The sequence below is a fragment of the Hibiscus syriacus genome, unplaced genomic scaffold (genome assembly GCF_006381635.1).
Source record: "Hibiscus syriacus cultivar Baekdansim isolate YM2019G1 unplaced genomic scaffold, ASM638163v2 tig00111877_pilon, whole genome shotgun sequence".
In the NCBI taxonomy this organism is placed as follows: Eukaryota; Viridiplantae; Streptophyta; class Magnoliopsida; order Malvales; family Malvaceae; genus Hibiscus; species Hibiscus syriacus.
Window position 1 is genome coordinate 801589 of NW_024063208.1, and position 72089 is coordinate 873677.

At 33.5% G+C, this 72089-nt stretch overlaps 1 protein-coding gene and 2 pseudogenes across 1 annotated transcript; 1 reads left to right on the forward strand and 2 right to left on the reverse strand.

Annotated features, from left to right (window-relative positions):
* Positions 1–22093: 22093 nt before the first annotated feature.
* Positions 22094–24987, forward strand: LOC120172664 (annotated as a pseudogene).
* Positions 24988–34071: 9084 nt separating this feature from the next.
* Positions 34072–35797, reverse strand: LOC120172745 (annotated as a pseudogene).
* Positions 35798–36559: 762 nt separating this feature from the next.
* Positions 36560–39577, reverse strand: LOC120172668 (disease resistance protein RPH8A-like). Its single transcript, XM_039180078.1, has 2 exons — positions 36774–39577; positions 36560–36690 (listed from the first exon to the last, which is right to left on the reverse strand). The coding sequence occupies exons 1-2, from the start codon at positions 39527–39529 to the stop codon at positions 36669–36671; spliced, it is 2778 nt and encodes a 925-aa protein (XP_039036009.1). The 5' UTR covers positions 39530–39577; the 3' UTR covers positions 36560–36668.
* Positions 39578–72089: the final 32512 nt, after the last annotated feature.

Consider the following 72089-nt stretch of genomic DNA (forward strand, 5'->3'; position numbering starts at 1 on the left):
CTTTGTTTGTCTCAGAAAGAATATCTGAGGAAGGTACTAAAACGTTTTGGCATGAATGAGAAGTCAAAACCAGTTAGTACACCTCTTGCTCCTTATTTCAAGCTCGGTGCATCCATGTCACCTAAGGATGATGCAGAATGGGAATACATGTCAAAGGTTCCGTATGCAAGTGTTGTTGGTAGCTTGATGTATGCAATGGTGTGTACGAGACCCGATATTTCACAGGCAGTTGGGGTTGTGAGCAAGTATATGCATGATCCTGGAAAGGAGCATTGGCAAGCTGTGAAATGGATTCTGCGGTATATTCTGAACACCGTAGATGTTGGTTTGGTCTTTCAGTAGGACAAACAAGATGGTCAGTGTGTAGTTGGGTATTGTGATTCAGACTATGCATGTGATTTGGACAAGCGTCGATCAACTACTGGTTATGTGTTTACATTTGCAAAGGCACCAGTCAGTTGGAAGTTCACCTTACAGTCAACGGTGGCTTTGTCTACTATAGAGGAAGAGTATATGACAGTTACAGAGGCTGTGAAGGAGGCAATTTGGCTTCAAGGGTTGCTTGGTGAATTGGGAATGGAACATAAGCACATCAAAGTGCATTGTGACAGTCAGAGTGATATTCATTTAGCAAAGAACCAAGTTTACCATGCAAGGACGAAGCACATCGATGTTCGATATCACTTTGTACGAGAGATTCTAGAAGAAGGTGGAGTCATAATCCAGAAGATTCGGACCACTGAGAATCATGCTGATATGTTGACAAAAGTGGTAACTGCGATCAAGTTTAAACATTGTTTAGACTTGGTCAATATTGTTACAAATTGAAAGATGAATTTGCAAACACTACTGAAGATTGGATTTTTGAGAGATGTGTGTGGAATTTGCCAAGGTGGAGATTTGTTGGTTTTTTGGCAAAGTCCCACATTGGTTGTGTATAAGAAGGAGGGGAAATTCTTTTGTTATTAATAGAGTCATCCCCCTCCTTAGTTAAGCATCCCACAAATATAAACCTTCTTCACTATTAAAGGTTATTTGTCGGATATAGTTGTTAATTATTGTCCTATTAAAATTACTTGTCTTGGTAGTTCTGTCTAAGGAAAGTGGGTTTTAAGAGGGACCATTGTGACCCCTCCTCTTTCCTGGGAATCTACTTTGGGGTGATTTTTAATACAATCGTTTTCACACTAGTCACCTAGATAATAGTTTAAAGGTGAATCTGTTATTGGTGGAAATTAACCCGAATTCCACAACAGATTTAGTATTAATGGTGATTAAGAAATGGGACTGAATATATTCTTTAGCTTGTTGCATAACTTTACTAATTAGCCATTGCTTTTAGGAGAAAAGAAAAGGAGATTTAATTAATAATATTATTCTGAGGAAAATAAAATAAAATAAAAATCAAAGTTCCTTTCTTTCATCCTAAAAAAACTGTGAGGATCTTTTTCATAAGCCATTGCTATAAGATATTTTATATAAAAAAAACTGAAGATTTTATATATATATATATATATATATAAACAGGCAGATTATTTTGTTAAATTATGTTTGAAAAGGCCGATGATGTCGCTAATTGCGGTTTAGAAAGTGAAAACAAAAAAGATTTGTTCATGTTGTAAGAGAATTTTGCGGGCGATTAATGAATATCGAGACAAGCATGTTATTCTATCTGGTTGGTGGATCAATCACCCATTAAGATGGGTAGGCTCAAGTTTTTCCCTTTTTTCTGATCGAGCAATAATTTCTTACGAACGATTTAGGCTATAGAAAATTAACCTGGGCAGACTCTTCACAATTCAAGTTTAATTGTACAATTACGTACGTTTAAATTTTAAAATAATATTAAATATAAAATTGAAGAGTGTAATAGCTTACGTAATTACATCAATTCTTCCCTCCTTCCCCAAGAACCGATAATGTAATTAATTGAAAGAATATAATTACGCCCAATTTAGAGGGGTCTACAAACTAATATATCTAGTAATTACACTCAAATCCAATTATCATATGAGTTTCTAAACACACTAAAAGTTACAAATCTATTGTTGATTAAGGTTATTTTTTTTACTGGAATGTCCCACAAATCAAGGGTGGATCCCTCTCTCCCTATATCTCTAAGGTTTAGCGTAGATAATGCAATGCATCTAATTCTTATTCACCATTTACATTAAAGAATACTGATATTAATTTTAAATCGGACTTTGAGCTAATTAAACATTTGTTATAATATCATGACATTTTTTTGACTTAGTGGGGTTTTTTCTTCATATATTTTACTTTAAGCATCTTTCCCCTTTATATGGAACAATTTTGCCAAAACTATGAAAAAGATTGGTTTAAAATACTAAATTCAAATGCCACAAATTCAGATTTTTCTCATTTTTCAAAGCAAGATTTGGATTGCACATAGGGGGTGGCCTGTGATTAAAACATTAAGATAAACATTATTCCCAATGCTTGTTCCAAAATTTTATAAGCCGTTTCTTTTGATGGGGAAATAGTGAGGATTTTGCTTTGACATTTTCAGGAAATTGAGATGGGTTCATTATTAGAGGTAACTTTAGATTTTTTTAATCAAATTGGTCATTATATTATGCTTTCTTTATCACATTAGTCCACCAAACTAGATAATAGAAGAATCCATCAAGTGGTCTTAGTGGTTAAAGCGAGTATTTTTCTTTGTAGAAGTGTTGGGCTCGAACAGTTGTGTCTGTTGAGTGTGTGTATTATGAACATATACTTAAATCGGTATGAACCCACGACCTCTAATATGATGCAACAACAACATTATCAACAGAACTAAGATTCAATTGGCATGAAATATTTTATATTCCAATTAAGATTTTTAATTGCTTGGAATCCTTGGACCTTGTTTCCTATGTTTGCCACTATAGAGAAAATAAACGGAATTCTTCAATAGATATGGAGATTTTAACTTCTTCTGTTAATTTAACAATGAACCTTTGCTGTAGCCATTAAAGTGGCATGATTTAGCTATCGTTTGCATTTGCTCTTTGACATTTGAGAAGCTATGAGGATTGATTTGATTTGTTTAATATTGCTAATATTTTACGTTATTAAAGTAATAAATAAGAATATATTCAATTTGAGTCAGAAAAAAGATTTTGCATCGTTTGATTTGATACAATATGAAAGGTCGGTGTCCTTTTTGTATAATTTAAACTTCGTCCATTAGCATCAAAGGTAACAAACGAATAGAGAATAAGTGTCGAATATAAATATATAAAATTATAAAATTTCGTTCACTTACTTATAAGTAGGCTTTTTAATTTTGACTCGAATTTAAATTTATCTAATTTTAATTTTAATTGAATAAAACTTAAAATAATCAGAATTCAAAATAACATAGCAAAAAAGACTCAAACCCTAAGTTATCACAACCTAAGATGATTCAAACCCTAATGACCCAATCCAAAAAAAAAAACCTAAATCTGAAACCTGAATGCTTGAACCCAAAAAATGATAAGGACTAAGATAATATGATCCTGAAATGTTTCAAATCTGAAACCAATAAAAATTTCAAGAACTTGAATTGTCTTATCTAAATTCATTTGACCCAAAATCAACATGTGCTCTCTCATTTAGCGGGTTTTCAACAAAGATGTAAATGAATTAAATTCGAACAAATAAACTTTTGTTGATATTTGTTTATTTTTAAAATTTTTTTCTCAACAATATGATTTTATCAGAAAGATTAAATCATACAACTAAGCCTAATGGCGTGCATAATCAAAAAACATCTCTAATCCTATTTGAAGGAAAAGAATACACACAACTAGGCATAATCAAGAACTTTGCAAAATGGACCAATACACCATTTGTCACACTCGAAATTTTGGAATAATATTTATCTTTTAAGTATCAATTTTGAGGGACCATATAGCAAAATTTTAGAAATATAGGGTTTGTTTTAAAAGCTCTTCTATGTTCAAGGACTTGATCAAAGGTTTACCCCTTTCTCTTTTGTGCTTCAAAAATAAAATAAGGTGCATTTTAGGGGTTTTAAACTTTTGCCTTCTAGAACCATCACTCTAAGACCTTGTCATCTAGGCTAAGTCACTATAGCTAATATAATATTAAACTTATTTTTATTTCACTAACTCATGTTAGATTTTATAACCCTTTCCAAATCAATTCCAAACGGTGAAAATACCCTTAGCCCCAATTTGGAAAATTCATCCTCGAAACAACCACTGCCATCGTCGATCCGCTTCCTCCGGCCAACGGTGTTGTGCATTGCCACCCGCAACTGCTCCAGTGGCCCCTTGCGACCTCGAAACCAACCATCAATCCCTCAAACATATCGTTATTAATTGTATAATAACAAGAGAACATTCGAAGGCCAAACCTGATCCCGACCTTCGACCGTTGATAGGCATCACCACTGGTTCCAATCGACGCGTCATCTCATCCCGATCAAAACCTAAGTGCCCCTTGTCGAGCTTCATTATCATCTGTCGTGGAGAGCCTTCAAAAGTTTCGTCAGAAAACTTTAAACTCGCTGTTGATTTCCGTATTTTTCGATCGATTGGGTGGTCCGTTCATCTCACCGCCCTTCTCATCGAGTTCCTTGCTCATTTCCGACCAAAACCCATGTGAGTGCTCCTCCCACCGTTACTGGATCCACCATTCTTCGTTGGGTGAGTTTGGTTCACTTTTTTTATTATTTTATTTTAATTTTCTTCGATGATTGACTGGTTATAGTCGTTTTGGATTATATTTGGTGTTTGGTTGCTTCGAGAATATTTGATCGCCTTGTCTCATCCGTTTCTTCGTTACACGTGCCTTCACGCGTCGGTGGTGTGCGTGGGCTTCATTCTCTAGTCGATTCTTTCAAAAATTAAGTCAACTCAAACACAGAATCAACCTATTAACCATTGACCTGGACTCGCTAACAGTTGAACTGCCTGTCAATTAGTTGACTTTGACCGCGTTAACTTTGACTAAAAGGTCAATTTTTCTAAAAAAGGAATATTTTATGTTTTTCTACGTCTTGAGTCCAAATTCAAAGTCAGTTTCGCTAATTTCGAACTCAATAAGCTATTTTTAGCATTTTAATATCCAATTTGAATAGGTTTCCCGATTAAGTTCTATTGCTGACATAAATTTGTATCCGAGACAATATGAGACATGGAATTAAAGTATGAGAGCGATCGAATGGAGTTAAGATGATCGATCGATATGGCTCGAAAATCGAGGTAATACTCTACTATATTTTTATGCTTTTCAAAATTAGTTGATTACTGGTAAATGCATGAATGAAAATATTTGGTTATTCGATTAGCTTCGGGTGATAATTTTTGAAAAGGACTATAATACGAATTTTTTTATAAAAGGACGAAAATACCCTTGAGATTAAATATGATATGACTTACCTCAAATAGTGAAAATGACATTGAAATTTATATTGGACCTAATATAAGCCCTGAATCACTTATTTAAGTTCTTGATCTGTTTGATAAAGGACTCGAATAACTTGTATAAGGGACTAGAGGACTGTTAAGAAATAATCGAAGTTCAGTGGTTTCGATTAGGCAATTAACCCCAGAATTCTTAGATTATGATATTTCTCGTTAAATAGTCATAATACTGAAAATTTGAGGATAAGAAAAATGCGAAATTACTCTTATGATAAAATTGACTTGACTTAATCCTAAAAGTGGAAATAATCCAAAAAAGTCATTCTTGATCCATTAAATGACTGATTCACCTCCTAAATACTCGATTTGTTCCAAAAAACCCTGATAATCATTTTTAGCTTTCGAGATGGTAAAGGATTTAGAAATTCATAATATGAAATAAATACCCAAAAACTAAAGTACTAGAAATGATGCATACGATTAAATCAAAAAAAATAACCAAAATACCCTTGAACCTTAAAAAGGGTCAGAATACCTTAAACTCTAAAATGATCGAAGTAACCTCGAGTATTCAAATGACCTAAATACCCTTAAAACTTGGATTAAGTGAATGTTTATGGATAGAATCTAGAAACACTGACAAACCTAAACATTGTATTATCGCTAAAGGTTATGGAACACGATCCAAGCACATCAACCATTTCAGATATGATTGCATTCCGAAAATAAATAATATAATTGGAATACATGTTCGTCTCTTTGAGATCTATTCAATGGAGATTTTGGCAGTGATCAGTCCAACAAGTGATGTCAGTATTAAGGAGTGAATATTATTGAAATATATAAGTTCGAACAATTGGAAAGTATGGCAGTGCTAAGGCCTGTTTAGCTTGATTTGACTCAAAATCATGAGAATTTGATATAAGTTTGCCATATTGGACATTATCATTTTACCCTTATTGGGTTAATTCTACTAAGAATTCTACTGGTAGTGAAATGACTTAAATGGCCCTGATGGCCTGAATAACGGAATCATTTCTAGTATAAATGAATCTTAAGTTATTCTGATGTAAAGATTCTTGATGTCTTCCAGATGCATCCGCAAATCCTAAATGATTCTTAAGCATCAATTTCTAAATGTCTGATTTGATTCGTTAGTAATTAAACCCTTTTAATAGGAACCACATATCTAAAATCCGATAAATCTATCAAAGCTACATGTTTTCTATTCCTGATAACTACCAAGTGCCTCCGAAATATATCTGAATCCTCTAGTGTGTTCGTTATCCACATAAATACTTTCTCTGATTTTAGAAGCATGAATATGATATTTGAAATAAAAACATGGTTTCTTATCACTGGATTCTGATACTGGAAACACCTAGCTCATGGTTATGATATCACTGTTTAACATGTTTTATATTGTGGGTACTATTTGGGATCTGTTATGGAGTTCTGCAGGTTCAACCTCGATCAGGCTGGTAAATGCTTACAGACCTAAGGCGACTATTGGGTAGGCACCTGGGCCCAAAAGAGCCTAGTGGTAAGACCTTACAGACCCTAAGGTACTCCCTTAGAGTGGCTCATTTGCTTTGTGCTTAAGGTAAGTCCTTATGGACCCAGGGGCACTCCTCTCAGGTGGCTCTTATGCTTCAGTTAGGGTAGTGCTCCCTTAGGTTGGCTCCTACGCCTATTGGGCCTAGGGTAAGTCCTTATGGATGCAGTTATGGGGAACTACAAATAGAGTGTTTGGTTGGAGGGTATTATAATGATTTAGAAAAAATCTAAATTTACTGAAATAAAATAATGTTTGTAAACTATGCTTACATTTAATTCTGGTTTCTTGGGAACACACTAGACACCTATTTTCAATCTCCTGAATTTGTTCCTCTAAACGTTCCCTCTAAACTTTAAGATTTCTGTCTATTACCTGAAGAAATATCAGTAGAACCTCGGCTCATCACAAAAACATGTAAATGCCAGATTCAATGAGGGTATTTTATACTTTGCCATTTATTTGCATGTCCTTTAGCATAATATGATAGCTTTGTATTACTGAGCTTCCCAAAGCTCACTCTGTTACTCACCATTTCAGGTTAGAGGAATTGATCCTATGCAGCATCAACATCAGTATGGGAGTTCCTTCGGTGTTGTTGCGGAGTACGATACTAGTGTAATTAGGGGGTATGTGAGTCATGGTCTGTTTTTGCATCAGAGAATGAAATTTGTTTTGATACTGTATATTATTGAATTTTGTTTTATCTTCAGAATGATTCTTGAACTTGTATTTTAATCATAAATTATTTACTCTTTAGAATGGTTCAAGAAAATTTTACTTTTTCCTGATTTTTATGGTGGGCACTCCGGTGGCCTTAATGTGACACATCGGATCGGATCGGGTCACCCACATCGATTTGTAGGTGTTACACTGTTAGTCTCTCGCTTAAGGAATCCATGTTCTTATGAATTTCATAATCACATGCATGTTCGTTTATATAAAAATTATGTGTATTCATGTTCGTTCGCTTAATGTCTACTTATTATTTATAAAATGTTTATCTAATATATATATGTGTGTGTATGTGTGAACGCTAAATGAACATATTTATGAATATTAAACAAACATATTCTTAAATATGTTCATGATTCATGAAGATATAATTAAACACATTCATAAATAATTAAAAATCTATTTGTAAATAATAAACAAATAAATCATAAATGAACATAATTTTGATTTTAATAACTATGTTAAAAATAATTAAAAATAAATTCGAATGCTTTAAGTATTTTAAATGAAAACATCATATTTTAATAAACAAATTTAAAATGAACTAGTAAATGAGGTATTGAGGTTGCCTAACCATAAACAATTCAAATATATTTCAATTGAAGCTCGTTCATTTATTTTTGTCTATTTAACTCAACAATTAATCACACATTATGCAAACAATTCATGAGTAGTTTATCTAACACTGTATTCTTTTACAACTCATTTATCAACAAAGGTTTTAAAAGGAAAGTACTTTGAAATGCAAGGGCCATCTAGGCCTACGTTGATAGGTTTCTTCCTTTTTAGTTGTCGTCAGTTTCTCATTCCTGTCTGGTTCATCTGCTTTATTCCACAGCCTTACTATCCACTCATTCCTCCATGTGTTGTTGCCATGCATATCATTATCCTCCGAACACCTTTTCTTTTGGGTGGACGAAACATATAAATGAATACTAATCATTGAATCAAATGTTCGAGATTTAAGTATCGGATAGTTATGTTATGTAGAAAGCACATAGAACACGCAGATAGCCTATGAAATCTGTCTCAATGGTCTGTCTTACACACTAGCGGATGATGTCTCAAACATGTCTCAAAGAAGACAAACATCAGCCAAGTAGCTCTTTAGAATACAACGTTTTTACTGTTTTTAAAGAGCATCATCTTCAACCTAAAAGCACATTCAAAGAATACTTTAGCTTAGCCCTAAAATGGGGTGCCAATGTTCGGTCGAATCAAATGAAAAAATTTAAGATAATCAAGTTAACGAATTATTTTTTATCATCTGAACTTTATTTATTTCTTTCTAAATTATGTCAAGTGAAATGGAGCTCTAGTCTAATTAAATTAAAAAAAATAATTTAAATTAAAATTTTGTTAAAATATAACTAGATTTCAAGTCAAAAGCAAATAAATTTAAAACCACATATATTTAAAACCTCGTTTCAAGCAAAATGTGTAAAAAAAAGAGAAAAAGTATTTTAAATTATTGGAATCATCGGCTCATTCACCATCCTCGACATGAATGAAAGATAACATACCACACACAAACACAGCTGCTCAAAAATGAGCAATATTCAAAGACTCATCACGATTAAACTGTTTTCGAATCCCAGCTAGCACTCGACCAAACCAAATTTGAAACAGAAAAGCAAGGATTCACAAACCCAGGAATCATCAACAAAAGAGAGAATCAAAATCGAAAAAAGAAGCAAAGGGGAGAAGAAACACATATCCTTCTGACTATTTCTGGTTCCCGAAGCTCTAACGAGTTGCTGCACAATTCGAACTGTGAGAGGGTGAACGAGATTATATACGTAAAAAACACATACTTCAGAATTGATGTGATCCAACGATAAACAGTGAAGATCAAATGATGAAAACTAAAATATTCAATGTTAGATTTCGAAGAGTTTGAGAAATCGAGATGTTTTTTGGTCCAATTTTGCTTTCAGAATAATAAAAGCAAGTTTGGTGTAAACTTTTGTCAACTCGTTTGCATAATAAGCAGTGACAAGAATTGGACAAATGAAAAGAAAAATGAAAAAAAAAAGAAGAAAAGAAAGAAAGAAAGAAAGAAAGAAAGAAAAGAAAAATGGGAAATTGAATTTTATATAAATGTAAGATGAAGTCATTTTAATATAATTGGTTATATCATAATACCGAATGACAAGTGACCAAATTATAAGTAATTCAAAGATTTAATGATTAAATTGATTTTTTTTAATTCTTGTAACCAAAATAAAATAATAATAAATTGAGTGATGAGATTTGTGATTTACCCTTTCGAAACAACTTTTGACAAGTAAATTCACGACTAGTTGAAAATTGGTGGCTAAGTTTTAGTATTAAATTAGATTAAATCAAATTAAAAATATATTTTTTAATTGTATAGGATGATTATAAGATAATATATGTTTAAAAAATTAATTATAAATACTTTACATATCCTAGAAAAGTAACTATTCAAATTCATATTCTTTAAGAAAACAAGTTAAAATTATAATGTTTGTAACTTTTAACATTAAATGTTTAAATTGAAGTCAAAACATTTTAAAATTGCTATCATAAAACTTATAATTTTTAAAACGATCAAATAAAAATTAAAATTTATTGAGGTTTTTTAACAAGGTCTTTCGATTCAAATTTTATGTCATATTTGTATCTGAACATGTTCACGGTGCTCTTTTTTCCTTTTTCTTTTTTAAGTTTAGTGAAATTTTTTATGATATTCATGTCTATGTTCCGTTTTATATGGTTTTTTCATAATTATAATATACAAAACGAAACCCTTACAAAAAATTAAAATTTATTTGAATACACTCAAATAAAGATTAGGTTTCTAAATAAACACATTTGACCGATTGACTAAGTTGTTCATTTTTATTTTCTCATATTTTTTAAGTAATGAGTTCTAAATTTACTAAAAACACTCATCTTCTTTTCTCTAGAATCTTCCTTTCCACTCTCCCCAAGATAAGACTACAATTATATTTAAAATTTATAAAAAATATTAAGAAACACATATGAACAATTTAACCAAACGACTAAATATTTTAATATATATATATATATATATATATATATATATATATTTGATTATCCTCCAATTTCAAAACTTTGTTATGACATTTTAAAATATATTTTATTTTGCTTTAAAGTAGTACCAACGTTGACCTAATTTTTATTATACGAAAAATTTGGAACCGAAGCCTACGTCTCGAGAAATGAACCGGGCCCAAACGCCAAACAGTCTAATAAACAACCACTCTTCGAAAACGGCGTCATTTTAGTACTGTTCCTTTGAAAAAGGAAGAAATCAGAATGATATTTTTCTCTTCCCCATTTCCCCCCTTAACTCGTCTATCCCTAACAAATAGGGGGTCCTTTATCAGTTCCGTTTCGGTTCTCTCTTAGGGTTTGGTTTAATCCAGAGCCGTTGGAGGAGGAGGAGGATATAATGGCGGAGGCGCAAGGGATAGAGCCGGCGCTGCTAGACGATATAATCCGACGGCTGACGGAAGTCCAGTCAGCCAGGCCAGGGAAACAGGTGCAGTTATATGAATCTGAAATCTGTGTGTTGCTTCCAAAGACATCTTCTCTCAACAGCCCAATTTGCTTGAACTCGAAGCAACCATCAAAATTTGTGGTAATTTTTTTTTGGCGGGTTAAATTTTTATTTTTTTGTGAATATAGTTTGAGTTTTATGTTTCGTTGGGGTTTTTTTATTATAAGTTTTTTATTTATTAAAAATATAGGTTGTGCTAGATTGGTAAAGGTTGCATTTTTATAAGTGTTGAACATATAGTGTTCAGGGAATAGGATTAATGGGGTTTCAGTAGTTTAGATTTCTGAACCAGGTAGAGGTGATTTTCACTTTTTTTAAAGCTTTAGAAAAATGTATATGAAGCATTTGGAATCATGTAGTCTGCATATGGCTTCTACAAATACGATTGTAAACTCAAATGAATCGAAATGGAGATATCATTCAAATTTCAAATGGGAGTGTTCTCGTGCCTTAGCATCATGCAACTAAAACCATCAAACTTTTTTGATTCGATCCGATTATCCGGTTTTTATACTGAACATTATTGTTTTATAACTTTTGATTCCCACGAAAATTCATGTTTTAGGACAAATTGTTAAGGGTTAAAATATATAACTTTTTAAAATTTTATTTTTTTTTCTAAATTTTTACAAAGTTTATACTTTAGTCACTAAACTCTCAAAACTTACATTTTAATCACTAATCAAAATTTGGGGTATTACATACACGTGGCCAAGAAATTTTCTATATTAGTGAACCAAGGAAATGAAGCCCGTGCCTTCATTAAGATTTCATTCGGGAATTGCTCTTATATGGGCGGTTCGATTGTGGATGCCGGTAATCTGTTGAGGTGATTTGCCACCAAGTTTTCGCTTTTTTTTTTATCTTTAATTTCAAGATCGAATTCCTGAAGTAAAAGAATCCAGAAAATTGATCTTGGTTTCGCTTCCTTCTTGTTCATCAAAAACTTCAACGTTGCATGATTAGAGAAAATATAAATTTTAGTGCCGAGTAAATAAGAGTGAATTTTTTCTAACGCAAAAGCAACAACAAATAGTTCTTTTTATGTGGTTGAATAGTTGCGTTGAGCCAAGTCAAGAGCTCTTGATGCATAGACGATAACGTTAGGTTTCTTTCAATTTTTTTGGTTGAGAACAACCTCTACACTCAAATCCGATGCATCACACATGATTTTGAATGGCAAATTCCAATCTGGTGGTTGTACGATTGGCATAGAAACAAGCTTCTCCTGTAGTATGTCGAATGAATTTTTACAAGCTTGGTTTATATCAAAGACAACATGTTTTTGCAACAATCTACATAAAGGTTGTGCCACTTTGGAAAAATCTTTTATGAAACGTCGATAGAAACCTGCATGACCAGAGAAAGATTGAATTTCCCTCACCGAAGTGGGGTATGGAAGTGAGTGAATTACCTCGATTTTCACTTTGTCAATAGCGATTCCCTTTCATGAAACGACATGCCCAAGAATCAAACATTTGTTTACCGTGAAATGACATTTCTCATAATTAAGAACCAACTTAAATTCAATACATCGTTTAAGAGCGTAAGAAATGTTAGAAAGATATTGAGTGAAGAAGTTACCATATACAGTAAAGTCATCCATAAATACTTCAATATCTGTTTCGATGTGGTCGAAACAAATACTTAACATGTACATTTGAAATGTTGCAAGAGCATTGCAAAGTCTGAAGGGCATTCTATGGAAGGCGAATGTTTCGAAAGGGTAGGTAAATATCGTCTTCTCTTGGTCCTCAGGTGCCACCAGAATCTGAAAAAAATCCAAAAAAATCGTCAAAACAATAGTAGTGAGACTTTTTCGCTAGTCTTTTGACCATTTGATCAATAAAAGGTAAGGGGAAATGGTCTTTTCGGGTTAGAGAATTAAGCTTCTTGTAGTAGATACAAACTCTCCAACAGTTCTGTTTTCTTGTTGGAACCATCTCGTCTTTTGAATTTTTACCACCGTAACTCCGATCTTCTTTGGAACGACGTGGACTGGACTTACCCACTTGTTATCGGAGATAGGTAAATAATATCAGCATCAAGTAATTTTTGGATTTCGTCCTTCATGACTTTCATCATCGGTGGGTTCAAACGGCGCTGGCCTTTTCTCGTCGGTTTTGCGCCTTCCTTTGTCCTGATTTTATGCGTGCACGTGGATGGACTCAAGCCTTTAATAGCGACTATGGTTCATCCCATTGCCTCATTTATGCGTAAAACAACAATCAAATCGTGATCCTCTTCCTTTGAAAGCTCGCTTGAAATGATAATCGGCAAGGTATAATCTTCACCCAAAAATTCATATTTAAGGTGCGACGACAGCTGCTTTAATTCCAGTTTCGGCACCTGCAAAATCGAAGGAAAAGATTTAGTTTTCGAAGGCATTAAACATAAATTAGAAGAAAAGGAAATAGAAGAAATAATTTCATCAAACTCCCTATCGTCAAATTCCTCTTTTTCTAATTCCCTACAAAAAAACAAATTAGTTTCCAAAAATTTAGCAGCTAATGGATCAACTACATCAACGAAATTCAAGCTTGCCACATTATCCTGGTATTTCATGGCCTTTTACACATGTCAAATTTGACGATTTCTCCATCAAATTCCATAGTCAAAATGCCACTGCGGACATCAATCTTCGTGTGCACCGTGTTCAAGAAAGGTCGCCCAAGTAGTATCTCATATTCGATATTACTACGATTATTCTCCATATCAATTATGTAAAAATCAGCAGGAAATATAAGATCACTTACCTTCACTAAAACATTTTCTAAAATTCACTAGGGTAGATGATCAATCGATCAGTGAGTTATATTGTAACCCTCGTTTCTTTTAATGGTTCGTTGAAAATTTTATCATAAACGGTGAGTGGCATCACGTTGATGGATGCGCCTAAGTCACACATTGCTCGCTTGATTTCGACATTTCCAATTTTTCATGGTATAATGAACATGCCTTGATCTTTGTATTTTGTCGGAAGCCTTTTCTGAAAGATCCGAAACGTTTTCGCCAAGGTTCACCTTTTCATTCCCAGTCAATCACCTTCGATTTGTACAAAGATCCTTTAGGAATTTCACATACTTGGGTATTTTTTGGATTGCGTTAAGAAGGGGGATGTTAATTTCCACCTTCATGAAAACATCGAGAATTTCTCTCTTCTTATTTCTTGTCATGTCTCATAAGTCTAACAGAAAAGGGAGGCGGAACTTCGTAAGGAGAAGAAATAAAGAAGATAAAGTGAAATTACTTGAAACGGGGGAGGTAAAGGTTCTCATTCTTTTTTCTTTGAAGATGCACCTTTTTTTTGTTTGTCAGATTCTTTCTCGGATTCTTTGGAAGGTTCAGGCCGGATGACAATACCACTTCGAAGAGTGATTGAAATTAAATCGCCTCGAGATAGCTTTGTTTCAATTCCATCGATCATTGAACTGGATTTTTGCTTCGGGATTCATGTCAGTTACAGTTTACAAGGCCCAGCCCATTGTAACTTGTAATTCTCTCATGTAACCAATTTTCCCAAGTCTATCTTCGAAAGATGATTCTTGAGTGGATTAACCACAACTATTGCCATTAAAACAATCAAATTAAAAATTGGAAAGGCACAACTTAGATTATGTTGTCTCGTCGAGAATTGAATCCGATCTTTTTTTCCTTAGAGGACCTCCGCTAAGTGTGTTCACAGTAAGTCGAATTGTCACAGGCCGATCCTTCCTCCCAACTATATATTTAAACAAGTTCTAGGCCAACAAGCTCTTTTTGACTTGAAAGTGTTTAATTTTTTTAAATACGGTTGATTGCCAAACTAAATATCAAGAAAAATGAGAACACACCCCGAAGGGATTTAAGTGTTGTTCAATTCTCACGGATGTAATTGATTCATAAGTTGATCTCAGTTTAAAAGAAATTAGCTAAGCATGCTATGATTGATCATACTTAGCTTATTTTTGCGAAATGATAAAGACTTTGAAAACAAAGGAGGTGAAAAATAAAAGGAAACTTTAATTAAACAAAGTAAAAATTCAAGACAAAAGATGATGATGGGTAGGTCTCTCAAGCCTTACCCATGAAGGGTATTTATAGGCTTTTAATTAACTAAAAATAGCAAATAAAATTTAAAATAATCTAAGTGATAATTCAAATGTTTTAATTTTAAATTAAGAAATTGAAATTCCTAAAATATATCTCAAGATTTTGTGCTGACTCGACTGCTTCCAGAATCTTTCAGCGTCTCCTACAATCTGCCACGTCAGCTTCGTGTCGTGCTCAGCATTGTGACCATGTCTCCAGCCGCAACCAGAAAATAAAATAAAAAAAAGTACAGAATGCTCCCTTTTATTGCCAATTCCAGCAAACAAGTTATTGGATAGAAAATAAACGAATTACATCCAAATCAGCAGTGAAAAATTCACAAAGCAAGAGATTAGCAAGCAAAATGTGTCAATTTAAGAACTCATCAGTTTAGTTCTATGAAAAGACCACATCAACCGTGTAAAATGTTTTTTTAGTCAAAAATCGATAAAACTTGTTTCTTTTAAAATTGTCTATTAACCCTTTTTCAATAATGTTTTCTTAATCACGTAAAATAGAAATATAATATTTAACTTCTATTTCAAATATGATTTCAGGCAACAACTTTGCAATTCAATACTGTTTCAGATAAAGAGTTAAACTACCTAAAAACTGCCTAAATAAAAATATAACTTTATAGAATATCAAAATTAAAAACCTATATATATATATATATATATATATATATATATATATACTCACTAGAATCTCTATATATAAATTTCTACGACTCGTTTAAATCTTATAAATTTATCAGAGCCTTTTCTAATTCAACTTAAAAATATAACCACATTAATAATTTATAAACACTTATTATACGTATACGTGCCAACTAGGAATTTAAATTTCAATTGGATGTCCCTGATGCCTGTGAATATTCCTTGATGATTGATGTTAAGCCCAACTCTTTACTCCTTTCGCTTTCTTTTACATACATGTGAAACAATCACACACTAAGAATTCACTTAGTGAGGCAAAAACAAACTAAAGTAAGGTATTTCAATATAAAAATATAATAAATAATTTGAAGTACGATACTGAAAATATCTTGTAGACTATTGTACAGAAAAATGCCTTAATATAATATTGGAACATATGAACACTCTTAATAAAGTCTTTCTTTAATCGGAAAACTGTAAAATAACAGTAATCATAAAAATATGTAAAACAGACTTTCAAACCTTTCTTTATACTGAAATCTAATAATCAACTTTTCACAATCCCCATATCAGAATAAACAAATCAGATATAAGACACTTTATGCCAAATTAGAATATTCGATGAAAGCTTTACTTTCAACGAATTAGATAAACATGCACTTTTCACATTTATTTAATGATAACCCAATGTATAACAAATGAGAATGCATAGTACATGAGTAGGATGAATGTACGCAATATGCAGTCACAATTTCCAGAAATAAATTGCACCCTTGGTGCCAAACATAAATATAAGTGTTGTAGAACATAGAATCACTATACTGAAATCATAAATTATATATGGTAACTTACAATGTCAAAACATCGTGAAACCCAAAACGCACATATAGTGCCAGATAAAAGTACACGAATGTACCAGATCAGAATCAGAATCACTCCATCTTATCGCATGCTAATTGTACCAATAACTCTCAATGCACATATAATGAGTTTTTTTATAATCAAAATCACATATCATTTATTTGTAACACCCCCAACCCGTACCCGACTCGAATACGAGTCCGAGGTGTCACATTGACCAGTAAAAGTATATACTTTTATAAAAACAATAGAAAATTTAAAACTTTTATTCTATAAATCAATTCTTTTACATAAACATATTTAAAACCTTAACAGACTCCCTCAGAGCGTACATATATATCATGACTTAGTTACATGCCAACATACTAAATTATATGACAAGACATACTTTACAAAATATTTCTGATCTGAACTTTGCGCAGAGGTATGCTGCTCTACGGATCTGAAACTTGATCTTCTAACTTATCCACACCTACGTGTAAAACATTTACACGCTAAGTCATAGACTTAGTGAGACATGTAAATACATAAAGTAAACTAACAAATGCATGAACATCCCATATAACACATATTATACTTATATACCTATTAAACCCATCACTTACCGGTTTATCCTTACTTATTTCCTTATCATTGATTCAATTCCATCAAATGAGCATATATTGAACATAAACATATAATATAACTTCAAACACAACAATACATGGATAATTACTATGATCATATCATACATAACCATATCACATCTCATATCACTATTACCCATATACACTTGTTACCCTTATTATCATATAATCCTAACTTGTCACTTATACATATCGTTATATTAAATTATGGTTTCTTTTCAAAGCCCATGCACACTATTGAGAACTTAAGGTACGTGAGTACATAGAGGTTGTGCACTATGCTGTCACCACAGCTCGTATAAATCCCACTAGGGGCGCGTAGAATTTGTCCCGAAGGACCACGTAGATATCCCGAAGGACCACGTAGATGTCCCGAAGGACCACATATAACACATATGTCCCGAAGGACCACTATGTCCCGAAGGACCGCGTAGACCCTCGACTCTTGGCATGCTAACTATACCTATAGCTCTCATAACACATGACATGGGCATTATCTTTTACCTCATTACACATTCACATATTCATATCACATAGTTCTTTCACATAGCTCTTTATCACATTTCATATGATCACATAGTCACGTAGTTTACTTTCACGTAGCATTTTCCATGAAATTCACATTATTCATCCTTTTCACACATGGTCACATCACGTATACCTTTTTCTCATATGTATATAACATATTATTTCTTATCTTTTAACATATATTACATATGCATATAATCTTATGTCTTATTATCAATATCTAATCTATCTTATTATACTAACATATCATATAGCATTCTAATAGAAGCACATATGAGTCATATTATTTTCATATATATTTTATCATATATTTCATGATCACATGACCTATTATCATAATACAAGCATTTACATAGTTCACACATAAAAATGCATTCAACAATTAAACATATGCATTTACTCATATACCATACATCTAACACCATATCACTACATGTTTATGCTTTAATACTTATATCATATAATATCATAATTGGACTCATCGCAAGTCTTAATTCCTTAACATAACGTACACTTACTATCATGTACTCACATGGTCTCAATGAACCCTCTTAAACTCTTATTTCCGTTGCGTATCTTACTCTGTCGACCTATCCGAACTTTGCTTTCGATCGATGTCTACATAATCATGTATTGATACTATCAGTATCCAATTAATATACTTTAATCTATCATTTCATAGACTGAATAACGATTTATTTCATTTCCCATTGAAGTGCATCGGTGCATTCTCCAGTGCATCGATGCATTCTTTAACATGTGCATCGATGCACTCCTCATGCATCGATGCACCAACTGTACTCTATGTTTATTTATTTGAGAGTGCATCGATGCACATTGAAGATGCATCGATGCACACAACCCAGAAATTACATTTTGAGCCCGAAAATTCTTACTTTGACCTCAAATTCTACTTATTAACCCCTCCTTATGCCTTAAAACTTATCTATACATGTATCAACCTTCTTATAACACTATAAAACTTTACAATCTCCCATAATCCACCATAATTCTTGAATCAAAGAATTTCATTAAATTTTCCATGTGTTCTAAATTTAATTATATCACCTTTAACTTCTTAATTAACTCATTGACAAGTCAAATTCATCTTTAAAACTTCAAAAACCTCTTTATATCAAGAATCCATTTCTCAACCCTTAATCAAATTTCCTTTCTAATTCTCTCCTTTTGGTGTTTTAAGCTTATATAAGCTTTCCTTAACCTTATATAACATTCATGGAATAAAACCCAACTTAAACATTCAAGAATTAATCATAAAAATTAAAACTCACCTTTGAGGTTTGAGCTTGAACCCACGGGAAGAAGAAATGAAGAAGGAAAAGAAGAGTTCTAGATCACTCTTCACATCCCACGTGTTTCATTCTTAATAAGGGAAAGAAAATATCTTTTTAAACTAATTACCATAATGCCCTTCCATAATTATGATTTAATCCAATACTGAAATAGTCCTATTTAAATTCTTGAACTTATCAATTTCCTTAAATTGATCCTCAAATTCCAAAAATTCTCATTTTAGTCACTAACTCGAATTTTGGGATGTTACATTATTTACCAAAAGTATCCATTGATACCAACATATCCAAATATCATATAAAGGTGTGTTAGGCAGTTCATACTTGAAATCATCCATAACCATTTAATAAAATTTCATAGAAAAATGTATTGGGTAATTCTTATCCAAAATCATATAAATACCATTTCAAAAAATATTATGAAAATATTTCATAATACGATCTAACTTTTTTTTTTCTTTCAAAAACATTAGAGGTTGACTTATCACAAGTCTTACTTGTATCATATATATATATATATATATATATATATATATATAAATAAAATAGGTAAGATGCATTCACTGGTAATGCGTTACAAGTAAACCTCTACGATCGGTAATCTTTACTCTCATACTTCTTCTTTCACTTTTTGCTTGTTTTGGTCTCGTTTATCGCCGCGATCTACACGAGAATCAATTACAAAACACATACATTTCGATGTATATGTTAGTATCATAACTAACATTGACAAGTGTCGTATATTGTCGAATAATCATCTTTTTTCTCAAAATAAATAATAAGGAATAAGCGTAGTATAGAGAAGAAGGGTTGATCCGTAGAGACTTTGGAAATTCAGATGTAGAATGCTTTTCATTTTAGCGAAAAAGATAAAAAAGAATGAGGGATTTTGGTTGAAAGTAAATAAGAATAAAAATAATTAAATCTTAGAAATTTAAAGAAAGTAAAATTAAGAAGAAATTCAATTAAGTAAAACAACATCAGGCCTCGCTTTGCCTCAATTCCAACTGATCATCGAATAAGAGTTTACTCCGGATTAAATGTTGGTTACAGTCTACAAGGCCCAAACCTTTTAACTTGATTTTCTCTTTGGTAAACTGACAATCCAAAATCAATCTTAGATTTTCAGTCCTTAATTGGACTAACTAAGACTATCATCGCCTGTACCAATTCAAGTTTGAGTTTTGGAAAAACTCGACTCGGACTATGTTGTCTCAATGAGAATCAAATCCGATCTCAATTTCCTTTAGCGTACCGACACTAAGTGTGTTCACATGAAGTCGAACTTGTTATCAACTGATTCTTCCTCCCAACTTTAAATCAAAACAACAATCAAATCAACAATCTTCTTTTGAATTTGAAAGTGTACGGATTTTTAAAGGAAAAGCCGATTGCCATTCCAAGTTTGCAGAAAATTGAGAATTTAACTCGAAAGTATTAAGTGCTTTTCAATTCTCACGATCGGAATTGAGTTATCTCTTTAGCCTTTGGCTTATAGGAAAATTAGCTAAGTATGATATAAATCATACTTAACATATTTTAAAGAAAATTAAGTAAAAACTTAAAAAATAAAACGAAATAAAAGAAAAGAGGAAAACTTTATAAAATAAAGAAAGCAAAGAACAAAGCTAATTCGATAGATGTGTTTCAAATTTTAACCTGTGAGGGTATTTATAACATTTTAAAACCCTAAAAATGAAGCAAAAATAACTGAAGATAAATCCTAAAAGTATTCAAATAAAATACTAAAAACAAGTAATAATACCAAATTTAAATTTAAACTCAATCCTAATCATTCGTCTGTACTTCTAAATTTTTTGGAAGCTACAAATTAGACATTCTAAAATTATCACGTCGCATATTATCATGCCTAAAATTATACCTATTAATCCAACCTTAACTGCAAAAATAAAAAAAAATGCAAAACTTCATTTGTTTAAAACTATTTCGGAAAATTAAAGTCTTACGCGTAAAACGAATCAAAATATCTCAAATCATCCATATCAAATTCACAACGACGCTATAGCCTCTGCTGCCATTTTCTTTTGCTGGTCGAGAACAGAGGCTGATTACCAACTACTCTTGTTTGTTTTACAAGTGTGAGATGTGCACAATTATAATTATATTTCTTTGGTTCTAATGAACAATGGACAGCATATACAAACAAAAAAACCAATAGTTGATTCTTTCCACTTTATATTATTTTCTTAACATTTTTCTTAGCCTTATGTGCATTGTTGTCTTTTTCGGATGTGAGTAAATCGGGAATTCTTTCATCAGGCAACACGACACAATAGTATTTAAGGTAAAGTATAGTAATGGTCACTGAACTTTTCTAAAGCTTTCATCTAGGTCCCCCAACTTTTAAAACTTGCAATACAGTCCCCCAACATTTAGTCCTTTTGCAATATGGTCCCCCAACAGTTACGTTGGGGACCATATTGCAAACGAACTAAATGTTGAGGGACCATATTGTAAACGGACTAAATATTTGGGGATTATATTGTAAGTTTTAAAAGTTAAGGAACCTAAATGAAAGTTTTACAAAAGTTTAATGACTATTACTATACTTTACCCATAAATAAATTCCCCTTGTTTCCAAAAACTGTCCCACCCTCTTTCCCTCCATTTTGTCTCTCTGTTGTTTATAAATTCATAATTTTTCGAAAAATGTTTTGAATCTGTTCAGATTCGTATGGAGCACTGATCTTTGTAAACGGGTTGAGTTTTGTTTGATTTTTGTGAAACTCGATCTGTTTTCTTTTCCGGTGCTTTTGGAGATTTCTTTTTGGGTGAGGAACATAAAAGATTATGGCAGAACAAGGTGTCTTGGATGGGAGCCAACCAGTGGATCTCTCCAAGCACCCATCTGGCATTGTTCCCACTCTTCAGTATGTCTCCTTTTAATTTACTCTTCTTTTTGCAATGAAGTTATACAAATGCTTAAGATTTGGTTGAACAGAATTTTTTGATTGGAAGAACTTTGGGATATGTGTGTTTGAGATTTTGGTGAATGGGATGTTATTTGGTTGACCAGAGCTTGTGAAAATATCTTATTGTGGAGAAGTGTAGTCATTTAACTCATAGAAAATATGCTTTGAAATGATGAGAAGTTTGTAGATAGGCATTTCTTGAGTAGGCTTGTGTAAGGCAATTTTGAGCTGGGTTTTGATTCTATTGTGCCAAGATGGGGAGTTTAAGGGGCATGGTGTGTGAGTTTCTTGTTTCTTTATATGTTAAAAAGAATCTAAAGTGGTTTCTTTTTGAATCTGTCTCAAAGTAGGTTTCTCTTGAAAATTTTAATGATAATGAATTTTGATTTTGTAATGTAATAGTGGAAAAGCTTTAATTTGATATCTTTGGAGTAATATCGTTTTATGTATCGATTGATGTGCTTGATATGATAAAAAATATAGTTTCTTGGATATCTTTGGATTAGTTTTGTTATGGATGATAAATAAATTGAATCAAATATGATTACACTAGCTTAGCCTACTGGCCTGCCAGTGTAATTAAGCTCCTCTAGTTTAACCATATATTACGCTTGAGTCGTGTTCTTAGTGGAACCAGTTATCCGTATAAATGAAGTTAAAAATTGTTGCATTCAGTAAAATCTCTTTATTAACAATTCAGATTAAGTGATTGACTGAAATTCTGCATCCGATCTTGTATCTTTTCTATGCTTTTAAGGTTTTTAACGATTCAACCAGTAACAAAGTCTGCATCTGTATTGATCTGATGAAAAACACCAAAAGATGGTAAGTCCTTTATCAAGTCTCTTCGATTGGACTGTGCTCTGAATCCTATATGGTTTTGGGTTTGACCACGTTTATATATGGAAATCTTAGAACTAGTTTTACTGTGTTTCAAGGAACATTGTATCAACTGTGAACTTAGATTGCAAGTTGGATCTTAAGCAAGTTGCTTTGCAAGCATGAAATGCTGAGTATAATCCCAAGGTATGCATGGGATGGTTAAATTCTAGTTGTTATTTTTGTTAATTCGTGCAACTTCTCTTTCCACTGCTAATATTTGGTTACTAACCCTTTTGTTTGTAAAATAACCCTACAAGCGTTTTGCTGCTGTCATTATGAGAATCAGGGAGCCAAAAACCATGGCTTTGATTTTTGCCTCTGGAAAGATGGTACTTCCTTTGGAAATTAACATCATATACACTCATTTGGTTGTTGTTTTCAGTATCAAAATCCTTTAGTAAACAACTAGTGTTTGCATCAGTTGCTTGAACGTAGGCGTGTTATCATTGTTCACTTATTGAATTACTAAAACAGTTTCCCTTGTCCTTAGCAAAAAAAAAAAAACAGTTTCCCTTGCTTCTTCAGGTCTGGCACTGGTGCTAAAAGTGAACAGCAATCTAAACTGGCAGCAAGAAAGGTAAATATTCTTCTTTGAGATTCTTATGCCTTTTATTGTGTTTGTGAACTATGTTAAATGTGAAGTTAGTTGTTTGATATAATATTTACACACACACATGCTTATCATTAGGATAGAAGGACGCAAAATAAAGTCCTATAGTGACTTTCAGTACGCCAGAATCATCCAAAAACTTGGGTTTCCTGCTAAGTTTAAGGTTCTTAGACAATTCCTTTTCTCTTGTGCAAACGATGCTCCTCAAATTGCATGTATAGACTACAGACTAACATCTCTTCCTTTGATGATGTTTTGCCCTGCTCCTTTTTAACCTTTTTTGCTGTGATCGGCAAGACTTCAAAATTCAGAACATTGTCGGGTCCTGTGATGTCAAATTTCCTATCAGACTTGAAGGTCTTGCATACTCTCACGGTGCATTTTCAAGTGACATTCGATATTTGTTTACCTGTTATATAATAATATGGATATGCATGTTTCCTTTCCAGGTATGACTGCCTGGTTGTCTGTGCTATTCTTTGCGTGTGTATTATGCCCATACAAAGTTTGCCTTTTCTTTGTGAGCTCCTTGAGTTTCACATGAGGGCCCTTATGGGTGTTAAGCCGAAGGGATGGAGGTTAAAAATTCTCGGTACAAAGATTTTAAAACATAGATTTGGTTTCTGGTCTGGATGAGTTCTAGATAGTTACTAATGTTTGTTTGCTTATTCAATTTCCGATTCCTTTTGTTTGGTACAAGGATTATGACTCATCTTTTCTGTTGTTTTAATGCAGTATGAACCAGAACTCTTTCCAGGTCTGATCTACTGAATGAAACAACCAAAGATTGTGCTACTCATTTTTGTGTCAGTGAAGATTGTGATCACTGGAGCTAAGGTGATTGCATTTGGGCCTCCATTCATCCATTATGTATTCTATGTCCGACTGAATTACTAATTCTCTTTGTTCTAGTGAATTAGGTGAGAGATGAGACATACACGACCTTTGAGAATATATATCCAGTCCTCAAAGAATTCAGGAAGAACCAGCAATGGTAGGAAGCTACACCTTGTTCCCTCTCTGAAATGATTGACCAGTATTATATATTTATTTCGAGCTTCACTTTGACTTATCTTTAAACTTGCTTGCAGATATACCTTCGAATGGAACTTTGATTTGATTAGGTTGTCGATAGTAGGTTTTCCTCTACCACTGTTCGAACTTGGATTCGAAGTGTGAATATATGAAGAGTGGAGAGGTTGCTTAAATGCATCATTTAAGCAGTAGTTTGTTAGGACATTTCGGTCCTAGTGGTTAAAATTGTCCCTTCATCTTTATGTATAATTGTCATGATATTGATATTGCAATTTTGGATGTGATATGAACAAAATTTATTAAAAGAAATCTGACTTGAGGTTGCATTTTTAGCTTGATGAAAATCTTTATTGTTAGTTCGGTGAGAGTGCTATTTTTATTCATATTTTAATACACTACTATCCCATTCTTATATTAAATCAATAGATATAAATTAAAGGGTAAAGTATAGTAATGGTCATTGAATTTTTCTAAAGCTTTCATTTAGGTCCCTAACTTTTAAAACTTGCAATATAATCCCTCAAAATTTTGTCTATTTGCAATATGGTCCCTCAACATTTAGTCCGTTTGCAATATGGTCCCTGCCGTAACTGTTGGGGGACCATATTGCAAATGGACTAAATGTTGGGGGACTATATTGCAAGTTTTAAAAGTTGGGGGACTTGAATGAAATATTTAGAAAAGTTCAGTGACCATTACTATACTTTACCCTAGTATTTATCATTTTCTTTTGCGGGTTGAAAACAGGGTCCGATTACTGATTACTCTCGTTTGTTTTCCAAGTGAGAGATCCGCTTGATCTTAATCATATAAGCAACCGAACCAATACGCAGGATAATCTTGGGAGGAACGACATGGTGGCGTTGAAGTCGAATTGCGTTTTGGCGATACGGCTCTGAAGTTTGATGTAGACCCAATCCCCTTCAGCGAACTCAACTTGGCGACGATACTGCTCAGCTAACTGTTTCACTCGGCCCTGCCGTTTCAATGATTTATGTTTGAGTCAAGACAATACTGCATATCGTGGAAACAAATTCCCTTCATTTTTTTTATCATTTTTCAAATTAATTATCAAAATAACATTTTTTAAAGATATTTATCAAAATAGTATTTTTTAACATAAGATAAAAATCCGTCTAACCAAAGATATTTTCATCTATGTGATATGATCTTGAAAAGGTGTGACCGATGCAGCTACCAATTATGTCAAAAAATTATTAGTTATTTTCTTTTCATGTTATGATTTGAGTGTTAGTATTCTGAGTTAACTGCATCATTAGTCCTCAAACTATGATCCTCTTTCTAAATTGAACCATAAGCTTTTCTAATTTCATCATTAAACTATAATTATCATTCTAAATTTATCCTCAAACTTTTGAACATTCTAAATTAGTCCTCAACTTTTTCAACATTTCAATTTCATCCCAAATTATATTTATATACTTATCGCATTCCATTTTAATAAAATTGTTAGGCCAAGCTATATTACTATATGTTTGAAAAAAAATAATGTTTAGGTTAAACTATGGTTAAAACTAATTACATATTTGAAAGAATTTAGGGATAAAATTAAAGGATTTAAAAGTTTGGGGACCAATTTACAATATGGGTCATAGTTTGAAGATAAAATTGAAATGTTCAATAGTTTAAAGAATAATTTAAAATAAGTATCATAGTTTGAGGATAAAATTAAAATATTTAAAATTTTAGGAACAAGTTTAAAATGTGGATCGTAGTTTGGTTGTCCTGGGATAGCTCCTAGGGATTCATCTTGGTTGATTTCTTGGAGTTGGAAGATGTCCAAGCTCACTACACCAATTCTTGGTGGAAACAATATGATTACGTCGGCTATTGACAATTCATCCCTTTTAATTTAAACGAAGAGTTATAATTGGTAGTTTAATGGTCATTAACTAATGATATTGATAATAAAGGAAAAGTCTAAGAAAAATAACATTCGAAGATAAGAAATAAGAAGTAAGGGGTTATATATTGATCCCATATACATGTTTTGTGTCATGCCTAAAGTGTGGGTTACCTAAAGATCCATGTTTGTTAGGTATGACTCATAAATATACTGGTAAAGGAAGTCTTGTAGTGAGGGTTACGATTATGCGAGTTGGGGGTGCGGGGGCGTAGCCCACGCGATACAGTACATGATTATTTTTGTAAATATGTACCAGGGTTTATTTATTATAAAAGGAGATGTAACCTAAACCTATGTGATATTGAATGAAAAACTAGCGCCGCCTAAGGCACCGAGGACGTAAGCACATTGATAAACCTCGTTAAAATTCTTGTATTCTTTTTATTTTCTTTACCTGATTATTCAACAATTGGTATCAGATGTCAGGAGCCAAATTCAAATTTGCGAAATTCGATGGTCAGGGTAACTTTGGATTATGGTTAACAAAGGTGAAGGATATGTTGGCGCAGCAAGGGATCCTGAAAGCTTTGCAACCTACAAAGCCGACGTCAATGGAGGAGGAAGATTGGGAAGAATTGCAGCAGCGAGCGGCATGAACCATACGATTATGTTTGGCGGTCGAGGTCATGTATCACGTCATGCATTTGTCGTCTCCAGCTGAAATTTGGAAGAAGTTAGAAAGTCAGTTTATGTCCAAATCTTTAATTACTAAACTGTATCTAAAGCAGTGGTTGTATGGGTTGAAGATGCATTATGATCATGATTTGGCACAACACGTGAATGTCTTCAATCAAATCGTTTCTGATTTGGCTCGGCTTGATGTGAAAATTAAGGATGAAGACAAAGCGATGATTCTATTGTGTTCGTTGCCTCCCTCTTACGAACACATGGTGACTACTCTTACATTTGGGAAAGAGACTATCAAAGTTGAGGAGATTAATATAGCCTTGTGGGCTCACAACCAGCGGAAACAGAATGCATGGGAAAGCTCTCAAGCTGCTAGCTTATATGTCAAGGGTAATCGAGACCGTGGACGGAAGCCAGAGAAGGTAGGGTCTGGGAAGCGGAATTCCAGATCCAAATCTAGGGATAAGAAGACAATTCATTGTTACAAGTGCAAGGAGGCGGGACATATGAAGCGAGACTGTCCGAAGTTAAAAAAATAAGATATGAGAAGCGTGATGACTCATCTAAGTCTGTGAATGTGGTCAAGGATGACAATTTTGATTGCAGTGAGGGTGATATGCTCTCTATTTCAACGACTCAATTAACGGATGCTTGGATTCTTGATTCTGGATATTCTTATCACATCATGCCATATAGGGAATGATTTTCGACATACATGTCGGTTAATTTGGTTTTGTCTATTTGGGTGATTATCAATGTTGTAATATTGTTGGTATTGGTGATGTCAGCATTAAGATGTATGATGGTTCTGTTCGGACGTTGTGTGGTGTTCGACATATCCCAGATTTGAAAAAGATTATGATTTCTTTGGGCATTTTGTACAAGAATGGTTTTATCCCTAAGGCTGATGAGGATAGAGAAACCATTATGATTGTTAAAGGAACTTTGACTGTGATGAAAGGAAAGATGACTGTAGGGAATATTTAGAGATTGTTAGGGAGTACCGTTGTAAGTGGAGTTCATTCTGTTGAGTCTTGTGATGATACTACTAAACTATGGCATATGCGTCTTGCTCATCTTAGTGAACTTGGTATGGCTGAATTACATAAAAGAAATATGTTGCACGATGTTAAAAGATGTAAGCTCGATTTTGCAAGTATTGTGTTCTTGGTAAACAGATTAAAGTCTGTTTCAAGACTGGGAAACACACAACTGAAGGGATTCTTGATTATGTGCATTTTGATGTATGGGGGCTTTCCACAACATCGTCTTTGTGTGGATCTAGGTATTATGTTACTTTTATTAATGATTTTTCACGGAAAGTTTGGGTGTATTTTTTGAAATAGAAGTCTGACTTTTTTTTAGAAATTCAAGCTGTGGAAAGCTGAGGTAGAAAACCAAACAGAATGAACAATCAAGTGTTTGCAGTCTGACAATGGTACGGAGTACACAGATTCATAATTTCTAAACTTTTGTAAGGAGCATGTGATTAAGAGGCATTTTATAGTGCGCAAGACACCACAACAGAATGGTGTTACGGAACGGATGAACAGGTCATTGAATGAAATAGCCAGATGTTTGAGGTTAAATGCAGGGCTTCCCAAACACTTCTAGGCTGAGGCTGTTAACATGGCGTGTTATTTTATCAATAGATCGCCAAGGGCATCATTGGTTGGAAAAGTTACAGAAGAGGTATGGATTGATCATGATGTTACTTTTGATCACTTACGGATTTTTGGTTGTCATGCTTATGTGCATGTACCTGCTGATGAGAGATCAAAACTTGATGCAAAATCGAATGAATGTATTTTTCTAGGTTACAAGATAGGTGTCAAAGGATTCAAGTTCTGGGATCCAATTGCGAAGAAAATTATGATCAGTAGAGATATTGTTTTTGATGAACAGTCCATGTTGCAGCAGAAGAAAGACACGATAATAGTGGATTTCGAGTAATTTTCAGTTGAGAAAACAGAAACTTCTCAATCGACTTCTGGTGGTTCCGCTACTATTGATTTGCAGGATTATAATCTCGCCAGAAACAGGGTGAGACGGACGAATATAAAGCCTCCGAAGAGATTAGATTTTTAAGACTTGGTCTCTTTTGCACTTACTGTTTGTAGTAATGATCCAGTTACTTTTCATGATGCTGTTACTAGTAAGGAAAATGACAAGTGGATGGTTTCCATGGTTGAGGATATTGCATCATAATCGTACATAGGAGTTAGTTTGCCTTTCTGAGGATATGAAGCCTATTGGTTGCAAATGGATGTATAAGAAGAAACCAGCAGTAACAGAAAAAGAGGGGGAGAAGTTCAAGGCTCGTTTGGTAGCAAAGGGTTTTTCACAGCAGAAATGAGTTGATTATGATGAAATTTTTTCTCTTGTGGTTAGGCACACTTCAATCCGATCAGTACTTGCATTGGTGGCTAGTTGAGATTTTCATTTAGAGCAGATGGATGTTAAAACTGCTTTTTTGCATGGTGATTTAGAGGAGCAAATCTATATGCAATAGCCTGAAGGTTTCACTAAACCTGGAAACGAGCATTTAGTTTGCAGATTGAAGAAATCTTTGTACGGGTTAAAACAGTCTCCGAGAATATGGTACAAATGGTTTGACTCCTATATGATCAATATTGGCTACAAGCGATGTGAGTATGATTGTTGTGTTTACGTTAATAGCCTTGATGATGGTTCTTTTATTTTTTTGTTACTGTATATTGACGATATGCTAATTACTAAGAAGAACATGGATGATGTTATCGGTTTGAAAACTTTATTGAGTCAGGAATTTGATATGAAAGATTTAGGTGTTGCAAAGAAAATTCTTGGAATGGAAATTTGCAGGGACAAAGACTCAAGGAAGTTGTGGCTATGTCAACGGGGTTATGTTGAGAAAATGCTAAAGGTTTGCGATGAGTAGTGCAAAACCAGTGAGCAGTCCATTGGCGAATCACTTTAAGCTTTCATCAGAACAGTGCCCTAAGACAGATAAGGAAGCTGAAGATATGGCAAAGGTTCCGTATTCTAATACTGTTAGCTGTTTGATGTATGCAATGGTATGTACTCGTCCTTATTTAGCTCATGTTGTTAGTCAAGTTTATAAGTACATGTCTAAACCTGGTAAGCAACACTAGGAAGCAATTAAATAGATCTTTAGGTACTTAAAGGGTACTGTGGGACATGGAATTATTTTTGGTAGTCAGCGGTATAATCCTTTGGTTGTAGGATATGTGGATTCAGACTATGCGGGTGACATGGATAATAAAAGATTTACGTTAGGGTATGTCTTTACTCTTGGTGGAGGGTCTATTTGTTGGAAGTCTATTGTTCAATCTGTTGTGGTATTATTTGCAACTGAAGCTGAATACATGGCAGCAGCTGAAGCTGCAAAAGAAGCTTTATGGCTTACTGGTTTAGTGAAGGAGTTGGATGTTCAACAAGGTTGAGTTCAGTTGCTTTGTGAAAATCAAAGTACTATTTACTTAGATAAGAATAAGGTATATCGTGCTAGAACTAAGCATATTGATGTAAGGTTCCATAAGATCAGAGAGTTGGTTGTATCTGGAGAGATTTTATTTCATAAGGTACATACTGATGAGAATGTCGCTAATATGTTCACCAAGCCAATTATGACAGACAAGTTCATGCATTGCTTGGACTTGTTGAATGTTTTCGAGTTGTTAAAGAAGTAAGGTAACCCAACCCACATTGAATGTTTCCTAAGGGGCAGGATATTTGCCAAGGTGGAGATTTGTTAGGTATGGCTCATATATACACAGATAAAAGAAGTCTCGTAGTAGGGGTTACGATTCGGTACAGGGTTATTTTTGTAAATATATACCAGAGTTTATTTATTATAAAATGAGATGTAACCTAAACCTATGTGGTATTGAATGAAAAACTAGCGCCGCCTAAGGCACTGAGGACGTAAGCACATTGCTGAACCTAGTTAAAATTCTTGTGTTCTTTCTGTTTTCTTTACCCGATTATTCAACATTTCATGCCTAAAGTCATGATTATTATGTGTGGACTTACAAAGTTTGTAAATACCACCTGGTAAATAGATTTAGTCCTGATAAATCTTTTGGGTTTATAGTGGGTCGGAGGATGTGTTTTATGGTAGAGTCCCTTCGGATAGTAACTTCGACAAGTAGTGGAGTTATCAGCTAAGGAATATTTCGGAGGCTCTTAATATGCGAAAATCGATCTTACAGAGAAGATATAGAAATGATACAACACAAGCTTTTTATGAAAATTATGACAATTGGTGGAATCTGATATGAAACATCTTTTTAGTATAATTAAAGGGGAAAGACTTTATTTGATTTATATAAAACTTTATGTGGACTCTGTAAACACTTATTTTCGTCCGAATTTTTTAATTCTATTATATATATATATATATATATATTAATATAGTATAATTTTTGAAAATATTTTTGAAAAATATAATATAGAATTTTTATAGAAAACGATTTTTGAAAAAAATATATATAATATATAGTTTTGAAAACATTTTGAAAAATATATAATATATAGTTTTGAAAATATTTTGAAAAACATATATAATATATAGTTTTTTAAAAACATTATATATATATATATATATATATATATATATATATATATATATATATAGTTTTTAAAAATATTTTGAAAATATATATACTATATAGTTTTGAAAATATTTTTTAAAAATATATATTATAAAAACAATTTTTTGAAAATATATATTTTATATGTTTTGAAAACAATTTTAAAAAAACATATAAAATATATAGTTTTAAAAAAATGATTATATATATTATTTTATTTATTATTTTATTAATATATATATTTATTTTTTATTATTCATTTTTTATTATTTCCATTTTAGGTCCAAATGAAGTTCAACAGACCCGGTTTTTGACAAAGCGTCGCAAGGAGTTCCCATTGGGCGCATAAGACCACGCGCCAGTCAAAGATTCGAAGACCGGCCGTGATTTCTGGCCGAACAGCCCGGGGGACATCCATCCCGTTTTGGCCGGTCAAACGTGCAACAAACCCAAGCAAATCGGAGACGAAGGGAACCATCCCGCCAAAGACAAAAACAACCCCATCGAGGGCTATATAAATATCACTGAATGAACAATCGGGGACTATCAACAACGATCCAACACAGAAAACAAAACCAAAAAGAGCGAAACACAATAATTGGAGGCAAAAATAACACAGAGAGAAACGAGCAAATGCAACAACCCAAAACAAATATCATTCGAATATATAAAACAAAATAATAAAAACATCCAAGCATACACCGAAAGCCATCAAGAGCGTCATCGGAGTAGAGATCGTCAGGAAGCCGAAAAGACGCACCGAGAAAGTTAAAAACCCGAATCTTTCGAGTTAGATCTACGTCGTTGAGGTTTTTTTAGGTAATTTGGGTTTCAGTTTTAGCTTCGGGGTGGCGAGAAGAAGCTATCAGGTAAGTTGATTTTTTTTTCGGCCACAGGAGGCGACGATCGAACGATAGCCAGAGGGTTTCGAGGCGGTCGGCCGAGGGAGAGTTGAGAGAATTCTCCCAATTTTTTTTTGAGTTTTGGGTGAAAATGAAACAAAAAAACAAATTGTTGATATATATAGACAAAGTTAGTGGGAAATTTGCATCTTAAATACCTCCACTTTTGCCTTGTTTTTACATTTTGGTCCCTGTATGGACCACAATTGTTATTACACCAATTTGTTATGCATATTTTAATTATTTGGTAAATTTATTGTTTCAATCCTCAAACTTAGCCATATTTTTACACTTTGGTCACTGGACCATTCGTTTTAATTTATTTTAATTTTATTATTTAGTTTTTTTTATTTTAATTTAGCCGCTGTTATTTTAATTTTAACATTTTGATCCTTATTTATTTATTTTTTTGGTTTTTTGTTAATATTTATTTTCTTAACATTTTTCTTTTTTTATTTCAAAATTTAACCTTTTTTTTCTTTTTACTAATTTTTATTTATCTTTATTTATCTACTTTATTTATTATTATTATTATTATTATTATTATATTAATATTTTTTTCTTTTTTCATATTTATTTTTATTTTACAATCTAACAATATTCTTGACTTTTTAGGGAAATTTTTAATCAATCGAAGGTAAGTAATTTGAATCGGTGTTTTTAAATTTTAATTTAAATTTCAACTTTTGTGATTAGGACAACCGACAAATTAATTGATACCGAAAGAGCAGTACAAGAGTGCTAATCCTTCATTGACTATAACTGACTCCTGAATCCGACATATTTCTGGTAAAACACAAATCAGGTAAGATGGTGTCCGATCCACCTAAATATTTTTTAAAATGATCGGTGGCGACTCTAACATTTTTTTAAGTCGAAGCCCAATTCTATGCCCACCTGAAAGACGGCCGCGACAGACTCAAAGCTCGAGCCCTAGGAATTATAAAATAATTATAATAAAATTTATAAAATAAAATATTCAGGTAGTCATCCGACTAGTAAATTTTTTTTAATTAGATCACAAGAATATAGAAAATTATAAGATTTAAAGAGTAATTCCAATGACATAACATAACATATTACCCGATTACATTTTCAGAAAGCATTTCCATTTTATTTGATGGAAGAAATTAAACAGCAAATTATCCAGGTGATGTGCAACCCAGTGCTGATTAGATTGACCTACACCTAAGGACAAGAAGAGAACAGTATATACCTATCACCATCCCTGATCAAACTAACAGCAATAATAATTTAAAATGGAAATCATGAATTAACAAAATGATATTAATACTCACCAACGAATTACTTGGATGTTGGGAACGTGGCGCACTTTATAGAGATCTTCTCCTTCACATCCGTCTATCACTTGGATCCGCTCTTTCAATGAACTGTTCATGTCTATTAATTTGAGTTGCTGGAGGGTAGTGATATACCTCAACCCTTCTGGAATCATTTTCAAGTGTGAAATCTCCTTCAAACATAAATTCTGGAGATGTGGCATTGCGCCTTGTTCTACCTCCCACTCTTCCAACTCTTTTAGATCGTTCATTTCAAGAGAATCGAGTTGAGGATTTACTTCCCGTATATGCTTTCCTGAGAAACCTAAGAATCCTCAAACAAGGCAGCTTTTCCAATACACACATTGGATCCTGTTTCATCTTACAGTGCATCAAAGTTAACTTGACAATGCCTGGCGGAATAAATTTCAAACTCCCTTGAGGATCTTCTTTCATCTTCCCTTGTAACATTAGTTTGGAGAGGCGATAACACTGATAAAGGGGTTCCAAGTCTGAATACGATGGTATTGAATACTTCCTAAACTCCATGTACAATGACGCAAGTCGTTGCAATTCCCTCAGTGACATTAGGATAGACTTCACATGCTCTGCTCTTTCAAGAACCATTCCTAAACTCTGAAGATTACTCGGTCCTACTATTGCCTTATTTTCAATCAACTTCTCATCCATCACTATGTATTTCAAAGTTTCAATATTTTTGGAAAATATCTTGGGCGCAAACATGGTTTATCTCCTATCCAATAGGGACTGCGCAATACAAAATGCCTCAAACTTCCAAGTTCCAACTTGAATACAACATTAGGAATCACAACGCGATCTACATATTGGAGGTACAAAGTGTGTAAACTCTTCAACCTTCCGATAGCCCTGGGCAGGATTATTTCTTCACCTTATAGCTTCAAATACCTCAAATGATGGAGATTTCCAATGTCACTTGAGACATACCACTCCCCAACATACTTTGCTACAATAGTTAATACCCTCTAAAACTTGAAGGGTTTGCATTTTGAAATATGCAATACTATTAATTTGTTCACGATTTGTCTCCCGAGATTCTCAAGTGCTTTGGGGCAAGCATGAAGATCAGTCTTGTTTTGTGGGAATGCTTTTCTGGTAAAAAGCTTCCAGCTTTCATCATCTGTAAGAAATGGAAGCTCTATTGGAGAGTTGCATGGATCCGCATGTAACGCCACATCCCTGATTCGTGTTGTGAATAGAAGTTTGCTTCCTTTTTTTCCTCGTGGAAAAGCAGGTTTAAGAATATCCCAAGCCTCAATTTTCCAAATATCATCGAGGACTACTAAATACCTCCTTTCTTTCAAGAAATCAAAAAGTCTTCTCATCAGCAAATCCTCGTCGTCCTTCTCAACTCTCTCTTTCATCTTTAGGAGAGTGAACTTTCATCAAGACACCAAGCAAAACTTCTCTTGGGTTACATTGTTGAGATACAAAAACAAAAGCCAAGCAATCAAAACGTCATCTCACTTCAACGTGATGGTATATTTTCTGGCAAGAGTGGTCTTCCCGATGCCCCCCATGCCGACTATTGAGACGACGGCATCGAAACAGTCTTCTTCTGTCATCAATTGGGCCAGGACATCCTTGGTGCTAACCTCTAAGCTAACGACATCCTCTTCCTCAACATGCGAGAATGTCTTTCTTAGCCGCTGCTGCATACTGGAAACAGCTAGATCCTGCTCCATCACCAGGTATCTCATAGGCTGGAAGGCTAAAAAAATTATTAATGTATCTAACTGAACTTTTGAATATGAAAATTATTTCAATTAAATTTTTAACCAACAAAAATCGTTTTAGATCATTATTATATTAATGTGAATGATGATGAGAGAAAAATTAATTTACTTTTTAGAGGTAAGGTATCATAACCATCTTAGTGATGTAATTGATAGAAAACTTTTATTTATTGGAAATCTCTCAGAACCTCTCTAGAATTTCAAGTATATTTTCCAAAGGAGAATGATGAGAATAGGGATTAATATGCTGCTATATTTTTTAACGTTGAAGGAAAAATATTCTTACTTTCCATTCATTATTTCATATAATAGTCGTATTAATATTCGACTTCAATCCTACAAGTGTTTTAATCAACTGGTACTGGTTATTTTATTAGTTTACTCAAAGTTTTGAATTAAAGATTTAGAACAATCACATTTGATCGGTTAATTATAATGTTATTTTTATTTTCTCATATTCTCTTAAGTTGTTAGTTTTGGACCCAATAAAAGTACTCTCTTCCTTCCCCTCTCCTCTAGATAAAATTAGAATTAGATTTAGAATTTATCATATATATATATATATATATTAAGAATACAACAATTTTAAATATTGGGTAAATTACTCATATGACCACTTAACTATGGGAAATCTCTAATCTCACTAAAAGCAAACTTTATAATGTGTTGATAAAAGAGATCGTTTTAATTTTAATTAAGAATCATTTCATTACGAAAGAAAGACACTTTAATGAAACTGAATGGATCACCCTTATTAGGAGGCATTTTCATTTAGTTGATGGAAGAAACTAAGCAGCAGAAAATCTCGAGGAAGTACATCTCAGTGACCAGATAAGATTGACCTTCATCCAAATACAAGAAGAAAATCTCTTACCGTGAGGATAAAATGAGAAAACAATAGTTCAGAAATACATAAATAACTCACCTCTGAATTATTTGGATGTGGGGAATGTGGCGCACTTTATAGAAATCTTCTCCTTCCCTTCCATCTATCATTTTAATCCTCTCTTCCAATGAACTCTTCATTTCTGTTAATTTCAGCTCTTGGAGAGTAGCAATACACTTCAACCCCTCTGGAATCATCTTTAAGTCTGAAATCTCCTCCAAGCTGATACTCCGGAGTTGTAGCATTGCGCCTTCTTCTATCTCCCACTCCTCCAACTGGTACAGATGATTTATGTCAAGAGAATCGAGTTGAGGAAATCCATTGGCGGAGCAAATCATTTTACTCCCCACATATGCATTATCCTGCAACTTAAGAATCCTCAAACAGGATAGCTTTTCCAATACACCCATTGGATCCTGTTTCATCCCACAACCCCACAAAGTTAACTTGACAATGTTCGGCGGAAGAAAATTCAAAACATGATGATCTCGATGCGGATCTTCTTTCATCTCCCCTTTTAACATTAGTTTGGAAAGGTGGTGAAACTGAGAAAGAGGTTCCAAGTCTGGATACGATGGGGTTGAGCCCCTCTTAAACTCCATGTACAATGACACAAGGCGTTGCAGTTCCATCAGAGACATTAGGATAGGCTTCACATCTTCTGCTCTCTTAAATGACATTCCTAAACTCTGAAGATTGCTCAATCCTACCACTGCTTTGCTGAATTCAATCAACTTCTCATCCACAACTATGCATTTTAGAGTTTCAATATGTTTCGGAAAAAACCTTAGGCGTAAACATGGCTTAATGCCTCCCCCGAACCGATTACGCAACACAATATGCCTCAAACGTTCCAACTTGGATACAACATTAGGTTTTATACTGCAAGATCGACATTGGAGGTATAAACTGTGTAAGCTTTTCAACCTTCCTATAGCCCGGGGCAAGAATATTTCTTTACCATATAGCTTCAAATACCTCAACTGATGGAGATTACCAATTTCACTTGACACATGCCAATAAAAAACATCCACTCTCACAAGATTCAAGACCCTTAAAAGTTTGAAATTCTTGCATTTTGAAATGTCCAGCTCTATCATTGCCTCATTTTGAAACAAAAACAATGAACGCAGTTTTGGATGCTTTCCCTTCAAATAAACATACGATTTGTTTGGATGAATAGCAATTCTTCGTACCATATATTCCGTTAATGTCACACCATATTCAGCCGACGGTGGCAGGACAGTTTCCAAGAAATTCTCTTCTTTTGCTTTTTCACTACAAAAATCCCTCAAGAGATCATGTATTCGAACTGTTTTCACATTTGTCCCTGTATAATCTCTCCTCACAACTTTAACCAAGCTTCTATTTATAAGCTCTTCCAGGAATTGTTCTCCCACATCCTCCATCAGCATCTCCTTGCTTTCTGGTGATGATGAAATGAAGCCTTCAGCAATCCATAATCGAATGAGTTCTTTCTTGGATATCTCCCAATCTTCAGGATAATGACCAAGATATAGAAAGCATGGTTTTAGAAGATAAGGCAAATCATCATAGCTTAAAGCCAGGATTGCATTCACTGCACCATATTGAGAGCCTTGTGGTTGGAAACCTTTCAAGTGTCCACGGATGTTTCTGCGAACCATCTCCCACTGAGCCAATGATTGTTTTGTTGCTAGCAAGCCTCCCAACACAACAATTGCCAGAGGTAGACCACCACATTTTTTCACCATCTCTCTTCCCAGCTTCTCATATTCTTTTGAGCAAGCATGAGTATCGTTACTGTTCCGTGGGAATGCTTTTGTGATAAAAAGCTCCCAACTCTCATCATCAGTAAGAAATGGAAGCTCTATTGGAGAGTTGCAAGTATCCGCTTGTAAAGCCACAACCTTGTTACGTGTTGTGAATAGGATTTTGCTTCCAATTTTTCCTCTTGGAAAAGCAGGTTTAAGAATATCCCAATCCTCGAATCTCCAGATATCATCGAAGACTATCAAATATCGTTTTTCTTTCAGAGCATCAAAAAGCCTTTTAACCAGGTCTTCCATCTTCTCCTTCTCAATTTTCTCTCTTTCCATGTTAGAAGGAGATAAAGCTTTCATCAAGACAAGAAGCAAAACTTCTCTTTGGTTATATTGTTGAGATATAGAAACCCAAGCCAAGCAATCAAAATGGCGCTTCACATCAACGTGTTTGTATACTTTTCTAGCAAGAGTAGTCTTTCCAATACCCCCCATGCCGACAATCGAGACGACGGCGTGGAGTCTGTCTTCTTCTGTCATCAACTGAGCCAGGACATCTTTGGTGCTAACCTCCAAGCTAATGACATCCTCTTGCTCAACATGCGAGAATGTTCTTCTTAACCGCTGCTGCATACTGGAAACAGAGCTAGATCCTGCTCCATCACCATGTATCTCAAAGGCTGGAAGAGTCTCGCAAATGTTTTTAAGCTTTGTTTGGATTCCTTGGATCTGCACTCCGATTTTGTGTAGATGAGAAGGCTTGGTGAAAATGGAGGCGAATCTCTTGACAACTCCTTGATGAGCTGCTTTAAGAATAAAAGAGTCGATGACATCTTCAGCATCGTAAGCAAGACCTCTGATCTCCGACACCCGATTGCGGAAACGCTCGTCTTGTTCCGGCTTGCGGTCTGCGTCCTTCAAGAAGCATTGCATTCGTTTTAGGTCGTCCTTGAGGCTCTGAACTTGTTGTTTCACATCTTTCAGAAAAAATGCTTCATTGATGAGTAAATCAGAAATCCTTTCAACAGCCAACGACACAATAGAGTCTGCCATTTTTTTTCGGGTCGAAAACAGAGTCCGATTACCAATTACTCTTATTTGTTTTCCAAGTGGGAATCATCTTGGGTAGGCACAATCTTAATTATATTTCTTTGGTTCTAATGGACAATGTCACAGCATGTACAAACAAAAAACAGAAGAATTTTTTCCACTTTATCTTTCTTATTATTTTCTGACATTATGTGCATTGTTGTCTTCTACGTACAGAATTTTCTTACTTTCACTTGGGCGCTTCAACTGTTCAACCTCCATTTTCTTAGTAAAAAATCTCAAGACATTGTAAAAATTTACTTTTTAGTGGAAGACCCCGCTGTCTTGCATTTGAGATACAGAACAATGGCTATATTAATGAAATATTATATTTTAAAAAAAATTTAATAGCACGAACGAAAAATCTACTTCGTCGATTTTTTTAATGTGGTGCCTTTACTTTCTAATTGAGTCATAGAAGTATGTTTTAATTGAGTAACTGACAAGCGTCGTTTTACTCGATAAGATAAGATAAAGTAAAATAAAACATCTTCTCAAATAAAAGAAATAAAAAGAAATATAGTACAGTAAAAGAGGATCAATTCACACAGGGATTTAGAAATTCTTGATACGATTTAGTGTCGATTTCAATTTAGGCAACTGCAAAAAAAATAAATTAGAAAATGGGGGTTTTACAAATGAGAGATCAAAGTAAATAAACAAAAGTATAAAATAAAAACTAAAGTAAAATAAAATAAATGAGAGCGGTAAATAAAAATTAAAAGATAATAATGGGAAAATCTCCTCGAGTTAGCTTTGATTCAATTCTGTTTGATAATCGAAATGGATTTTTGCTTCGAGATTCATATCGGTTACAGTCTACAAGGCCCAACCCATTATAACTTGCATTTCTCTCTAGTAAGCGATCTTTCCAATTCTATCTTTGAAAGATGATTCTTGAGTGGATTAACAACAACTATTGTTGTTAAAACAATCATAATTAAGTATTGGAAAGGCCTGACTCGGATTATGTTGTCTCGTCGAGAATCGAACCCGATCTTGATTTCCCTTAGCGGACCGCCTCTAAGTGTGTTCACATGAAGTCGAATATGCCACATGCCGATCCTTCTCCCAACTATAAATTAAAATAACATCTAGACCAACGTAGACTTTTTGATTTGAAAGCGTCTTAATTTTAAAAAGATGGTCGATTGATGATCTTTGATTCCAGAAAATTGAGAATGAAACCTGAAGGTATTTTATTGCTTTTCAATTCTCACATATGGAACTGAATCATCGCTAGCACTCGACTAATAAAGAAAAAAAACTTTATAAAACGGAGAATGAAAATTACAACATAAAATTCGAGATAAGAGATATCTAAGTCATACCCTAAGGAGGGTATTTATAGGCTTCTAAATCCTAAAAATAACATGGAAATTAAAGTTAATATAATCATAAAAAGATAATCCCAAGTGTTTTTGAATTCAAACTTAAATTTAGACACCTAAAGATTTCGTCCATCCTCCTTCAGATAATGTTGACTGGACTGCTTCTAGAAACTTTATGATGACTGACCTTCTAGAATCTGCCACATTAGACCCGCGTCGTGCCCAACGTTGTGTCCATGCCTCCAACTGCGACCAAAAAAACAACAAAAAATTGTAGAACATGCCTTTCTGCTTCCAATTCAAATAAAAAGGTTATCTGTACAGAAAATAAGTCAAATGCAACCAAATCAGTAGTGAAAAGTTCATAAAGCAATAGAATTGGGAAGTAAAAAGTGTCACTTGCAACCACTCATCAAATTCCCCCTCACTTGTCTCATACTTGCCCTCAAGTTTTTTCGGATTAAACTAGTTAAAAACTTTAATTACCTTCTCTCAATCCATTTCTTACTTAAGCAAATCATGGAAAGCATGTCCACAATAATCACACAAAATAAACATCAATCAAGTGAATAAACATAAGTTAGAATAAATCAACAACCATGGAACGTTCTATCATTCATCAATCAAATATTCAGCCTAACTTAGTTTCTCACCAAGATTCACTCAAATCACTTGAATGTGTTTCGGGTGCAAAAATTATGCTCAAAGTCAGAATTTAATAAGGATTGTCATAAGCTTGTGACATAATCAATTCTCCACTGTTTAGAAGAAATATGGTGCACGATCATTAGGTTTTTAGAAGGGATGTAATGGGCTTAGGTAAATGTATGGAAAAAGCAAAAAAAAATGAAGGTTTAAAAAGCAAGACAGAGAATTTTCTACAATATTACTAAGTCCACGATTGAAACAAAATGAATGAAACAAAACAAACATGTACAAACAAAATTAAATGAACCAAACTTTTTTTTGTCTTTCGATTTTTTCTATTTTTTTCTTCTTCTTTTTTCTTTTTCGAACTTTTTTCCTTCTTCTTTTTTTGATTTTTTTGTGGAACAAATGTGTAAATAAAGTTCAATTCTTTGTCTTCTCAAGGGTGAAAGAACAAAAAGGGTTTGTGGTTTTCCAATGATGGTGAAAATAAGGAAATGGGCATTGGCTTCAACTTGGTTCACTAGTGGAAAAGAAAAAGGGTAGTTTTTTTTTCTTGGGTAAAAATGGGGTAAATCCTAATGCCTAAGTCATATCAAGCAATCTATTTCATATGTAATATGAAAATGCATCATGCCACAAGTTATAGATTTCCAAAATTCAATTCGACACACACTCAAGAAAGAAAAAGAGCATAAAAGTGAAAATAAACATGCTCAGGCTCAAAACATCACAAAATACATTAATGAATCAAGCTAGGCAAAAAATTCAACCAATAAAATCAAGGATGTTGCAAAAGCCATTAAATTAGCATTCTACTCATACCATTCAACTATCAAGGGTGTCAAGATTCAAGATAATTTCATGAGCCCAAATGACCACAATCATGCTTGAAATAGTCGGAAAAAAAAGAAGAATTGTAATCAAGTAATTAACAAATCCAATCGAATATTCAATCAAGCAAATAAAAGACAAGTAGAAGAAAGAATTTGATGCAACCTTTACCCTCCCCCTCACTTAATTGTATTGTCCCAATACGAAAATAAAATATAAATCGTAAGAGAAAGGGTAAAGGGTAAAGAATACTCCTCGTGCTTATAAGTAATGATGGTGAAATAGGATATTCGATTGTGTTCGACCGCTCAAAGAGAAATTGTTGGAGCGTGGATTGATGCCAAAGTTTTCTACATAGCCAAAGGGAAATACCATTAGTAATAGGTAACAAAAATAAGCTCGTGTATTTACCTCAAATTTTCTGATTCAACAGTGGGCGATGGTGTCCGTGATTAGCAAAGAGCAGAGATGAAAACATAATGAGCAGCGGTGGCATAGTCAAAAGCAAAAATAAACGTTGTGCAAGCAACGATCGGAGTAGTGAACGACGTGTAGCAATAGCATATGAGTGATGGGGCGTGAACGGGTACGGGAGGTGAAGGCATGTGTGCTTGTTGTTGATGCCCACCACAACAAAGAGGAGGCGGGGTCGGTTTGGAATTGCTCGAAACTTGTACAAAGGCCTTATCCGCAGAGTATGAAACGGAATGACCATTTTTACCTTGATTTTGTGTTCAAACATTATTGATAGTCGACATAGCAGTGGTGGTGATGGAAAAGAGCAAGGTGGTGGCACACGTTTAAGAAGGTGAAGGTTTTCGACTATGGAGGAAATGATTAAAGAAATAGAAGAAAAATGGAAGAAATGAAGATTCAGATGAGGGAAGGAAAATAAGAAGAAAAATGGTGAAAGTGTTAAGTCACGTGTGGAATAAAGAAAAATAAAAAGGAAAGAAGTTGAGTGGGTTTGGGATTTGTGGGAGGTGATAAGGTGGGGCGCAAAGGTATTTGAAAAATAAGGAAAAGGTTTGTTGGTCAAACCTATTAGAGAAATGTTTTAAAATGGGGGAAATTATGTTGAAATGGGCGACAAAAAGTGATGAAATTGGGGGTTTTATAACATGTGTCATGCCTCACATGGCTTTGGTAACGTATGTCGTTTAATGAAACGGTGCATTCCACCATTTTTTTGAAATGAAACAATGGAACGAAACGAAATTAAAATGGGTTTCATCCCATGAAGCACTTTTGTTTAATGTCGTTTAGCTCGATGACTTGATTCAGACTACATCTTTTCTTTGAGATGTTTCCTGGTCATAAAATTAAAACAAAATATAGATCAGTAATTTGCTGAAATCCCCGACAACGACGCCAATTTTGACAAGCGTCATTTTACTCGTTAAAATAAAATAAAACCTCTTCTCAAATAAAAGAAATAAAAATAAATATAGTATAATGAGAGAGGGTGATCCAGTAACACCCTACACCAGTACGACACACAATCGACCAATGAGAGTGCCACATGGAACCACCGGAGTGGCTAACCAACAAATTTCCTTTAACATACTCACTTGAAATTTAAAGCTTTATGTGTAAACACTTGCAATAAAATAGAAAATAAAATCCATGTACAATAATTTATAGTCGGGATCTCCCACAATTATAAAATAAATCAAAATATACAAACCAGGTATTTAAAACAATTTATAACTCAAATTTACAAAATAGAGCTTTGATTATACATGCCCTCTAGAAATTTGAGATGTAATCTGTTTTGTAGTTTGGTTTGGATTTCTTCTAGTCAAAAGGCTCCTCTGTTGATATTTACCTAATATGTGTAAGGAAACAAATTCCAAATGCAGAGCCAACTAGCCTATGAATGATAGGTTAATTGTTACACTAACTCACTCCCACCTACCAAGAACTTTACGTGATTTTAGACTATTGATCGATAAGATGACAGACGAGGTAATCGATTTTAATTTATTTTGTAAATTAAATATCAATTTTTTATTCGATTTTATCTAACTTAGTTTAAAAAATATTTTTCTAGTTCATATGGACCTCGTACAATGATGATTCTATTATATCATGTACTCCAATTGAAATAGGTCTGAGTTCAGACATTTGTATATTGATGGTCCCGTTGATAGTCTATGAGATAGTCGAGTGGTATCCTACTGATCGTGTGTTGTGAAAATTTAACTGTGTCCAAGAAATTTTACTAGCACCACCTGAATTGGACGTCTTGCATCATGTAACGTGATAGGAGAAGACGGATGTTAATTGGAAGATGCATCATGCAAAATGGGTTATGCAGTGGATAGAGAGATTACACAGGCAACCCGTTTCTGACCATATTCAACTCTAGTATTTCAAATGATTGCATTACGTGGTACGAACAAAATGGGTAGTTGCATATAGTGACCGAGGAGAAGTGAACACAAGAAATTTATGTGTCTCCCTAAAACTGTCTGCCGATGCAACGTGGTGCTAAATGAGAATCAAGTTGGAGTAGAGGAAAACACACTCTAGCCTCATCATTGGGAACGACACAAGTTCCTACAAAGTATCAAATACCGTTTACACCACCTATATTCACCCACTCGACTCAGTTAGCATTTTAGCATATAATGCCTCCAACATAAGGTTTTTTCCAATGCATTTAGTTCTTATATGGTTATCATTGTGCCTTCTAATTGTCTTCCTGCATCATCTCAACCATATTATACATCACCTCAGTATGCATCTATTTCACCACTGGCAACAGACTTCGACTCCGACAATGTTGAGTAGACGCCACCATAGAGCATATTCTACACCGGTCATGGTCCCATTGTCAGTGGTGGTACTGGACATGTAGATGACGATGATGGTGGTGGTGGTGGTGGTGATGGTGATGATGTTGATGAGGGTGATGATGATGATGATGATGATGATGGTGATGTTGATAGATTGATTCGTTAGAGTCCTCATCAGAATCGTCATTTACCATGGTGTGGTACGGATGGACATAAGCACTATTAGTTTTTTTTTCTTGAAATGAAAAATATGTAATGTATGAAAGACCTTATTGTAATTTTTTTAGATAATCAAACTCCATTTTCTTTTTTTAAAAAATAGTATCCGAATATAATATTCTAATTTTTTTTTAATTATGAATTAAGTTTTGATATATCAAATATTCAAAATATCAATCAAATTATCCTTCAACAACATGATAATTTATTTAAATACTTATTTATAAACATAATAAAAAAAAGAACTGCATGAAGTTACGGTTAGTTGAAATGAATATAAGAGGAGTCATAATTTTTTTTCGTATTTTGTAAAAATGTCTGATGAAGATAAGATGTTTTTTTCTCTTGGTCTCGATGTTTACGAGCGTAACGTAACAAAACTGGCTCTTCGTCCTCTTGTTCTTGTGATAACCGAGCTGTTTTTTGTTACTTGATGAAGATGGTTCGTCTACAAATTTTACATTCAACTTGATGTTCATACCACCTACATGCTTGTAAGCCCTAAACATCTTCCAAAGATCCTTTCCATTTGATAAGGTAAGCATATAATTTGCTTCAGGGTTGGGCTCATAAACGGTAACTTTCGCTTCGAAAATAGCCACATTTCATGTTGTCGATTTTTAAGTTTTGTTGAAATCATATCATACAATTCATCTTTCTTTATCTTTGTGTTGAAGGCATTGTAGAAATAAGTTCCAGAATGGAACACGGTTGCAGAAAAACGTCTTGACATTACATATATTTTACGAAGATATCCATCCAACATGACTGTCGTATAACTTAAATAGGTAAATAAATTTAAATAACCTCACTTTTAAAATGATTTTCTTCTAGTGGTGTCCTCTTCTTCCATCAAACTGGTCGTAGATTCAAACAAACAAGTTATTAGAGGGACAAGGCTGTTGTTTCAATCGTGGGCATGATTTTTGAATTCCATTTTTACGCTCAATTCACTCTCCATCAAACTCATCGGTCTCATAAATCTTCTTCAACATGAATAACTTGATATTCTTAATAAACTTATTATTTCTAGAAAGGCATTCTCTTCTGCTGGCATCCTACATTCAAGAACTCAAGGCTTCCCTTGTATTTTTTAATATTAAAATTTATGTTATTTTAATTTTTTGTATTATATTTATTATTATATTATTTTAATTATGTCACTAGGATTTACTGTTATGAGGATTTAGTCTAACATAGAGAAAGAACCGGAGAGCTGAAATCATATACTACTTTTGTAATTAACAAAATATATTCGATAGTTTTTAATATTTTTCTTTTCAAACCATTTTGGTTTTGGTCGTAATTTTTACAATACTTAGAATGTCTCATATATGCTGATAGTAGCCTCAATTGAAACATAAGTATCAATACTATGCCTTTAATCTTATAAATGACAAAAAAATTTAGATTAACCTCTCGAAAATACTCCCTGAACAATGTCTCATATGTGCTAATATTACTCTCAATTGAAAGATAAGTTACAATACTACACCTCTAATCTTATAAATTATGAAATTTTTTAGATTAACTACTCGAAAAAAAATCCCTCGAATATGCCTATCATACCATTTTTAACATTTTTTTCATGCACAAAATAAGCTTTGGAACTATTTTCAATGAGATTTTTAACCTGCTTACAATATCTCGTATGTCTTGATATTTGCCTCGATGGAAAGATAAATTCCAATACTACGCCTCTAATCTTATAAATTACGAAAATTTTGAGATTAAATACCCAAACATACCCCTAGAACATGCCTATAAGCACTTGCGATTTAGGTTGGAAAACTATATACCTTGCGTATTGGAAAACATGAGGGACGTTTCAATATCTTGGGAACATAACTCGAGATCACTAGAACCAATATTAAATTGCATTATCTGAAAGGTGTGTCCACGTTGGATGTACCTTGCTCCTTGTACAAAGTGAGACTATTCATCATGTTTCTTAGAACGCAAGTTGGTTCTATGTATACAGTTTGAGGAGTATTTTTCTAATAAATCTGGTGTAAAGATACTTTTTTAAAGAAATAATTTTTGGGGTTATTATTTTAATAATGCCAATTATCATTAGAAGTGAGGCCCTCTTAAACTCTGAGCTATTCTAATTAATCTACGAAGTCATGTCATAATTGACAAAGGACATTATGTTGATAATTTGACTAATCTCATAACTATTTCTATTCAAAATAGACGAGTCATATTTTAGTGCACAAGCCATAACATGATCCCAAAAGCAACAATGATTTTGGGATTGATGATCCCGCGGAGCCTAGCGAATGCTAGAGTCCAACCTCAATCCTCTATCAAAAGTGTGATACGAGGCCCGTAGCCCCGAAACATCTCCAAGTATTTCTCCTAGAGAGACATTATACTAATCATTTTATCTCAATGTCTGCACATTTAGACCCATATGAGTATAAGAAAAGGTCATTTACACCATGGTAGCTCCACTTGCTTACTCAAGGTGACGTGATGGTATATACTAGACACCAAATCACATACCTCTAAGGGGGTGTTTGGTTCATGGAAAAGATCATTACCAAGGGGAGTGATCTTTTCCGGAATTGTATTCCCATGTTTGGTTCACGAAAAAGATCATTACCAAGTAATAACTTATTACCCATAGTAGTATTTTTAGGTTAAAATAATGTGAATGTCAATACCTCCAAATTCTTATGTAATGGAAAATTTCTACCACTTTAGACACAAATACCCCTGAAATAATAAATCTTTTCATATGGATCATTCTCAATTTTTATTCTTTTTATTTTACTCAAAATTATAAACTTAATGCTAATAATATAAAAAGAGTATAATTTAATAATATATTAATAAATTTGAGTAGTTAAAATTATTTAATATTTTTAATATTTAGCATATTAATTATGCTATAATTTTATGAGGTGAAACTATTATTATTGTGAAAATGTAATTATTTAAAATAATATTTAATTTTAAGTTATTAAAAAATAGATCATATACATTAAAAATAATATATTTATCCACTCGAGATCACAATATTATTTTTATATTATATTATATTTTATATAAATAAATATGATACTTATGAAAATTATTTAAAGTTATAAATTTGATATACTAATTATATGTTAAATGTATTTTTTCTTTAAACTTAGACAATGTAATAATTAATATCATAAGGATAATTTGATAAAATATGCATCCAAGTAATCTTATATTCATCCAATCAAACAATGTAATCTTAGATTCCTACTAAGTAAATTAAACAGAATAATATAATATTCTTATAGTAATGTTACATTCCGATAATCTTATTTTAAAAAATAATTTTATATTTCGTGAATTAAACATATAATAAAATAGTTAAATAAACTTACCAGTCCACCAGATATAACATCAAAGTAAGTCGGAATATCCCAATTAAGACACCTAACTGCATCATCATCCCACTCGATCATCTTTGTTTAATGCTTTCAGGTTCACCTATCTTTTGGCTCCGATCGCATCTATTCGATCTATCACCAAATTATTGTCAGGGTGACATCTAGGTCTATGATAAGGTCGTGACCAGTGGTATTAAAAGACGACGACAAAAACATCATTCAATAATCACCCGCATTTTCAACTTTGTTTGCTTTGGTCGATATGACCCCCTCCATTAAATGATAACGAAAAGATAAAACAACTTTTTTTAAAAACAAAAATTATAATAATAAAGTAACTTTTTAAGAATTACATAGTAATAGTATACTCCCTCCTCTTTCTTTGGTTCTAATTAGTGATTATAAGTAGGGTTAGGTCGGATTTTTGATTTATCTAACTCGACTCGAGAATAAGAAATCATCCACCACCCGATATCCGACCCGAATTAACCAAAATAAGATTTAATCCGACTTGATATATAACTTAAAAATTCGATCCGATCTAAAATAATAAAAAAATTTATTTTTATTCAATAAAAATAATAACTTAATTAAAAATAATATATAGAGAGTATTATTATAATTATTTCTAAATATATAAAGTAAAATTATATCTTTCTAGGTCGAATATTTTTTACTCTAAACACGAAATCGACTTGACTCGAACAACACATTTAAAAAATTCGACCCAATCAGACTTGAACCCAAAATTTTTTAAAAAATTTAGATCCGATCAAGTCAGATCGAATCGAAACTAATCGGGTTGGGTCCGATGTCCATTCCTAGTTCGAATGAACAATGGAGTAATGGACAGCAAAAGGTCTGTCGGTGGAAAATTCAAAAATCCCAAGAAAAGGTCAATATTGAAGCAGCAAAGAAAGGCTGCAATGGTTTTCAATTTTCCTGTCAGATGACATTGAATAAATTTGTAGTAAGCTGAGATGAAGGGGCCGCAATTGTACCCTACTTTCTTTTTCTCTTTTCCACAATTAGTTGGATATTTATCACACACAACTACTCCAACTACAACACGTTTTTGAGGAAGTGCAGGTTTGGTGACTTGGAGTAAGCTGATAGGATAGAATGGGATGAGTTCACTGTGCATATTTTACACCGAAACATTCTATTAATATAATAAACTAAAATACATTGCTACTTAAATTATCCTTGTTATTTGTTAAGTAAATATTAAAAATCGTTCCATGATTAGTTCATTAATTTTATAAGATAAAATTTAAAATGTCCACTAAATTATGTTAAAACATTTTTTTTAGATATTAAATTTTCAAAAGTTATATAATGGATATTAAACTATAATTTTTTTATAAATAAATGTACAACTTTAATTTTGGGTGAAGTAACATATTAAATTAATAAAATAATTAAAGAAAATTTCATTTTTGATATTTTTTAACATTTTAAATAATCATTCTAAAAAATATTTTTAAAAAATTCTAGAAATTCATAATTTAGTTTTAAAATTATAAAATATTTTTTTAATTATAAATTTATGAATTTTTTTAATTTATCAAATTATTTTATAAAACTTTAGTTATTTTTAAATTATAAAATTATAAAATATTTTTTTAATTATATTTTTAATTTATGAATTTATAATTTTTGAGATCTAACTATTTCAATTGTCAGAAAGCGGAGTAAATTTTTTGTAAAGAAACATAATTTAATTATTTAACTTTTTTAATAAATTTAAATATAAATATAAATTTTATTTATAATTTCAAAAATAAATTCTATAATTCAATATATTTTTCTAATTTTTTTTAATTTTTTAAAATTCTTACTTAAAATTATTGAAAAAATGTATCAAAAATAAAATTTTAGTAACAATTGGGGACCAATGAAGATATTTTTTATTCTTAATGATGGTTAATGATCGGTGCTTATATTTTTTTAAAAAAATCTAAAGTTTAATGTTTAATTTATAACTTTTAAAAAGTTCAATGACCAACAAGATCACTTTATCATAATTTGATTATCATTTTTTATTTTATTCTATTTGATTTGAGAAAATAACCTCAGTGACCAAAAATCTCATATAATATACGATTTTAACTAATTTTTTCCGGATTTGCCAAAATGACCAACAAAATCGCAATGCGATCGCTAATTCGCAACGCGATCTCCATTATCGCATATCAGTTTCCAGATTCGCAACGCGATTTTGACTATCGCGTTGCGATTTTCCAATTTCGCGTTGCGATTTTCCCAATTCGCAATGCGAATAAGTAAATCGCAACGCGAATTTGGAAAATCGCAATGCGATACTGACTATCGCAACGCGATAATACAAAATCGCAACGCGATACTGACTTTCGCAACGCGATTCTGACTTTCGCAACGTGATTCTGACTTTCGCAACGAGATTCTGACTATCGCAACGAGATAATACAGAATCGCAATGCGATTTTCAAAGTTCGCAACAGGTTTTAGTTTCGCAACACAAATTTTTTGGGTATATATCTACGCAGCAGCAACAACTCATAACCTAAATCCCTAAATCGCAACTCATTCCATCTCCATCTATCACTCTCTCCGACGACACCCGTTCCTATATCCGTTCCTACATCCTTCCCCATCCGACAACAGGTCTTAGTTTCGCAGCTCGTTTGTTTAGTAAATTAATTTACAACCATGAAATCATCTAATGTTGATCATGTTTGGATAGATTTGTGTTTTGGAGGATCATGGGAGAATGTTCATGGTGTTTTACAATATATGCCTTTACCCATGAATCTTCAACTAAAACTGTCATTAAAAAAGTTAACTTATGAAACTCTAATGTTACGTGTTTCAAAGAAATTGAATTTAGAGCCCCTAAGTGGATTTAGGCTATCTTATCAGAGAAATGGTAAAGTTTATTTGTTAACCGACAATGAAGATGTTGAACAATTCATTGCTTACATTAGTGTTTCAAGTGATGATGTTACATTGTATGTTGTTGAACCTAGAAGTAGTATTGTTGGGTCAGTAACGGGTAGTAATCAACTAAGTTTTTCTCAAAACCCACAACCTTTCTCTAATCCAAATCCCAATCAACTTTCAGCACCAAATTCCGGTTTTCGTATTGACCAATTAGACGATGATGAGACAACAGAAAAAATTGTGAGTACTAGTCAGTATTCGAAATTTGATCTTGGTCAATACCCGAACTTTGATATTGGTCAATACTCAGATTTTGATGATGTTTCAGAAGAAGAAACAGACACTGCGTGTAATGATTTTGATATTGGTGAATACCCGAATTTTGATGATGAAACAGCCGTTGCCGAGGAAGATGTTATTGATGATAATGACGAGGAAGTTACGACTTTGAATGAACATGTTGAACATCCATTCTGTAATTCATATAATCCTGAAGAAGAAAAAGTCCCCGAAGAAAAAAAAATGCCACGGGAGTATAACTGGAATATGCCAGAATTACTTTAGATACCGGAAGAAGAGTTGGTAAAGAAAGCAGTTAATTGTTACACAAAAGTTATTCGTATCAATAAAGATGATTGTTTTGATACAAAGGAAGACTTGAAGATAGCTTTGTATACGAAATGTGTGGAAGATGGCTATCAACTAAAAGTTAACAAATCAAGCAAAGATCGTTTCGAAACAAGGTGTATGATTGACAAAAACTGTACGTGGCGAATGATTGCAAAGAGGATAAAAGATTGCGAAATGTTTCAAGTTAGGACTTTTATTGATAAACATACATGTTCAAGAACCCAAGTTTTTCCTCACCATAGACAGGCAAACAAAAAGGTGTTGGGTGGTTTTCTGGCTGAGTTAATGTTTTTAATGGCAGGGTATATCGGGGACATGAAATTATGACTGACATGAATGCTCGGTTCAAGATTAGTATATCATATTCTCAAGCTTGGAGAGCCAAATGTTATGCCTTGGAATTGTTGAGGGGGTCGCCAGAAGCATCGTTTGCCCAACTGCCGGCTTATTGTCACAATTTAAAGCTGAAAAATCCTGGGTCGGTAACTCATATCAAAACAGATAGAGATGGACGCTTTGAGTTTATGTTTATCGCCATTGGTGCTGCGGTTAGTAAATCAATATAATTCTGTTGACTCATTTTTGTTAGTTACATGCATTTCACATTTAAATGATTATATTTCTTGTGTATATTATTTTGTAGATTCGTTCGTTTATTACTTGCATGCGCCCAGTTATTATAGTTGACGGAGCACATTTGAAAGGTCGATACCTTGGAGTAAACTTATTAGCAGTAGCCATGGATGCTAACAATGGGATATTGCCAATAGCTTACGGGGTTGGCAAATCTGAAACCTCTGATTCATGGACATGGTTTATGGGGCATCTTAGGGATTGCATAGGTCCTATTAGTAATCTGACAATCATATCTGATAGGGCAAACTCAATTGACAACGCTGTTAGAAGGTGTTTCCCAGATGCTTTTCATGGACTTTGTGGTGTTTATTTGTATAGAAATCTAAAATCAAGGTCTGCTGGTATAAAAAAACACAAATGGACATATTGGAAGGCTGTAAAAGCTTATCGGGAAGTGGATTTCAATAAGCATATAAACTGTTTAAGACGTGTTTTGCCTCAGTGTGCTCAAACACTAGAAGATGTCGGGTTTGAAAGATGGTCAAGAGTACATCAACTTGGAGCAAGATATGGTTTCATGACGTCTAATAGTGCAGAATCAATCAACGCTCTAAGTCGTCATTCCTAGAAATTACCCATTACTATGTTAATGGAGTTTTTTCGAGCCTCCATTCAATAGTGGTACTACAAGAAAAGAAACCATGCAGGTATTATTTCTTTGAGTTCGTAACTTATCATATATTTTACTAAGTATTATTTTTTTAAATTTACAGGAACATTGGAACAGCGTGTTACACCATGGACTGAAAAAAAGATAACGAAACGTGTTGTGAAGTCAACGTCATGGAGAGTTGAACCATGTTCAAACACTTTGTTTGAAGTACTGGATAATAACTTAAATGGGCTTGTCGATCTAAATGCAAGGACGTGTAGTTGTATGAAATGGCAAACATCTGGCTATCCATGTGGCCATGTTATAAAAGTTGCTCTTCATCTAAACCAAGATGATTCAAGCATATATGTTATGGATTGCTACACTACAGAAGTATATCGACAGACCTATGCCGAGATTGTCTACCATATTCCACATCCTTCTGAGTGGGACATACCAGATGACTTACAAACAGTTTTGCCACCAGCCATGGACAGAAGGCTACCTGGCCGACCAAAAAGTCACGATCGTATACCTTCTAAGGAAGAAGAGAAGAAGAGATCGACATGTAGTCGGTGCAAGGAAAGTGGTCATACAAGGTTGATATGTGGTTCACCAGTGCCATCACAATCATCTTTTTCTTTACCAAAATATGTATCCTCATCAAAATCCAAAGCTCATATGGTGTCAAGCAAAAGGCAATCAAAATCGCAATCATCTTCAAAATCCCAATCACAACCGGCTTCACCTTTTGGGACTGTTAACTTAGGTGATTTTTAAATGCAAACGTTGTATTATGTGTATTTTATGTGTGCACTTTTAACATTTTTAGTTAGGCATGTATTAGTAACTTGAGTTTGAACATTGCTATGATCTGTTCAGTTGTTATCACTTATTAGACATTCATTTGACTATCGCAACGGGGAAATCGCAACGCGAAAATGACTATCGTAACGCGAAAATGGCTATCGCAACGCGAAAATCGCATTGCGATTCTCTCGTTGCGATAGTCAGTTTCGTGTTGCGATAGTCTGTTTTGCCTTCAACATAATGCAGATTGAAAATCAACAAATCAACTATTACATTTCAATCAATTAAACAAGCACAAATAAGAATAATGTACACATCAATTAAACAAATCAACATTTACAAATCATTTTTTACAAATCAATTAAACAATCAAAAAATAATAATAATTCTTATTTCCTCATCAATTATTGAATCAATGAATCAACTTTTGCACCCGTACATCCATTTCAAGAAGCTCACTTAAGGATTAACCTGCAGAAACCAAACATTTGCTCAAACAAGACTTCCTACACATCTAAAACCTACAAACAGCAAATTATTGAATTCTAGGTACTTAACCAAACATTTTCAAACCAAAAGGAGTATATATGTTAACAAAACTTGCATTTGACTTACCAATTAACAATGGATACTTTCATAACGCGGATGCAGGTAGGCAGCGTCTCGAATATATCTCTCTAGCCATATAATACCGAAACCACAAGCCTACTGCAGCTCTATCTCTATCAGTGGGAGGTAGAAACTCTGTGCTTCCCGTCGTCAAACGCGCCAAGCACATGCATACGAGAGGACCACAATCCCCCTCTGGCTCCCGGCAATTGTTGTGGCGCGATCTCGTCTCTGAAAATTGTGACATTGAACTTCTTTGGCTTCTTGTGTCCAGAATGAGTCCAATAATTAATCCCATCCAAGAACTTAGCCAAATGAGAGCTCCATCCCTTGATAATATCTCTCAAATCAGATAGTGATATGTAATTTATCATGCTGTCATATACTATTATCTTCAGGGATGGGAGCTGAAGTTGGACGAGAAGCCAATGACGACGTTCCAAAATAGGGATAAACACCTGCAATCATAAGTAATAATTCATTTATTTGCGCACTTATTTATGAACACCTTTAAAAAATTTAAAAAATAAACACTAACCTTATCGACCTCCCACCATGCAGGATAAAGTTTAGCTTGTCCATTGCCCAACGAAAATGATTCATCTCGTTGATTCTTCAAGTGAACTGCGTGAAAAACCACCGGCATTATTGTATATCGCGAATTTTTTTTATTTTTCCTAAGCTTCCTAATTATTAGAAGACGTGACACCCACGCATCAATATGCTGTTTTAAAAAAAAGACATATATTAGTGAATTACATTAATTTTTAAAAAAATTAATCAAAATAATATATATAAGACAAATATAAGACTTACCTCCCGATCGAAATAGCCACTGTCTTCAACCCCTAATAACACACCCCACCAAGACCGATTAAGCAACAAATACATCTCATCGTTGAGTTTGCTTATGTCAGTGTAATACCCTTGGCTCCGCTCATATAGATAAAAATCAACTGTGGTCTTAGCCCAAAGGGTATTATCCAGAATTGTTTCCGGTAGTTGTCTCCTCTCCACTTCAGATACCGGAAGGGTACTAGCCGGTAACTCATACGAGAGCCAACTCTCATCCATCATGTCCGACAACGGTGGGGGTTTCTCAATAATTCGATATATTACCCCATGTGAATCGGGCTCTGGAATGGTGGGAGGGACCTCTTCAACGATGACAGTGGCCTCTTGAACGGTGGGGGGGACTCTTGAGGGATGATAGGGGCCTCTTGAACGATTGGAGGGGACTCTTGAGGGATGACAGGTGAGTCGGGCTTCTTCTTGCGGAGTCTTCGCACCATTGGGGTGAACGGAGACGTAATAGCACGTGCACGCCGTCTGATGCGTGAACTCCGTCGTGCAAGAAAAACCCGACGTAAAGCATCCACCTTATCGGGCCGCTAAAAAAATTAATACATAAATCAGTAAATAAACAGACATGATATTAAACAAAGACAAATATGTTTCTAACTTGCATTGTATTCTCCCAAGTCATTATTCTATCATAGTTCACAAAATGCATCAGATAACATTCCAGAAGTAAGCACTTATATAAATATTTAAAAGGACAACATATATAAACATTCCAGAAGAAGAATAGTTTACTTTCGCAACACGAAACTTACTTTCGCAACGTGAAAATGGCTATCGCAACGCGGAAATGGCTATCGCAACGCGAAATGAAAATCGCAATGCGAAATGAAAATCGCAACGACAAAATCGCAATGCGAAATAAAAATCGCAACGAAAAAATCACAACGCGAAACACAAATCGCATTGCGATTTTCATTTCGCGTTGAGATTTTGTCGTTGCGATTTTCATTTCGCATTGCGATTTTGTCGTTGCGATTTTATTTCTCATTGCGATAGCGATTTTCGCGTTGCAATAGTCATTTTCGTGTTGCGAAAGTAAACTATTATTCTTCTTCAAATTGAAACTTGAATGGATTGCATTACTTCAACCAAAAGACAAAAACAAAACCAAAAACAAATACTAAAAAAAATAGTTTAGCAGTATTGGCAGCAACCGAATGAATTTATTAAGCAATCTAAGTGAAATGGTTAATCTAAGTGAAATTACGAGTAAATTTATCATCAAGTTAAATATGAAAAATCTTAAACTTACCTCGTTGCGTAGAGTATGAACCTCATTCTGCAACGATGCTACCATCTCACGTAGAGCGGCTACCTCACCGCGTAAAGTAGACATCTCAACACGCCATGCACCATCGTCTTTGCGTAAAGTACCGACCTCCTCACGCAAGGCATTGACCTCATCACGTAACTCCCCTAACTCATCCCGTGGAGGTGGAGGTGGAGAACAGGGAGATAAACGTCGTGGCATCTTTGCCGGTCACTTATCTTACGGTGATGGTGGAGAAGAGGCTCGATGATGTGACAGAATAGGTGATGGTTGTCGTTGTGGAGGTGTATAGTCGGGTCGATCAGGTGATGGCTCTGGGTGAGGTGATAGCTTTGGGTGAGGTGATGGCTCCCGAAGTGGAGGCTGTTCATCATCCGTGCCATCAAAAAAAACACTTACTAGCTTGCCACCAATCAGTGGCAAGCTCAGCTTCCGTGGGTGTCAGCCTCTGTAATAGAGTGTTGGCCTCCTAACAATATAAAAGCTCAAACAAAGTTAAACGTGTACTAGTAATAACTTGTTTATAAACATATGGTAGTATTTATGTTAACTTACATTATTTATTGTCGTATACCGTAGTAAATCTTCCCATTGCAAGGTTCATTTCCTCTTCCAGGAAATAGCCCTGGAATATCATTTGAAGTTTTTATTGCATATGTCTTCATGGCGGAAAAGGCCTCAAATATCCAAATCTACAAACAATATAATAACAAACATTAGTAATTGTTAAATAATTACTTATAATTTTGGAAACATTATATAAAAATTCTTACCTTAAAGGCCCAAATAAAGCTTGTCAAAGTGTATTTGGAACCATCGCCATGAAAACTTTTTCGATCATCCAAGGCAGACGGTAACTTATTTCATGTAGCTTTCCATAAATACGAGCCCCACGGAAACAGGTTCCACGCATTTAGGTCTTCTACCAATTTGATTAGATCATTCAGAATAGGTTGTCTGGCCTCTTTGCCTAAAAAGCCGGCATGCAAAAGTATTAGAAGGCATACTCGGACAACATCGACGTCATCCATCCGAGTAAAACCATCTTTCTTATTCAATAATCTCGTCAGGTCTTCCACGTGTAGATTCGGCCTCTCCAGCTCAGGAAAAACCCGGGATAACCATGATGGGCGGGTAATGTGTCTAGTGTACCGACCTACATCATCGTGTCCGAAGCGTAGACCGGTGATTAAGCAAAACTCCTCCCGCCCAAAACACGTATACGCCGGTGGAAAATCAAACCATATCTCTTCATCACGACGTTGTATAGTATCTGGTAGATCGCTAGTCATGGTTTGAAGAAACAGGTGTGTCAACATCGCATCTCCACCGGGATGTTGTACTTTCAGCCATGGCCCGAAGCAAGTATCCTCAAACATTTTTCTTTGTGCAGGTGAAAGCTTCGACGCAATTGTTTTGGCCAGGCTGACTTTATTTCTTAAGGTCAATTGAGCCGAATAAAAGTTCTACAAAAACAATAAACATACTAAGTTAGATATACCAAAAACAATAATAAACATAAAGAGTAGTAGTTTATTCTTCAAACTTAAATTTGCAACACTGTGAATTTCGTATTTGTCTTTGTTTTTTGGTTGAAGTAATGCAATTCATTCAAGTTTCAATTTGCAGAAGAAGAATAGTTTCTGAAAATGAAAATCGCAACACGAAAATGACTATCGTAACGCGAATTTGACTATCGCAATGAGAGAATCGCAACGTGAAACTAAAATCGCGTTGCGATTTTCATTTCGCGTTGCGATTTTCATTTCGCGTTGCGATTCTCGGTTGATTTAATAAGCAATCTAAGTGAAATGGTTAATCTATTATTGAAATTACCAGTAAACTTATCATCAATTTCAATATGAAAAACCTAATAATAATGCAAAAATTTCAAAAAGAAAATAATTAAAAAAATAACCCTCGGTGGTTGATTTGGTTGATTTTCCATTTCTGATTGTGAGGGTGGCTCTGAAAGATAGAGATAGACGGATTTCACCGGAGATGGGGACGGATTTTGTCGGAGATGGGTGAGAGAGTGAGAGATGGAGATGAGACTGAGTTGTGATTTTAGGTTTTAGGTTATGAGTTGCGATTACGGGATATACTGTGGACGGTTCAGTGTTCCAATATATTAATATTCGTGTTTGGAATTTGAAAATAAAATGCGCGTTGCGATACTAATGGCGCTTTGAAAATCGCATTGCGATTATGTATTATCTCGTTGCGAAAGTCAGTATCGCGTTGCGATAGTCAGTATCGCATTGCGATTTTCCCAATTCGCGTTGCGATTTACTTATTCGCATTGCGAATTGGGAAAATCGCATTGCGATAGTCATAATCGCGTTGCGAATCTGGAAACTGATTTGCGATAATGGAGATCGCGTTGCGAATTAGCGATCGCATTGCGATTTTGTTGGTCATTTTGGCAAATCCGGAAAAAAGTTGGTTAAAATTGTATATTATATGGGATTTTTTGTCACTGGGGTTATTTTCTCTTTAGTTAATGATATATTTAAGCGTGTTTCGTTGTGCAACATTCATTGTAGATTTTTCTTAAAAGAATGGGTCTATAATGAATGTTAAACCATTAATAATATATATATTAAAATGTATTATTAATATAAAATAAGATACACTTCATAAATAATCATTAAAATTTATTAAAATAATTTTTTATTGAATTTTCAAAAGCTATAAAATAGACATTAAACTTTAGAATTTATTAAAAAAATAAGTATAGACCGTTAAATGGTGTTAACAAGGTGACGCGACATGCTAACTTAATGAAAAACATCTTATTTGACCCTTCAATTATAGTTAAATTTTTTTTGACATTTTTCACAATGTTTTAAGTAATAATTCCAAAAATCAATTAGAAGTTTCAGAATTTTTTAAAATATATATGAAATAATTTATTTTTAAAATTAATATATATATATATAATATATATATATATATATATATATATATATATATATATATAATAATTTTGTGAAATTTTCAGTCATCAAATTATTGTGTAACTAATTATTTATTTAATTATGGTTGTATTTATAAAATTAAAAAATATATTTTTTTGTGGTCCAAAAAATTTAATTATCAAACAATGAAATTATTTTTTTATTTAGTTATGTGATTTCAACATTGAACTTTTGTTTAAGAAGTTTTAATACAACTTAAAAATGTATATCCATAATGTTAAGGAAGAATATACCTGTCTTTTTATACGTGTAGGATGTGATATGTGATAGGACCCCAAAATTTTATGGGTCCCACACTTTAAAAAATATGCTAAAAATTTATTTTCCCAAAAAATTGTTATCATTCCTTTATTAATTTTCATGATAAGATTTTTAAAAAATCTTTTAATTTTCTCCTTTATTATCTAAATAAATGAATTGTAATTATTTCTTCTAAAAAAACCTCCACAATAAATTAATTGTAATCATATCTTCCTAAAAATCTTATCTAAATAAAATATTTTAGGGGCATCATTTTATAATTTTATTTTATTATTGTCCCAACCGTCTTTTGGGTGGGCATTGGAATTGGGCTTCGACTTAAATAAAACACGTAAGAGCTGCCACCGATCATTTTAAAAACAATATTTAGGTTGATCGGACACCATCTTAACTGATCTATGTTTTACCAGAAACATGTCGGGTTTAGGAGTTGGTTAAAGTCAAAGAAGGATTAACACTCTTGAACTGTCCTTTCGGTGTCGTTTTAATTTATCGGTTGTCTTAATTGCGAAACTTGATATTTAAATTAAAATTTAAACACTCGATTCAAATCACTTACCTTTGATTGGTCAAAATTGTCCCTAAAAAGTCAAAGGAATTATTCAATTGTGAAATATATATAACAAAAAAAAGGTTAAAAAAAGAGTTAAATAGAACAATATTGAAAGCAAAGAGAGAAAAATAAAATAAAATTTTAAAATTAAAAAACGAATAAAACAAAATAAAAAAGATGTTAAATTTTGAAAGAAATAAAAATAAAAAAATAAAGAATTTTAAAAGAAAGTAAAAAAATGTTAATAAAACACTAAATCAGAAAAGTAAATAAATAAATAAATAGATAAAAATTAAAGGATAAAATTAAACAAAATTAAAATTTATGGATCTAATTAATACTAGAAAATGAGTTGAAAAAAAACAAAATGTTAGGAGACTAAATTGTAAAATATAATAAATATGGACTAAATTGAATTAATTGAAAATTCAGAGGCAAAATTAAGGTGAGTGACAAAAACGAATTACACTTCAAGCTTACAGTGACTGTGAAAATAATTTAAGAATTTCATATTTACACTGAGGTCCCCTATAAATACCCCCAAAAACACAAAAAATATAACATTCTCTTATTTTCTTCTTTTCCCCTCTCAACCGAAACTCTCCTATTTTATAAATCTTCTCCCCCTTTCCAATCGGTCTATGGCTGATCACTGCTCCGACGAAACCTAATCGCGCCGACTGTCGCTTCGACCACCACCATCGGTGGCCGAAAAACCCAAACTCTCCTATACTCTTCCTCTCAATCCCCCGATCCCGAATCTAGCCTCAATACAACAAAAATAATTTATAGATCGGAGTAGATCTAGCCTAAAAACCACGAGCTTTTACCTTTTTGGGTGAAAATCCTCTCGTTTTTCGGTAACCATTCCTCTTCCGACGCTCACCGAAGGTTATTTGTGTAACATCCTCAATACCGGGTTAGTGACCAAAGTATGAAATTTTAAAATTCAATGATTAAATTAAATAAATTGAAAAGTGAAGGATTTAATTGAAAGATTTTGATGTAGGGTTAATTAGCAAATAAAGGAGAATTAAAAGGGTAAATGGGTCTTTAAACTAGGAAAATAATTAAAAATTGGATAGTGGGTATTATAATACCCATGTGATTCATAAGTGAAGAGATAAGTTTCGAGAGACTTATCTTCTTTATTAAAGCATGAGTTATCTTCATGAAGCTTTAGGAAAGATATTGGAGATGAAAAATATCATAGAAGCTCAAAGATTTGTAAGTTATGGATGATTAAAAATAGGAAGTGGATAAGTGAAATTTTGAATAAGGATGTATAAATGGATTTAGAAGTTGAATTTGACTTATCATGGGTGTGAATAATAAGATATAAGTGTTAGAAATAAGTTTGGATTACATGTAAATTTTGGTATGATTCTTAGTTTAAAGAATTTGATGGAGATATGGGAAATTCTAAAGTGTTGTAATGATAAGAGTTAGTTAAAATGGTTGTAGTTGAGTTTAGTAGTATGAAAGGAGTTTTATATGAGGAATTTAATGAAAAGTTATGGAATTTTCGGGTAAAACCAGTTTATTATTGACAGGGGCATCGATGTACTAAGAACAAGCACCGATGCACTAAGACCAAATTTGAGTATGCATCGATGCATGGTACTTTCGAACCTAATTTGTGCACCGATGCATCCATAGTGCATCGGTACACCCCTAAAAAATGAATTTTGGGTTCATTAAATTAGTTCAAGTTATTAGTATTGAATTGTAAGGTTTAGGCTTCTTATAATGGTCTTGAAAATTATAATTCTGTAGATATCGAGCCTAAACAAGTTCCGAAACAAGTGACAAGTAAGATCGATCGAGGAAAAGGCAAAGAGATATAGGTGAGTGCATATGCATAGCATGAATATAATAGTATATTCAGATCTAGACTTGTGATAAGTCTAGATTCAATATTTTGACACATGATCACATTCCATAATATGATACATGACATGAATTCATATTATATGTATTATGTGACATGAATATGCAGGAAGTTATATGAGCTATGTGATAAAGGTATGGAAATGATGTGTGTATGTGATAAAAGTATGGAAATAATATGTCTACGCGATATGAACTATGTGAACTGTGAAAGCCCATGTTATGTAGATGAGAACTATAGGTATAGTTGGCATGCCAAGAGTAGAGGGTCTACGCAGTCCTTCGGGACAAAATTCTACGTGGTCCTTCGGGACATATATGTATTCTTTGGAACATGTATGAGGTCTTTTGAGACACCTATTTGATCCTTGGTATATGTATATGATTCTTAAGGAATTTCTATGTGGTCCTTATGGACATATTATATGGCACTACGGTGTAATTCTACGTGGCACTTCGGTGCAAATTTTTACGAGCTGTGGTGACAGCATAGTGCACAACCTCACAATACTCATATACCACGGGTTCTCAGTATTGTATCATGGGCTATTGAACCGATTGAATATATGATTTCATGATATTACATTTCATTATGACATTTTCATTATATTTTATTGTCATTATTATTATGCCTCAGTAAGTCTATGACTTAGCGTGTAAGTGTTTTTACACGTAGGTACCGAAAAGAAGAGAGAGATCTATTATAAGCTCAGCAGAATAACATGACTTCAATTGAAGGTCAGATCAAAAGTAGATTAAATCGTATGTATTATTATGTGAAAATAGGTTGGCATGTAAACAAGTCAGTAAATTAAGTATTTATGCTCTGATCGAGTTTTGTAATATTTTAAACGTATTTATGTAAGTATAAATGCAAAGAAATGAACGGTTAAATTTTTACGAGCGTTATGTACAATTTACGAAAATCACTGTAGCAGTGCATCGATGCACAATTGCCATTCGAAGTTTTATGCATCGGTGCACTGTAGCAATGCATCGATGCATTGTACTGTAGCATGTTACTGTAGCATTGTGACAGGTTACTGTAGCACCGTATTTTACTGTTCATAAAACGTATACTTTCTTAAATTGGTTATAACGAGCAAAATTCAATAATATATTATCATATTTTTCTTAATATGAGTTAAAATGTTTTGTTATTTTGTAAGAAAATTGTTTTAAAAAGTCAATGTGACATCTCAGACTCGTATCCGGGTTGGGTAAGGGTTAGGGTGTTACATTTAATGATATCAGAGCTACGGTTTAGTCGATTCTCAGCATAAACCGAAGTTTAGAGTGTCTTATAATATATACATGCCAACAAAATAGTGAAAATTTCTGATATGGGGTAGTATGGAGTATGTCATTTTGCTAATAGAACGATATGTTTATTCTTAATAGATGTCTGGACATGATAGTTCTCGAAGTCAAGCGGGAGATGATCGACTCGCTGAGAGTAGTCATTCACCTGCCCTGGCCAGGCAAGGTGAAGAACATACACCTTCTGGAGTGCCTGTAACTGATCAAGATGTGTTCTTTAGAACGTTAGATGCAGTATTGACATGGATTAGGAGCTCTCGAATTTAAGGGAGAAACCGAGGAAGGTCCAGTTGAGGCGGATCTTTGGTTAAATGATTTGAAAATCATGTTGGATGGTCTCCACTATTCTGATGTGGAGAAGTTGGATGGAATTGTGTCTTTATGTTGAAAACATTTTGATATTTCGATATAACAAATTAAGTTAAATGAATTTTAAGATTTTGCAATAAGGTTTTCTAAGTATATTCGATATAATTATTCGAATATCAAAACATTACTCTAAATCTTTCAAAAATCATTTTTAATCCTTACTCAAGTGTAAAATTAAGTTTTAATCTTAAAACAATTTCAAAATAATTTTACAAAGTATTTCGAACCATTTCAAAGCCAAAAATTTCAGATTGCTCAGAGGGAACCGATTCCCCCTAAATGGTTTGGCTCCGAGAATTCCAGTATGCTCGGAGGGAACCAATTCCCTCCAGGGGGTACCGATTCCCCCCTGTGTAACGGTCAAAATATTTGAATTTTACACTTAGGGAACCGATTCCCCTCAAGGGGTACCGATTCCCCTCATGCTCCAAACTGTTTTATTAATTGTTTTCATACTAAAATGGCTATATTATCTTCATTAATGGTCCCCAACATTCAAAAGTGATTCAAGGTGTATTTAAGCAAGCTTAGAAGCCATTGATCAACAACAAGAAACATCAAGCAACTAGAATCAAGAGAGAATCAAAGAGAAAGCATCAAACCTCAAGTTTGAGCATTTCAAGCCTATTTTTCATTCAATATTCATTTTGCTTTCAAGAACACTTATTTTGCTCAATTGTATTCATTTTTGAGTGTTCTTTTATTTTTTCTAGAATTGTGCAAACAATCTACCTTGTGAGGATTTCCTTGTAAGTTTGTAAAATTTGTATTGTTCTCTTTGGGAGAGAGTGTTCTCAAGAATTTGGGGTATAATTCTTGAGGGTTTGTAAGGTTACTCTTTATCCTCAAAAGAAAGATAAATTAGTGAATTTTTGGAAAATCCTTAGTGTGGATAGCTAAGGTAGTGGACGTAGACTTTGGTTGAGAAAGTCGAACCACTCTAAATCGCTATGCAATTTCTTTTAATTTTATGCAAAAGCTTCCACCAAAATTTTTATTACCAATTCACCCCTCTCTTGGCCGATTTCGTCAATCGATTAACTCAACAATTGGTATCAGAGTCTAACTCATTTGAAGGTTTAATCGCCTCTTGAGTCGATTCGGGAAAAGTTACATCGATAATTAAATTCATCAATGGCCACTACATCAAACTTCGACTCCGGTCTCGATTCGATGCCTGTCAATAAACCCCATTTCTTCAATGGGGATAACTATGCCTATTGGAAGAATAGGATGATGTACTTCATTCAAGAAAGTGACATGGGAGCATGGAATGTCATAGTAGAATGATACATCAAGCCTCTCACTCATCCAAGATTGTGGAGTGAAGGAGAGACAAAAATGTTCCAGCTCAACTCCAAAGCCATCCATATCATATTTTGTGCTCTTAGACCAGATGAATACGGGAGAGTTTCATCTTGTACAATCGCCAAAGAAATATGGGACAAACTTCAAGTCACTCACGAAGGTATCGATGAGGTAAAGAAATCTAAAATTAGTATTCTAATGCATAGCTATGAAAATATCAGGATGAAACCAAATGAAGATATCAAAGCTATGACGGATAGATTTTCAACGATTGTCAATGGTCTCAAATCATATGGAGAGATCATTTCAAATGAAAAGCTTGTGAGGAAGTTAGTCTACTCCATCCCAAAATCATGGCAATCAAAGAAGACGACAATCATCGAGTCTAATGACCTAACGTCCTTAACTCTTGAAGAGCTAATCGGTTCACTTCTCACTCATGAAATGATGCTTGAAGATGAGGTGGACCTCGATAAGATTGAAGAGACACCAAAGGAGAAGGAGAAGAAGAAAAACATTGGAGTTGCTCTCAAATCCACAAAAGATGAGAGTGATTCGGATGAAGATGACGATGATGAGGAAATGTCATTGTTTGCCAAACGGTTCAAAAAAATGATGAGACCTTACCGAGGGAGAAAATTCAAACGAAATGAAGGCCTAAAAAATGAACCAAAAGATAAGGACCCGATCATTTGCTATGAATGCAAAAAGCCAGGGCATGTCAAATATGATTGCCCACAAGTAAAGAGAAAGGGTCAATCAAAGAATAAGCACAAGGCTCATGTGGCTACATGGAGCGATGGAGAAGGTTCCGATGAAGAGGAACAAGAAGTAGCAAACTTGTGCTTGATGTCATTCGGGGAAGATTCTAAGGTAACCTCTAACTCATCTGATTTTGATGATCTATCCTATGATGAGCTATTAGAGGAATATAATGGGTTGGCTTCGGATTATGAGAAATTATTTTTAAAATATAAAAATGATGTTTCAAAATTGAAAAATGAAAAAAACTCATATCCAAAACCAACATGATCTTGAAAGTAAAATCAAAGATTTGCAAATCAAACTAGAAGAGTTTAAAAAGAAAATTTTGGATTTGCAAAATTTACTTTCAAAGGTCAATGATGATCATCAAAAGAAAATTGATGATCTTAAAGCTTCTTTTGATAAAGTTGGAACAAAACTTTTTGAAAATGGAGAAAATTCAAAATCCAACTTTGTTAGAAAAAGTTTTAAAAACTACAATCATAGAGATCCCCAAAGAACCTCTAATGGAAAAATCTTTAGAAGTATATGGGTTCCTAAAAAGCTCATTACTACTAAAGATAAAGATATCCTGCACAAATGGATACCTAAGGGGACTAGGATTTTGGAAACTAATGAATATGGACCCAAAAGAATTTGGGTACCAAAAATTAGAAATTAATCTATGTTTGTAGGAAAAGGAGCATTGCTACAAGGCACGGGAAAGAAATTCAAATTCATGGTACCTTGATAGTGGATGCTCAAGACACATGACCGGAGAAAAAAGCCGGTTCATTGAGCTTAACGTCAAAAATGGAGGGGAAGTGACTTTTGGTGATGATTCAAAAGGTCACATTGAAGGTATTGGTACTATCGGTAATACCTCCTCCATACAAATTAAGAATGTTTTATATGTGAATGGATTAAAGCATAATCTATTGAGTATTAGTCAATTTTGTGATAAAGGATTCAATGTCATGTTTGATATTAATGGTTGTAAAGTCATTGACATTGCATCTAATTGGATTATGCTTGTTGGTCATAGAATAGGAAACATATACATAGTGCATTTAGATTCTATTGATATGACTAATTTGTGCCTAGTTACTAAGGATGAACATGATAGTTGGTTATGACATAGGAGACTAGGACATGCTAGTATGAGTGTTTTGCAACGGCTAATTCAAGGTGATTTAGTTCGAGGGTTGCCTAAGCTTAAATTTGATAATAATAAAATATGTGATGCTTGTGCTAAAGGAAAACAAAAGCGAGTTTCTTTTAAATCCATTAATGACGTATCAACTAGTAGAGTATTACAATTGATCCATATAGATCTTTTTGGGCCAACTAGGACTACTAGCTTGGGTGGAAAACAATATGCATTTGTCTTGGTAGATGACTATTCTAGATATACTTGGGTTCTATTTTTAAGTACTAAAGATGAAGCATTAGAATATTTCATCACATTTTCAAAAATAATCCAAAATGAAAAAGGTTACTCTATAACTAGTGTTAGGAGTGATTATGGCACTGAATTTGAAAATCTTGGATTTATTGAGTTTTGTAATTCTAATGGTATTAGCCATAATTTTTTAGCACCTATAACCCCTCAACAAAATGGAGTTGTTGAGAGGAAAAATCGAACTTTAGAAGAAATGGCTAGAACCATGCTTTGTGAAAATAATTTGCCAAAATATTTTTAGGCGGAAGCCACAAATACCGCTTATTATATTATAAATCGAGTAATGATTAGGCCAATTTTAAAGAAAACTCCATATGAAATTTTTAAAAATAAAAAGCCTAGCATTAGCTATTTTCATCCTTTTGGATGTAAATGTTTTGTTTTAAACAACGGTAAAGAAAACCTTGGCAAATTTAATGCTAAAAGTGATGAAGGAATTTTTTTGGGTTATTCCTTAAATTCTAAATCTTATCGAGTATTTAATAAAAGAACTTTAGTTGTAGAAGAGTTTATACATGTTGTTTTCGATGATAATCCCCTTCCGAGGAAGGATTCTTGTGTGAATGATGATATAGGTGTTATAAATACAAATGACGTTAGACATGACGTTGGAGAACCATCATCAAAGGAAGAAACGAAAAATGAGGAAACTCATGATCCTCTTGAGAATCCAACCATTGAAGAAAGGGAAGTATCTTATCCAAGAGAGTACAACTATGTCAAGGATGGTGAAATTATAGGTGATCCATCCAAAGGGGTAACAACTCGATCTTCTCTTAGAAATATTTGTAATTATGTTGCATTTATCTCATGCATAGAGCCTAAGAATATTAAAGAAGCATTAAATGATGAACATTGGATTATGGCTATGCAAGAAGAGTTAAATCAATTTGAGAGAAGTAAAGTATGGACAATAGTTGAAAGGCCTAGTAATAAATCTACTGTAGGTACTAGATGGGTATTTAGGAATAAGCTTGATGAGAGTGGTAATATAGTGAGAAACAAGGCTAGACTTGTTGCTCAAGGGTATACTCAAGAAGAGGGCATAGACTATGATGAAACATACACTCCCGTAGCTAGGATGGAAGCAATTAGAATGTTATTAGCATTTGCATGTTTTCATGAATTTAAATTATATCAAATGGATGTTAAAAGTGCATTTTTAAATGGTTTTATAAAAGAAGAAGTGTATGTGGAACAACCTCCAGGTTTTGAAGATTCAAATTTTCGGATCATGTTCTTAAATTGACAAAAGCACTTTATGGTTTAAAACAAGCTCCTAGAGCTTGGTATGAAAGATTGTCAAATTTTTTAATTGAAAAAGGTTTTTCAAAAGGGAAGGTTGATACTACATTGTTTTTTAAAGCATAAAGGTAAAGATTTATTAGTAGTTCAAATTTATGTTGATGATATAATATTTGGTTCTACTAATAATGCTCTTTTCCAAGAATTTTCTAAGCTAATGCAAAGTGAATTCGAAATGAGCATGATGGGGGAGCTCTCATTTTTCTTGGGATTCCAAATAAAGCAAAGAAAAGATGGCATCTTCATCAATCAAGCTAAGTACGTCAAAGATATGCTCAAGAAGTTTGGACTGGAAAATGATAAACCTCATGACACTCAAATGAGTTCTTCAACAAAGCTTGACTTAAATGAAAGAGGTAAATGTGTAGATGTTAAATTATATAGGTCTATGATTGGATCTCTACTTTATTTAACTGCAAGTAGACCGGACATTATGTTTAGTGTTTGCTTATGTGCTAGATTTCAATCATGCCCTAAGGAATCACATTTACTAGCTGTTAAGAGAATCTTTAGATACCTTAAGGACACTTCTAGTTTAGGACTTTGGTATCCTAGAGACTCTAGCTTTAGCTTGCATGGTTTTTCTGATGCGGATTATGGAGGATGCAAATTAGATAGGAAAAGCACCTCCGGTACTTGCCAATTCCTTGGAAATATGTTGATTTCTTGGTTTTCAAAGAAACAAAATTGCGTTGCATTATCTACCACTGAAGTCGAATACATTTCAGCTGGTAGTTGTTGTGCACAAGTTTTATGGATGAAACAACAACTTTTTGATTATGGAATTGAAGTTGGTACCATTCCTATCAAGTGTGACAATACTAGTGCTATTTGTCTCACTAAAAATCCCATCCAACACTCTAGAACTAAGCACATTGAAATAAGACATCACTTCATTAGAGACCATGTCACTAAGGAAGATGTAGTTCTAGAATTTGTTGATACTTTGCACCAATTAGCGGATATCTTTACAAAACCTTTAGACAAGGAAAGATTTTGGACACTTAGGAGAGAATTAGGTTTGACCAACCTATCTTCACTTAGTGTTTAAAATAATTTTAGCACTTTTAAGACTAAATGCTAAGTTTTGATTGCATTCATTGCTAATTAGTTAGGGGGAATTTATGATTCTTGATGAAAAATTAATTTTATGTTCAAATATCGTTTCAAGATTAATTTGATTGTTTGAACATGATTAATTTTCAATATATGAGTTACCAATACCACTAGAGAAAATTAATTTAGCATTTTGTGTGTTTAAAATCGGATTTTAGCATTTTGGTGCAGATGGGAATCGATACCCCCATGAGGGAACCGATTCCCCCTTTGAAGGGGAACCAATTCTCCCCACAGGGGAATCGATACCCCCTTGGGGTTCTGGATTTTAACATGGGCAAAACTCTTAAAACCTCAAAACCTCTCTTCTCTCATTCACGCCGTTCATCACCTCTACTCTCTCAAATCTCCACTTTGCCTCAAAACAACATTTTTAATCAGAATTCTCTTCAAATATCATCTTCCAAACCTGCTAGCATCATTAAAATTGTGCAAACAACATCAAAATCCACTCAATATCATATTTCAAGGTAATTTTTTCTAAACTCTCTATTTCATTGATTTTGAACATAGGACTAGTTTTAATTAGTTCTAGATAGAAATAGTGGTCAGGCATTGATTATTTAGTGATTAGAAACTAGATATTACAATTAATTTCATAAAAAAAACACAAGATTTTTTCCAAAATTTTTGAATTTTTCGAAATAAAAAAATTGTTTTTCAAATTATTGTGTTTTAATTGAATTATGTTGTTTTTATGAAAACTATACATATATTATTTTTCAAAATCTTATTTTTCAATAGTTTTTCAAAAACTTTGCCCATTAGGATTGATTTAGAGAACCTTGAAATATTGAGGACTCAATTGAGTTTTGAGATTGATTGAATTGCATACATATGTTTTCTAAATTACAGGTTATCCATTCTATTCCGATTTCCTAAACCATGTCCAATCCTAAACATGCTAGGTCATCATACAGTCAACAAAATCCACCTCCAAATCCTCTTCCTATTCCTGAAATTCCAATTCCTAATCCTAATCCAGTTGATCCCAATATAACTATCCAAAATTCATGCTTCAATAATCCTAATCCTAGAAATCATCGTTTTTGGTATTATCAATATTTCGACTCTTACAAAATTAGAGAAGAACGTATCCCTTCTCGTCAAGCTATGTTAGATATTAATTTTAAATATCTTCCTCTTTTACAAGAGTGGAAATTTGACAAACTCTTTGAACTTGAACCCATTGTCTACCATCAATTTGTTCGTATCATCTATTCTAATGCCGTTTTTGTTAAAAACTGAACTGAAACCGAAACCATAGGAGTTCGTTCCTACCTCCTAGTACAATTCTTATATATTGACTCAGCTTACATAGCTAATACATTCGGATTAGATAATGATGGTATTTCAAATGAAAAACAAATTTTAGGTTCTCGTTATAAAAGAAGGGATAGTGCTAGTGTCTTAGACCTTCATGAACGTTTTCTTTATCTAATGCTTTCTTGGTGGTTTCGACCATCCGGAGGTCGTTATTCTACTCTTAGAGCCTTGGATCTTTGGTGGTTACATTGTTTCGAAAACAGTATTAAAATAAACCTACCTCAGATCATTTTTGCTAAAATTGTTGAAACCGTAAATCTTGTTCCTAACAAGAAACTCTATTCATCTCTAGATTACGGTTGCATTTTGAGTAACCTATTTTCTAAAGTCGAGCTTAGAGTTGGTCTAGATG

Excerpts from the sequence above, each read along its gene's own strand:
- LOC120172668 (XM_039180078.1), bottom strand. The coding sequence starts at position 39,529 with ATGGCAGACTCTATTGTGTCGTTGGCTGTTGAAAGGATTTCTGATTTA. Across the intron at positions 36,691-36,773 it reads CACATCCAAATAATTCAGAG|GTCAATCTTATCTGGTCACT; the intron begins GTGAGTTATTTA and ends ATTTGGATGAAG.